The following is a 54,474-nucleotide window of genomic DNA, read 5'->3' as shown; positions in this document are numbered from 1 at the left end:
GAGAATCCCAGGGATGGGGGAGCCTGGTGGGCTGCCGTCTATGGGGTCTCACAGAGTCGGACACGACTGAAGCGACTTGGCAGCAGCAGCAGCAGCAGTATTCGGTGAAGATCGTGTTCAACCGACACAGATGAGTGAAATACAGTACACTTGTCCTCTATGAACCAGAAATGTTGAGTTGCGATAAAGCAGGTTTGCTGAAGCAAACAAGTCTAGAATGTGTATCCCTTTGATTTCCTGTACTGTCTACTGGGATTAACGTTTTACCATTTGGAAATGATGGTGAGACTAGCAGAGAAGGACCCACTTCTTGAATTGCAAATAGACTAGACAGTGATTAGTAAGTCCCTAATCAATTGTTTTTAGAATTGCTGAGTTTGAGCTGCAAGGGAAGTTACCCTAGACCGCAACGGAAGCCGTTGGGGGCAGAGAGGAGCTGAAAACTGAGATCTGAACATTGGGAAATACCTGTTATCAACCTTCAAAAGCAACTGTAGCTATAGCACCATCAAGGTTGTCCTAGAAAACACCTTACATTCTCATGAGAAGTACTCGTGAGAGTGAGTCAGGAAACCGTTTTAAAGAAAAACTCACATAATCCTAAAAGTAACGCACTTTAAGAAAAAAAGAAAATCGGAATCTCAGAGTCTTAAAAATCAAAAAGCACTTCCTCGCTGTATTAAGTCAGGGACCATAACAATTAAAAATATGCCTCTCTTATTGGAAAGTCCCCTGTTTAAAACCTTGACAAGGAATTTTATTTCAATAAAAGTAGTCGGCTGCTCCGCCTGGAAGCAGTCCTTCCGGAAAGCCATACGTTTCTTGTGTCCAGGTGAGTGGGCTCTTGCTGAGAATAAAAAGACTAGGTAGGACCCTCTCAGTTTCGAGGTTATACATTTCCACGCACCGCCGAGACGCGAGGCCTACGATCCGCGCCTCTTCACACTCTGCGCATGAATATGAATATTCAACGCCTCGTCCCAGGGCGCGCGTCGGTGAGAGTACCCACAAGCCCCCGCGGCCCGGCGGGGCGGGGCCAGGCCGCCCGCGCTCCCTCAAGACCTTGGTGCCCGCCGGCGGGGGGTGTCGGGGAAGCCCGCCCATCAGCGCTTTGCAGGTCGGGAGCGCGGGGCTGTGGAAAGGGCAAGGAAGACCGCCTCGCCGAGGACGGACACAAAGCCTATGTCCTCAGCGCCGCTGGAAGAAAGCGGGAGGGTGGGAGGACTAGAGGCAACTAGAGGAAGGGATTAGAAGAGAAGGCAGTCTCCATTATCACCTCCTTGAAGGCAACGCAATACCGTAGCGCCGCTTCGCGCCGCACAGCCTGATGGGAGCCTCAGCCTGCGGGCACAGGCTGCGCCCTCGGCGCGTCCCGGCCCCGCCCCCCCGCGGGGCACGCCGGGAGAGCCGAGTTTACTCCCTCCGCCTGGTCAACGGGCGAGAAGAGGCATTTCCGGCGTCAAGACTGGTCTTTACGGAAGGGGTGGGGTTTCCTCGTTCCCGCCCCTCACGCCCGGGGGAGGCCGGGCCAAGAGTGACAGTCCTCGACCCACGCTAAGGCCCGCCCCTGCGCCGGAAAGAAGAAGGGTGGGGGGAGGGGGAGAGTCGCACTGGCCGCGGGGGCAGGGTCACGTGACGCAGCTGCGGGCGGGGAGAAGGGGCGGGGCCCCGGGCGGAGAGGCGGGGCGAGCCCTCCCCGCCTTTCGATCACGCGCGGCAGGAAGTGGTGCGCGAAGCGGAGTATTCACGATGGGGACCACCCTGGACATTAAGATTAAAAGAGCGAACAAGGTTTATCACGCTGGGGTAAGTGGGGGGGTGGGGTGGGCCTTCAGGTTCTGTGGTCTCCCCGGGTCTGGCACACTTCGGAGTTTCCCTGGGCGGGTGCGTCCGGGTCAGGTGGGAGCAGACAGGTGCATCCTCCGCCAGGTGCGGCCCCCTCCAGGTGCATCTCGCTTGCGCGGCTGGCTGCTCTGCAGCGGCGTCCGCTGGGGTTGCCGCCGCGGTGGGGGGGCGTGCAGGGCCCCTGGGCTGCAGCGCGCAACCGTCTGGCCCCTTGGACATCCAGCCCGGCCGGGGTCTTGAGCTGTGAATTCGCACTGCGGTCCGAGGAGCTCAACCATCAGACTATCCTTTTCTCGCTTGTAAGAGGAATGCAAAGGTCTAGGGCCAGAAAGGCAGCTGTAACCTTGGAAGCAGAAATACACTCTGTAGGCCGAACAAAAGTTACTCGTTTTTCTGGTTTTGGGGACGGAAGGAATTGCATTTTAAAATGCAAATTAAAAAAAAATCTTAACGGTGCCATGAACAAGTTTTGTGCCATAGCCTCTTAATCTCCTCGGGCGCCAGTTTCCTTATTTGCCAAAGGAGAATGCAAGGTTTTTCTCCCTCTAACTCGGGCAGTCTCAACCCTTACTGTAACTAAATCAGAATCCATCGCTCTGGAATATACGCTGACCGGGGTTTCATACCTAGAGCCCCCTGTGATTCTGGCCGCTGTGCAGCCGGGTTGAAATCGCAGCCAACTCTCTTGAGTATGTGTAATAAAATTGAGAGGAATGGTTGGTCACGTGAATGCAGCGAGGGCTCAAAAGGGATGCTTAAAGCCTTTGGGGGCAAGACCATTGAGGAAACTTCATGTTTACACAGATGCAAGATAATTTAGTCATCTCCAGATTATTAATTACAGAGGGAAGAAGCTACGTTTATAGTGCAGGAATCTGATAGTCCCTGTCCTAACCAAGACCTGCGGTGAACCACCTTACCGCCACAGTTGACGCGTTCTGGCACAATAATAGAGGATTCTGGTAGGGAGGACTGAAGACACGACCCAGCTGTGTGGTGTTCTGCCGAAAATGCCTAACTGCACTTAGTTCACAGGGAAATAGGCATGTTCACAATTGAGAAACATTCTGTCCATTTATTGGCCTGGATTCTTCAAATGTGTCAGTGTCATTAAAAGGACAGGACATTTTTTTTAAGATTCAAGAGATGACAGGGATATAACAACCAAATGTGATACCTAATTTTTGATAAATTTGAATATGGGGTATATGTTAAATAAGAGCTTTAAATTCCCCCAGTCTAATGTTCATATTTCGGTTATGTGGGCAACTGCTCTACCTGCTGAAGTATTTAGGAGTGAAGTGTAATAATAACTAAATTTTAAATGGCCTGGTCATAAATTGTGTGTGTGTGTGCGCGCGGGCACATGCATGTGGGGAGAAAGAAAGCAACAGAGAAAGAAAGCCAACATACTAACAGTTGCTGACTCTGCTTGAAAGCCTTATGGGTCTAATTTGATGTCTTAAAAAAAAAAAAGGCTTTATTGAGATCTAATACCATAAAATTCACTCTTTAAAGTGTATAATTGAGTGGTTTTAATATACTCAAGTTGTGCAACCATCACACCTGTCTAATCTTAGAACATTTTTATCACCCCTCCCCAGAAGAAACACCACACCCAGAATCCATCATTCCTCATTCCCTCTCTCTCTTAGACCCAGGCAATCACAGACCTGTTTTCTGTCTCAATGGATTTGCCTAATTAGGACATGGTCATGTATATAGGATTGTATAGTCTGTGGTCTTTTGTGACTGACTTCTTTCACTTATGCATGAACTTTGAGCACATTATGCTGTTGTAGCCGATATCAGTTCCTCATTTGTTTTCATGGCTCAGTAGTATTCTGTTGTGTGGATACGTCACATTTTATTTATCCATTCATCTGTTGATGGACATTTGGGTTGTTCTCACTTTTTGACTATTATGAATAATGCTACTTTGAGCAGCATTAATCTAATACAGGTTTTTGTGTGAACGTGTATTCCATTTCTCTTGGATATATACCTCGGAGTGGATTTGCTGGGTAATATGCTAACTTTGGCTCAGTGGTAAAGAACCCACCCATCAGTGCAAGAGATGCGGGTTCACTGTCTGGGTCAGGAAGATCCCTGGGGAAGGAAATGACAACCCGCTCCAGTCTTCTTGCCTGGAAAACCTCATGGACAGAGGAGCCTGGCGGGCTGCAGTTCATGGGGTCGCAAAGGTTTGGGCGTGACTTAGTAACGCAACAATGCTAACTTTATATTAGGTATTTAAGGGCCTTCCAAACAGTTCTCTGAAGCACCTGCACAGTTTTACGTTCTTAGCATTAGTGTGTGAGGGTTTCAGTTTTCTCGGTACTTCGTTTTCTCTTAACTTTTCTGTAGCTTGGAAAATACCAAAAGCAAGAATTGGAAGACTTCCCTGGTGGTCCAACTGTTAAGATTCTGTGCTTCCACTGCTGGGGTCAAAGGTTCAATCCCTGGTCAGGGAACTAAGATCCCGCATGCTATACACAGCAGCCAAAAGGTAAAAAAATAAATGAATTTTAAAAAGGGGGGGGAGGCAGGGACAGGCAATATGTACATTTGGTTTTAGTACTTATTATTTTCATTCAAAAGGTAACACATTTTATTCCGAGATGTTACAGCAGCTGGGATGTTTTCTGTGTTTTAAAGTATGGTAGAAGTAGCAAAAGTTCAGTTCAGTTGCTCAGTTCTGTCCGACTCTTTGTGACCCCATGAATCGCAGCACGCCAGGCCTCCCTGTCCATCACCAACTCCTGGATTTTACTCAAACTCATGTCCATGGCGTCGGTGATGCCATCCAACCATCTCCTCCTCTGTCGTCCCCTTCTCCTCCCGCCTTCAGTCTTGGCATCCGGGTCTTTTCCAAGGAGTCAGTTCTTCGTATCAGGTGGCCAAAGTACTAGAGTTTCATCTTCATCATCAGTCCTTCCTATAGATGGTGTATGCATTACTAATACCAGACATCAAAAATCAAGAGATGCTGTGAAACGGAAATTCCTTGAAACGTGGGCACCTGAGTCCGTTTCTGTGCTTTTCAGGCTCTTAGTTACTATGGAAGCATGTGAGAATGGTTTTGGTTCTGTGGACACCGAGAGCCTAAGTTATACTGGGGTTTTAAAATTGTCATTTAGGTGGTTTTCCTCGAAAAGGATGCTCATTCAAGGTGGTGGTGTTCGGTTTTTTCTCCCCCCACAAATCACAATTGAATCATTTAAAAAATATATGTATATAAACACAGGATTTTACAGAAGGCTGGGAAGTGAAAAGTCGGGTTCCTCCTCTTTCTGGCCCTTTTTCTGTCCTTGGAGGGATCCGTTGACTGTGTGTGTGCTTGTGCCAGACATTTCCCGTGAGCAGTAGTGGCACGTGTACGCAGACACGCATGCAGATGCAAAACTTAATCTTTTTGCTGAACCGTGTAGCCTGGCTGTGCACGCCTTTCCATATCATCACATCGTCATCAGTTCATTCTTTTTAGACTGTTAAAGCAGATTTATTCAATCCGTGTCTGTGGATCTCCTGATAGATGTAAACACACCGTCACCTGTGCTCCGGGGGTGTGTCTCTGTGGTAAGGGAGTGCAGAGGGAGGTGTAGTTGTTTGTGGGGGGTTGGGGGCGGGGGGCAGGGCCCTTCTGGAGCTTCACTGAGATGGTGAGGCTCCAACCTAGTGTTGAAAGCTAAGTGCTGGGCCGGTGTCTCCTTCCGCCCCACCCCCCACCCTATTTGTTTCCAGCAGAAGAAAGACAACAGAAGCAAAGAGAGCAGGGCCTGGGGGCACTGGCAAAGCCATCCAAGCCCACAGACTGGCTTCTCTTATTCTTATTTCCCCACCTACAGCTGCTCATCCTCATCTCATTTGTCGGTGACTTTTTAAAGAGACTTTGCTCCTTTGTCTTTCCGGAATAAAATTTGTTTTCTTTTCCTTGGGTTTATTCCCCTCTTCTCATGTTTATTGTTTGTTTGTTTTCATATTTTAACTTCATAAATCCGGCTCTTTGGCTTACTAAATTGTGGCCCTTTTAAAAAAAGCAGGCCTTTTTTCCCCTAAGTGCACCTTCTCCAGATCTTAATTCTCATCTGGAGGATGAGTCTGAGCCTGCTCAGAGACTTTGTCGTGAGAATTAAAAGAGATAATGTTTGAAGATATTTACTACAGGTTCAGACCCAAGTGAAGTGAAAGTTGCGTAGTCATGTCCAGCTCTTTGTGACCCCATAGACTATACGGTCCATGGAATTCTCCAGACCAGGATACTGGAGTGGGTAGCCTTTCCCTTCTCCAGGGGATCTTCCCAACCCAGGAATTGAACCCAGGCCTCCTGCATTGCAGACAGATTCTTTGCCAGCTGAGCTGTGAGGGAGGGGTCAGATGGTCGGTGGTGGTAGCACCAGGCTTTTCCATGACTTCAGAGTCACTGATGTAAGTCACACTGTTCGTGCACCTCACAAATGGCATGGTCTGTGCTTGTCAGATGCGGTAGTGATTGCTGGATGTGTCCCCACTGCAAACTGGGTGTGACTTTGGCATCCCCATGTACTTCTTTGCTCAGTGCAGTAGGTGTGTTCTTGAACCAAAAGTTTGACTCAAATGCATTGTACATTACACTGTATTTTCAGTGTACTAGAGGAGCTTATTGCTTCAAAGAACCCTGTCGTAAATATTTTTGTAATGTAAATATGGTTCGTTTGTTTTTATAAATTCGAAATGTTTTACATTCTGAAATCCTGGCCCACATACTCATGAAAATGACACTGTTCAATATTACAGATTGTGAAAAACATCAATGGGAGATTTACTGCCCAGCATAGCCAGGTTGCGGTGATGAGGAATTTGTGCACAGTGGGCTGATTACTGTTACTACAAGAACATCTAGGTTTGCATTTTGTCTTACTGGCTTTCATATAATTTCTTGTTTAAAAAAAAAAAGATTAAAGAGGAAAAATCCTTATTATGCCAGTTCATTATTTTGAAGAAAAATTGCAAAGCTAGGATGTTGTGGGAAAAGCCTCAGTATTCTGCTGGATTCTTGATACATTAATGGTCAGTTTTAGTGACTGCTGGTGCAGATCCTTGGGGTAGGACTTTGACCTAGGAGGAATGTCGGGATAATTTTGAGGGAGGTGTGAACCCTTTAAGGAACGCAGTTATCCAAACCTCAAGTGAGTCTTTTTTCTCACTAATTATCTAATACTCCCGAAAAGGCTTATCTTCTCAATTGTATCCCAGCCCTTATGTAATGCATGAGAAGTATTTCAGAGTTACCAAGGCTGTTTGAACCCTGGGACGCAGCGAGAGTGCTCATTAGTGGCCCGTTTGGTGTTATTTGCAGCAAATTCTGTCCTGGCCCGAGGATTACTGATCAAGTTCCCTAACTTCAGATTATACTACAGAGCTCCAAAACAGTGTGGTACCGGCCCAAAAACAGAAATACAAACCAATGGACAGGCTAGAACGCCCAGAAATAAACCCACACACATATGGTCAATTAATCTATGACAAAGGAGGCAAGAATATTCAGTGGAGAAAACACAGTCTCTTTGATAAGTGGTGCTGGGAAAACTGGACTGCTACATGTAAAAGAATGAAATTAGAACATTCTCTAATACGATACCCAAAAATAAACTCGAAATGGATTAAAACCTCAATGTTAGATGGATACTATAAAACTCCTAGAGGAAAACATAGGCAGAACACTCCTTGACGTAAATCTCTACAATATCTTTTTGGATCTATCTCCTAGAATAATGGAAATAAAAACAAGAATAAACAAATGGGACCTAATTAAACTTATAAGCTTTTGCACAGCAAAGAAAACCATTTACAAAAAAAAAAAAAACCTACAGAATGGGAGAAAATATTTGCAAATGATGTGAATAACAGATTCATCTCCAAAATATACAAACGTCTCATAGAGCTCAGTATCAAAAAACAACCCAACCAGAAAATGGGCAGAAGATCTAAATAGACATTTCTCCTCAAAAGGCACGTGAAAAGATGGTCAGCATTGCTAATTATTAGAAAAATTTGAATCAAAACTACAATGAGATTCTATCTCACACCAGTCGGAATGGCCATCCTCAAAAAGTCTACAAGTAGCACACCTGGAGAGGGTGAGGAGAGACGGGAACTCTCCTACAGCATGGGTGGGATTGTAAACTGGCTCAGCCACGATGGAGAACAGCATGGAGGGTCCTCAGAAAACTAAAGATAGAGCTGTTCTGTGATCGAGCAGTCCCACTCCTGACCGTATATCCAGAGAAAACCATAATTTGAAAAGATGCATGCCCTCTCAATGTTCCTTGAGCACTATTCTCAATAAGACATGGAAGCCACCTAAATGTCCATCAACGGTGGTAGATATATAACTATGGAATACTGCTGCTGCTGCTGCTAAGTCACCTCAGTCGTGTCCGACTCTGTGTGACCCCATAGATGGAAGCCCACCAGGCTCCCCCGTCCCTGGGATTCTCCAGGCAAGAACACTGGAGTGGGTTGCCATTGCCTTCTCCAATGCATGAAAGTGAAAAGTGAAAGTGAAGTCGCTCAGTCGTGTCCGACTCTTAGTGACCCCTTGGACTGCAGCCCACCAGGCTCCTCCGTCCATGGGATTTTCCAGGCAAGAGTACATGAGTGGGGTGCCATTGCCTTCTCCGATGGAATACTACTCAGGCATAAGAAAGAGTGAAAGAATGCCATTTGTATAACATCAGTTCAGTTCAGCCACTCAGTCGTTTCTGACTCTTTGCAACCCCATGGACGGCAGCATGCCAGGCCTCCCTGTCCATCACCAACTCCTGGAGCTTACTCAAGCTCATGTCCATTGAGTTGGTGATGCCATCCAACTGTCTCATCCTCTGTCGTCCCTATCTGCTCCCGCCTTCAATCTTGCCCAGCATCAGGGTCTTTTCCAGTGAGTTGGTTCTTTGAATCAGGGGGCCAAAGTATTGGAGTTTCAGCTTCAACATCAGTCCTTCCAAAGAATATTCAGGACTGATTTCCTTGAGGATTGACTGGTTTGATCTCCTTGCAGTCCAAGGGACTCTCAAGAGTCTTCTCTAGCACCACAATTCCAAAGCATCAATTCTTCGGTGCTCAGCTTTCTTCACAGTCCAACTCTCACATCCATACATGACTACTGGAAAAACCATAGCCTTGACTAAACGGACCTTTGTTGGCAAAGTAATGTCTCGCTGCTTTTTAATATGCTGTCTAGGTTGGTCATAACTTTCCTTCCAAGGAGTAAGTGTCTTTTAATTTCATGGCTGCAGTTACCATCTGCAGTGATTTTGGAGCCCCCCAAAATAAGAGTAACATGGATGGACCTAAAGACTATCATCTGAGTGAAGTAAGTCAGACAGAGACATATATCATGTGATACCACTTTTGTGTGGAATCTAGAAAAATGATACAAATGAACTTATTTACAAAGCAGACTCAGACAGAAAGCAAACCTATGGCTTTATGCAGAGGGATAAATTAGGAGTTTGGGATGAAAATATACATATATATAAAATAGATATTAATGACTACCAAAGACCTATTGTATAGTACAGGTAACTACTCAGTTAACTTGTAATAACCTATAATGGAAGAGAATGTAAGAAAAGAATATATATGTGTAGCTGAATCACTTTATACCTGAAACTAAGACAACATTGTAAATCACTATATTTCAATAAAAATTTTTAAAAAATACTGTCTTTGTTTTTTTTTTATTGTCTATATGGAACAGACAGTCTACCTTTCATTCATACGCTGGAGAAAATTCAGGCTCAGAGAAACGGTGCTTTTCTCAAAGTGATGGAAATCATATCTTACCCTTTATCCCACAAACTACAGTGAATGTTTCCTCATAAACAGCTCAAGAAAATGAGCATTGTTTAGGATAAAGAGTCCACCCCCCTCCTTCCAGTTCTAAGCAATGAGACTTTTATTAAATGAAATCTTATCAAATTAGCTTTGTAATGTATCAGTTTTAATAAATCTGCTGCTGTTTCAGTCGTGTCCGACTCTGCGACCCCATAGATTGCTGCCCACCAGGCTCCTCCTTCCCGGAGATTCTCCAGGCAGGGACTCTGGAGTGGGGTTAACAAATCTAATATCCATTAAAATAGTTCCTTTTATAAGCAGATAATAGAGCTTTTGCATTTGAAGTGACCCTGCCACCCTGCCCTCCCTGACGCTTCCTCAGTTCGTTTCCTCAGTTCCCAGAGTGGCTGCTGAAGCATCGGCACACAGCAGGGGCCCACTGGTTCACAGTTTGCAAAGTGCTAGTTGTAGGATGTAAGGGCCAGCCAAAGCCAACCAGGTTGAAGTTTCTTCGTATCAACCCATTTTAGTTTGTGTCGTGCCAAAACCTGCAGGCCCTGTTAACTTTTTTAATGCAGTACAGTGCAGCCAGGCTTAAAATGTTCTGCTTTTATTTACTGGAGGATTAAAGTAAAAAAAAAACAACAACAAGGTAGCTCCCTACACCGTACAGATTGTCGGCCCACAGTCCGCGTTTACTGAGGTTAACTGGACTGACCATCCATGGGTAAATCACCTGCCAGTTTCCCTCTTGAGTCCTGCTTACCTGAGGTTCTTGGGCCAGGAGAGCCAGCAGAAGCTGGTGGGCTCTGTCCACCTCACTGTTCTCCCGGGGGTTTAAACGTACCCAGGGAAGGGCAGTAGGAGATTGTCGGTAGCCTTTAACTCTTGATGGGACCCTGTACCTGATTTATCTCTTCTGACTGATGCTCAGAAGGGATTTCTGAGCTCAGAAAGGGCTCTCCCCTGAGGAACTGGGAGGGTTACACCAGCTGTCCTCCCAGCTGTCCGGCAGGTTCTTTGGGTAACTTGGCGTCCGTGCTTTCTCATGATGCCTGGGCTCCGTTCATCCTCACTACCCTGTCCCCCCTGTGGTTCTCACCCATGCCCACGGTTTCACTGTCAGACCGCAGCCATGTGAAGGACACAGATGGTAAAGGTGAAGGTAGCCACGTGAAGGTAGCTCAGATGGTAAAGAATCTGCCTGCTATGTGGAAGACCCGAGTTCGATCCCCTGGAGGAGGAAATGGCAGCCACTCCAGTATTCTCGCCTGGAGAATCCCATAGACAAAGGAGCCTGGTAGGCTACCTACCGTTCATGGGGTCACAGAGAGTCGGACACTGAGAGACTAACAGTCCCACAGCAGGCACGACATTTGCCAAAACCTGGCCTGCCTTTTGTTTCATAAGAAGAGATCGTTTAAGACTGTTAACTCTAAAACGCAAACATCCCCTTTCAGAAAGGAGTAGGAATCCCATCAGTGGAAAAGTAAGTGGTGCATGGACAGAAATTCCCTCCTTCGATAATAATCGGGGGTGGGGAGGGGAACAACCTTCTTGAAAAAAAAAAGTGCTTTTTTTTGTTTCGTATATTTCAAAAGAATTTGTTTTTTACATTAAAAGAATTGTTTTAACTTGCTGAGAACAAGTAACAGGGACTGTCAGATGGGAAGGCGTGTTCTCCACCCCCTTCACTGCTCCGCGCAGTTCCCGGGACTGATGCTCCATGCTCTCAGCCTCCTCCACAGGATGGACGGTGGTCCCAGGAGCTGCAGGGCCCGCCCTTGGTGGGGTGGGGGCGGCCCGTCCTCTCTTGGGCACCGGGCACCCATCCTGCCCTCAACAGCCCTTGGGCCGTGGCGCACCCTCCGCGCTGGTCCTGGAGTCTGCCTGCCGAGTGGGTTTGGATGATGCACAGTCCTCACTCATGCGTGCGTTTCCCTCCAACTGGGGTTCAGTTTGGTGGCTGTTGTTCATTCCGTAAGTGAGCGCTGGCTACTCGGAGCGTTCCCCTTTGGCCAGCTGCCTGTATTCCACAGTCATTACTTTGCCCTGTAATCAGGCCATCTCAGACGCCTCTGTGGTCAGAGTTCTCCTGAACCTCTTGGGTTGTATAGTCTAGAGTCTTTATATTCACTTAGGCGAGTAGTTCCAAATGAGGTGTCAACGCTGTAAAGTTTCTCTGAGTTTTTAATGTTATTGACATCTGAAAGCCGGTCATCCCTATTAACTCGTAATTTTGGGAGTATGTGGTATGTGACCCCTGAAACCACAGTGCACGCCATGATTCGATTTTAATATTCCTGTGCTTAGGACCTCGTATTTACTTACCCTTAACTGAGTTTTCCTTTTTTTAACTGGTATTGGCAATCTCATTTTGCCCCTTTCTTCTAAACTTTTATTCAGGGACTCAGGTTTCTTTTCCAGATTCTCAAGAAAATTTCACAACTAGAAATTTCAGAGATGGCGTCATCAGACAATAGCTGTGATTTTTGTCATCCTGTTTTCCTAAGTACTGAGACCTGTATTTACACCCTACTGAACTAAGAAAAAGCCTGCTTTTTTCCCCACCCTTATTACAACAGCATCAGAATGCAGTACTCAAATATAAGACCCTTGAAAAAAGCAGAGACATTACTTTGTCAACAAAGGTCCATCTAGTCGAGGCCATGGTTTTTCTAGTAGTCATGTATGAATGTTAGAGTTGGACTGTGAAGAAAGCTGAGCGCCAAAGAATTGATGCTTTTGAACTGTAGTGTTGGAGAAGACTCTTGAGAGTTCCTTGGACTGCAAGGATATCCAACCAGTCCATCCTAAAGGAAATCAGTCCTGGGTGTTCACTGGAAGGACTGATGCTGAAGCTGAAAACCCAATACTTTGGCCACCTGATGTGAAGAGCTGACTCATTTGAAAAGACCCTGATGCTGAGAAAGATTGAAGGTGGGAGGAGAAGGGGACGACAGAGGATGAGATAGTTGGATGGCATCACCGACTCAATGGACATGAGTTTGAGCAAAGTCCGGGAGTTGGTGATGGACAGGGAGTCCTGGTGTGCTGTGATTCATGGGGTGGCAAAGAGTTGGACACGCTGAGTGACTGAACTGAACTGAGAACAGGCTTTGCCTTATTTGTTTTTGGCTGTGCTGGGCATGTGTTGCTGTGCGTGGGCTTTCTCTGGTTGGAGCGAGGGGGACTGCGCTTCATTGAGGTGCACAGGTTTCTCATTGCGGTGGCTTCTCTTGTTGCCCAGCGCCGGCTCTAGGCTGCGGGCTTCAGGTAGCTGTGGCACTCAGGCTTAGTTTCTCTGCTGCATATCTGGGGTCTTCCTCAACCAGAGATTGAACCCATTTCTGTGAGTTGCAAAAGGAATGTCTGTGCCCTCCTCTGTCCATCAAGGTCCTCTTCTATGGGGCAACTAAAGCCTCTTGATGTCTAGTGATTTCTGTCAAGGTATTTTAGGCATAGACAAGTAAATACATATAAAGGTTCTTTTTCTACCCCCTTTTCACAGTGGTGCAATATGAAAGTGAAAGTTTCTCAGTCATGTCCGACTCCTTGTGACCGCATGGACTCATGGAATTCTCCAGGCCAGAATACTGGATTAGGTAGCATTTCCTTATTCCAGGGGATCTTCCCAACCCAGGGATCGAACCCAGGTCTCCCACATTACAGGTGGATTCTTTACCAGCTTAGCCACAATTCAGTTGCTCAGTCGTGTCCAACTCTTTGCAACCCCATGGACTGAAGCACACCAGGCCTCCCTGTCCATCACCAACTCCCAGAACTTGCTCAAACTTGTGTCCATCGAGTTGGTGATGCCATCCAACCATCTCATCCTCTGTCGTCCCCTTCTCCTCCTGCCTTCAATCTTTCTCAGCATCAGGGTCTTTTCCAGTGAGTCAGCTCTTTGCATCAGGTGGCCAAAGTATTGGAGCTTCAGTATTGGAGCTGGCCAAAGTATTGACGCTTCAGCATCAGTCCTTCCAATGAATATTCAGGACTGATCTACTTTAGGATGGACTTGTTGGATCTCCTTGCAGTCCAAGGGACTCTCAAGAGTCTTCTCCAACACCACAGTTTAAAAGCATCAGTTCTTCGGTGCTCAGCTTTCTTCACAGTCCAACTCTCACATCCATACATGACTACTGGAAAAACCATAGCTTTGACTAGACAGACCTTTGTTGGCACATCCATACATCACCACTGGAAAAACCATAGCTTTGACTAGATGGACCTTTGTCAGCAAAGTAATGTCTCTGCTTTTTAATATACTGTCTAGGTTGGTCATAGCTTTTCTTCCAAGGAGCAAGTGTCTTCATTTCATGGCTGCGGTCACCATCTGCAGTGGTTTTGGAGAAAAGGAAGCCCAAAAACCATGACCCATGACCTTTCTCTTAAAGACACAGGTTGTCTGGCAGGCAGAAAGTGCCTTTCTGGAAGTGGTGGTGGTGGTGGTGGTGGTTTAGTCGCTCAGTCATGTCTGACTCCTTGTGACCCCACAGACTGTAGCGCACCAGGCTCCTCTGTCCATGGGATTCTCCAGGCAAGAATACTAGAGTGGGTTGCCATTTCCTTCTCCAGGAGATCTTCCCAACCCAGAAATCGAACCCGTTGTGCAATATGTAACCTTCAAAAAAAAGAACATACAAGTACTAATGTGAATGATCTCCCGAGATATCATTAAAGGGAAAAAAAAAACCCACAACCCACTGTTTTCCTGTTGTTAGAATTTAGGTTGTTTACATTCTTTTTATTACAGTGTTTCAGTGAGTAAGTACTATTCAGTCATTTCAGTGTGCAAATATATCTGAAGAAAGCTCCTGAAAGTGGAATTGCTGCGCCCGGTGTTGATACAATGTTTCCGGTATTGCCTAGTGGCTGGTCTAGCGGATTCTCAGCTCCTCCCTCCCTGGTGTACCCTTCCCCACTGCAATATGGCCACATTTTTTATCTTTGCTAATCTGATAGGGGGGAATGGTGCTTAGGATAGCTTTGATGATCTTTTCTCACAATGTTACTTTTGAAATTGAGCATTTTTTCATGGGCTTACAAGCAATTAGCGTTTCTTATGAACTGTATTCATAATATTTAGAATGGAATACTTTTCTGGGAGGTTACGCAGCAATGGCACCCCACTCCAGTACTCTTTCCCGGAGAGTCCCATGGACGGAGGAGCCTGGTAGGCTGCAGTCCATGGGGTCGCTAGGAGTCGGACACGACTGAGCGACTTCACTTTCACTTTTCACTTTCATGCATTGGAGAAGGAAATGGCAACCCACTCCAGTGTTCTTGCCTGGAGAATCCCAGGGACGGGGGATCCTGGTGGGCTGCCGTCTATGGGGTCGCACCGAGTCGAACACGACTGAAGTGACTTAGCAGCCTATGATGTTGTGTATTTGTTTTGGCTGTGCTGGGTCTTCTTGCCGCATGGGCTGCCCTCTGGGTGCGGTGCGTGGGCTTCTCAATGCAGTGGCTTCTCCGGTGGGGCGTGGCCTCTAGGGCGCTCCTGGTTCAGTGGTTGCAGCGTGTGAACTCCGTCGTATCGGCCCTTGGGCTCCAGAGCGCATGCGCAATAGTTGGGGCGCTTGGGCTTTGTTCCTTTGCAGGGTGTGGGATCTTCCCAGACCAGGAATCGAACCCGTGTCTCCTGGCATTGGCTGGCGGTTTCTTTCTTTGCCACTGAGCTACCAGGGAAGCCCAAGGTGGTTTGTTTTTTTATTTCTTATAATATTAGAGAAATTAGCTTTTTGCCTATTATGTTGCATTATTTCCCTAGTTTATCATTTATATAAGCATTGTTGCTCATAATCACTTTTATGTAATAAACTATTTTTGGTTTGGCAGTCATATTTATTATTCAGAGTTTTGAATCATTCTTAGAAAGGCGTGTCCCACTTTGAGGTGATAAAAATCATTTTCTGGTTTCTTCTAAAGTTTTGGTTATTCAGGTGTTTGTATTTAGAACTTCTTGTGTACAAAGGTTTTCAGTAAGAATCCCACTTAATTTTTTTCTTTTTTTTGCCAGTTTTCTGGCCGCTTTTTATCCCAGATCTCTGGCTAGTTTTCCAGTATTATTTAGTGAATAAATCCTTCTGGATTTAAAGTGCTTCATCATCTGTTAAATTCCTCTATAATCTGGGTCTATTTCTGGGGTTTCCCTCTTGTCCTATTGATCTTTCAGCCCACATACGCCCTGCCCCACACTTTGTAAGTTATTGTGGTGTTACAGTATCTCACCGGGCTAGTCCCCCTCTTTCCTCCTCATTTTAGAACCTATTTATTATTCCAGGTGAATTTAAAAATCAGCTTTCTAATCTATCTTACCATACCATACCATGCCCTTCTAAAAAAAGAAAAGAAAAATTCTGATGTTGTCTTCTTTGGATTATGTTACCTTTATAGATTGAAAGTAGACACATTAAGAGTGATAAAACTTCAAAAACAGGATATGACTTTCCATGTATTTCTTTTGTGCTCTTCAACTATATTTGAAGTTTTCCTCTTATCAGGGTTTTATTCATTTCCTGTTAAATTGATTTATATATTTTAACTTTTGTTGCCTTTAAAAAGATGATTTTATTATGTATTTATTTTGGCCACACTGAAGGCTCTTTGTTCCTTCCGGCTTCTCTCTAGTTGCAGTGAGCAGAGGGCTACTCTGTAGTTGCGGTGTGAGGGCTTGTCATTGAGGTGATGTCCCCTGTTGCAGAGTACAGGCTCTAGAGCAGCGGGCTTGAGTCACTGTGGCTCAAGGACTCAGTAGTTGCAACTCCCAGGCCCTAGAGCACAGGTTTAATAGTTGTGGCACACAGGCTTGGCTGCTCTGAGCATGTGGGATCTTCCCGGACCAGGAGCTGAGCCCATGAACTGTGGTGTTGGAGAAGACTCTTGAGAGTCCCTTGCACTGCAAGGAGATCCAACCAGTCCATCCTAAAGGAGATCAGTCCTAGGTGTTCATTGGAAGGACTGATGCTGAAGCTGAAACTCCAATACGTTGGCCACCTGATGCAAACAACCGACTCATTGGAAAAGACCCTGATGCTGGGAAAGATTGAGGGCAGGAGAAGGGGATGACAGAGGATGAGATGGTTGGATGGCATCACCGACTCAATGGACATGGGTTTGGGTAAACTCTGGGAGTTGGTGATGGACAGGGAGGCCTGGTGTGCTGCAGTTCATGGGGTCGCCAAGATTCGGACACGACTAAGTGACTGAACTGAACTGAACTGATTGGCAGGCAGATTCTTTACCACTGAGCCACCAGGAAAGCCTTTTTTTTTTTTTTTTGCTTTTGAAAAAACATTTTTTTCCAACATGTTTTCTCACTGATTGTTGTTGTGGACGTGTTACCTTCTTGACTTTTGTATATTAATTTTCTACCCCACTATCTTCCTTCCTGAAATTCTCTTCATGTTGATCAGTTCAATTCAGTTGCTCAGTCGTGTCTGTCTCTTCGTGACCCTGTGGACTGCAGCACTCCAGGCCTCCCTGTCCATCACCAACTTCCAGAGTTTACTCAAACTCATGCCCATTGAGTCGGTGATAACATCTAACCATCTCATCCTCTGTCGTCCCCTTCTTCTCCTGCCTTCAATCTTACTCAGCATCGGGGTTTTTTCCAATGAATCAGTTCTTCACATCAGGTGGCCAAAGTATTGGAGTTTCAGCTTCATCATCAGTCCTTCCAATGAATATTCAGGACTGATTTCCTAGTTGGAACTGGTTGGATCTCCTTGCAGTGCAAGGGACTCTCAAGAGTCTTCTCCAACACCACAATTCAAAAGCATCACGTCTTCATCACTCAGCTTTCTTTATAGTCCAGCTCTCACATCCATACATGACTACTGGAAAAACCATAGCTTTGACTAAGACAGACCTTTGTTGGAAAAGTAATGTCTCTGCTTTTTAATATACTGTGTAGGTTGGTCATAACTTTCCTTCCAAGGAGCAAGCGTCTTTTAATTTCATGGCTGCAGTCACCATCTGCAGTGATTTTGGAGCCCCCAAAATAAAGTCTGTCACTGTTTCCATTGTTTCCCGATCCATTTGCCATGAAGTGATGGGACCGGATAGCCATGATCTTAGTTTTCTGAATGTTGAGTTTTAAGTCAACTTTCTCACTCTCCTCTTTCACTTTCATCAGGAGGCTTTTTAGTTCCTCTTCACTTTCTGCCATAAGGGTGGTGTCATCTGCATATCTGAGGTTATTGATATTTCTCCCGGCAATCTTGATTCCAGCTTGTGCTTCATCCAGCCCAGCGTTTCTCATGATGTATTCTGCATATAAGTTAAATAAGCAGGGTGACAAGATACAGCTTTGACGTACTCCTTTCCCAATTTGGAACCAGTCTGTTGTTCCATGTCCAGTTCAAACTGTTGCTTCTTAACCTGTGTACAGATTTCTCAGGAGGCAGGTCAGGTGTGTATAGATTTTGTCTTACTTTGGTGTCGTTGTATTTGCTTAACTTTTTTAAAAAGAAATTCTTTTTCTGTGTTTTGGAGTAGTTTAATATTGGTGTTTTCTGCACTTAAACATTTGGGAATGATCTATGAAGCTCTCTAGGCCTGGTGCTTTGTGGGTGTGGGGGACTCGTGTGTAACTTTTTCTAATTTTTCTAACTTGTTTGTTTAGCTTTCCCATCTCCTTTGGAGTTAGTTTGGATAAATTACATTTCCCTAGAAAAATGAATCACTTTGTTGACTTTTCACATTCACTTCTGTGCGGTTGAACAATGTGTTCTTTTATTATTATTTGATTACTGCTGTGTCTTTGCTATTTGTTATTTCTTGATTAGTTATTTGCTTTGCTGTTTTTTCCCCTGAAGAAAGACCTATAAGACCTATTTGCCTCATTTACAGGCTAATTTGTTCAGTTTTTGTGACTGTACCATGGGCTTCCCTGGTGACTCAGACAGTAAAGAATCCACCTGCAGTGCATGAGACCTAGGTTCAATCCCTGGGTCAGGAAGATGCCCTAGAGAAGGGCATGGCTACCCTCTCCAGTATTCTTGCCTGGAGAATCCCTTGGACGGAGGGGTCTGGGGGGCTACAGTCTATGAGGTCGCAAAGAGTCCGACACGACTAAGCAACTAACATACACACATTTTCTTAATTTCTCTCTACTTAATTTCTTAATATTCTCTCTATTGTCATTTCTTAGTTCAAATTAAAGAATGACAAGAGAGTGATAAAATTTTTACTCTGATAATTTCCCAGGTACTTCACCGCTTTTTCCTTCTTCTGCCATAGGGATTAAGGAAGGAAACAGTTCTATTGATATTGTGCTTATACTGTGGCATTCAGTAGTCAGCTCAGATTCTGTTCCCATGAGATTAGCTGAAAATGTTTCAATTAAATAGAAGCGGAACCAAGTGCCAATGTGTTGTTTAATTGATAAAGTGTGTGAAATTATTTTGTCCGATTTCAATTCTGGGACACTATATATTTTTTAAAATATACTAGTGGATTTAACTGATGAAAACTTAGGTTTTTATTTCATTCTATTGTACAGAAGTTAATAGAACTAATTTTAATTAAAAATTTAAAAGTTAAATTAGTATTTCAGAAGAATTTTCATGCAAATTTGCTTATGAGCTTCTTAACGTAAAGAACAAAATGCGTTCTACCTCTTGAATTCTGCTTAAAATGGAGCTGATACTGTTTTAATTTAGACTTCAGGGCTTTGGGGTGGGGAGCAGTAAACAAAACCAAAATACTTAGAATATTTAAGAGACATAGAGGGCTTCCCTTAGTGGCTCATCTGGTAAAGAATCCGCCTGCAATGTGGGAGACCTAGGTTCAATCTCTGGGTTGGGAAGATCCCCTGGAGAAGGGAACAGCTACCCACTCAAGTATTCTGGCCTGGAGAATTCTATGGACTGTATAGCCCATGAGGTTGCAAAGAGTTAGACATGACTGAGCAACTTTGACTTCACTTCACTTCAAGATACATAGAATATCCCCCACTCCCCTGATTTCACAGATTATGAAAACTCGGTGAATGTTTTTCTACCCAGTGACTACAGGAAACGAAAGATAAACAGATTTAAATGCCAGTAGAACAGATATTTTTTTTTAATACTTTGATCTGTGGGGCCATTTTTAACTTTTGCATTTTTTTTCTTTTTCTGCCATCATATCACCACGTGACAGCAATCACGCACCGAATCTGAAGGTCATTTCAGAAAGGTGTCCTTTTGTATTTGCTGTGGATTCTCTTCGGTTCAGTTCAGTTCAGTTGCTCAGTCGTGTCCGACTCTTGGCGACCCCATGGACTACAGCACGCCAGGCCTCCCTGTCCATCACCAACTCCCGGAGTCCACCCAAACTCACGTCCACTGAGTTCGTGAATCCATCCAACCATCTCATCCTCTGTCGTCCCCTTCTCCTCCCGCCTTCAATCTTTCCCAGCATCAGGGTCTTTTCCAATAAGTCAGTTCTTCCTATCAGGCGGCCAAAGTATTGGAGCTTCGGCTTCAGCATCAGTCCTTCCAATGAATATTCAGGACTGATTTCCTTTGGATGGACTGGTTGGATCTCCTTGCAGTCCAAGAGACTCTCAAGAGTCTTCTCCAGCACCACAGTCCTTAGCTCCCTGCTGCACACAAACCCCCATCGCAGGTGGAGAGTGTCAGGTCTGAGGTGACAGGCAGGCGTGAGGTTAATGTCTGTGTTCTCCGACCTCAGTGTCTTCGGAGAAGTGAATGATGGTCTGGTGCGGGATCCTTGTTCTGGACCGTCCACCAGCTTGTGAAGCAGGATAGTGGGGCGGGGTGGGGGGCGGAGGGTGCTGAAGGGTGGCCCCTAGGCTCGCGGGGCAGGGGACAGCCCGCTGAGCTGCTCGTGCCTTTGCCAGTGTGTCCTCATCTTAGCGTCACTGAGGAAGAAGGTAAAGAAGAGGGTCTTCCCTGTGTCATCCTTCTGAGGGGGTCGTCATACACGCTCCTGTGCCTGGCGGCTCTGAATCTGCCATTCCCCCAGGCCCTGCTCTTTGCCCTTTTGAAACCGGACCTGTGTTGGGATTGTCCAGTGGGAATCAAGCTGTGTCCGGAAGGTGGTGGGGGGATAAGATTCTTCCCCCCTTGGACCCCCAGGGCCGGGCCTTCCCCACAGTGCCATCTGGGTATCTGTCTGTGACAAGTGTCCACTGAGCGTCTTCATCTTGGACCACGTTGATGGTTCCAGAGGCCGACTTTGCTAGTGAACCAGGCGGATGAAAGAGCCATGCTAACGTGTCGGGTGGCTCTCTCCCCTCCCCAGGAAATGCTGTCCGGGGTGGTGGTCATATCTGGGAAGGACTCAGTCCAGCACCAGGGCCTCTCCCTGACGGTGGAAGGAACCGTGAACCTGCAGCTCAGTGCCAAGAGCGTGGGGGTGTTCGAAGCCTTCTATAATTCCGTTAAGGTAAGAATGCCTGACTTGCACGTTTTTAGTTCCTTTTCTAAGTGTTTGGGGTTGGTTTGCACGTGCTGCCTCAGCTTCATTGTTGTTATTTTGCTGGGAACGGTGGCAGGCGTGCTTTTACGACTCAGTAATCAAACTGAAAAAAACACATGCAGATATTTTGATTCTGGATATATGCTGTTACCGAAAGTCTGCTTGTGTTTATTCTCATCAGACAGGGTTAGGGGGACTTGAGGGGGATACCTTCAGCCCTTACAGAGCCCAGTGTGCTCTGGGAAACTGTGCCTGGGCCTTCTCACCTCTGACCTTCCTAAAGCAAAACTGTTATTATAATTGTTATTTTAGTCCAGCTGCATCCAGGTAAGAATGCCGGTGGAACCCTTCTTTCCTGTTGCTTGAGGGTCTGTGTTCTAGGATGTAAACTTTCTGCTGTACGTAGTTTCCTTTTCCTGAAGGGCAGATTTAACTCTTTTAAGTTCCGAGGAGGAGGAGTTAAGGGGAAAGAAGGGTTCACAAAGAGCATGCAGATTTCAGGGCCTGTCCACGTGTCCCCACAGCTTTCTTTTCTTTTCCTCCATCAGCACTTGAGAGACTCGCTTCCAGAGTTGTGGGTTTTCTCAGTGTGGTTGTAAACCAAGGCTTGGAGTACCTTCCCTCAGGAAGGTGTAGTGCCTGCCGTTGAGGCACGTGTGCGAACAGTCTGCTCCCAGGGCCCAGACTGCCCGGGTGCCCGGAGCTGGGGCCAGGGGGTTGGGGTGGGGAGGAGGGGGTCTGCTCCTCCCTAGGTTCCTTGCAAGTCTGCTTCACGCTGAAGGTGGGGGTACACGTCAGAAGGGTTGTTAGGGGACGGTCAAGCTGAGATACTTGGGGATAAGAGAGAGAAATGTATCAGTGCATTTCCTACTTGCACCCAACACCGCAGCGTCCAGCCCTAAAAATGAACCCAACTTGGACAGCGCCAGGCTCCCAGAGCAGCAGGATGGGGGGGGGTGGGGCGGGGGTGAGGGTGTGGGGTCTCCCAGGAGTTGATTCACTAGCCACAGTCACATAACAAGAAGCGCGGGCTGATGGATCGACTTGTGCGTGTCCTTGCAGCCCATCCAGGTCATCAACAGTACCATCGAAATGGTGAAGCCAGGAAAATTTCCCGGCGGCAAAACAGAAATTCCTTTCGAGTTTCCGCTGCACGTGAAGAGTAACAAAGTTCTGTACGAGACGTACCACGGCGTGTTCGTCAACATCCAGGTGCGTGTCCTGACTTCTCTTCTGCACGACAGCTTGCTCGTTGTGTCACTGAAAGTTCGTAAATAAATGGGCCCAAGAAGTTAATGCTGTAGGCGTGGCTGAGCCCCTCCTGCGTTCTGTACTGATTTCTCATCTTGCCCAGCAGAACGTAGTGTGTGTATGTGAATACGACCGTTATCCTTGGGGGAGACCCTGGAGAACCCACACTGTAGCTTCTTTTCAGGAATCCCGTTGTTTCTCTGGGGCTCTATGCAGGCCACGCTGACGCTGTCGGGGGCGCTTTTATTGTTGGTAATAGATATGCCCTCACGTCTCTCTGGTACCCGCACCAACTTGTCTGTTTCGAACGTATAAATATCTCTTTGTTTCATATCCAAAGGCTAGCGCTCTGACATAGGCCTGTATTCTTTACTGAACAGCCCGTGTAAATGAGTGGGGGGAGGTGGATTTATGACTTCCTGTCCACCTCTGCCGGTTCAGGATGTCTGTCACAGTCCCCATTGTTGTCTCAGGCACAGTTTGGAGTCATGACTCAGAGCGAGAGAAAAAGAGCCTTTCCTTTATTCGGTGGAAAGAAAGGTACTTTTGTGATATCAGCCTTGCAGCCGGTCCCTCGCCGGATGAGACAAAAGCATTTTGTCTCACGTGTGTGCAAGAGGGCTGGCAGTTAGGAAATTTTTTTGATTTATTAAGTTTTAGCTGAAAATTTGGTCCTGGTAGAGATGATTCCCCCACTTAAAAATGCAGCGCTTTAAAAATAAAAATTCTCCAAACACTCGTGAGAGTTTAACGCATGGTTTGTGTGCATGTGGGTTTTATGAATGGCTTGAAAGATTGGTCCAAAAGAAACACATGTAGTGTGATGTAATCTGTTGCAGTAAATATCTTTCTGTACAAAAAACTTTTCTAGTCCTTTCTTGTCAGTGTGCCTGTTTCAGCAGCAAATACACTGAAGGCTTTGGGCCGCTCATAAGAAGGGACAGTAAACTGTCTGGACTCAAAAGGAGCCACTTGTGTAGACACACAGCTGGTGTAGAGACCCAAGTCCTCTGACCCACTTTCAAGGTGCAGAATATTTTTACCACGAAAGAAAGTGAATGAAAACTGCATTTTTTTTTCTTTTTTTTTTTAGGAAGACTGAAAATCTCTCAGTTCAGTTCAGTCACTCAGTTGTGTCCAACTCTTTGCAACCCCATGAACCACAGCACGCCAGGCCTCTCTGTCTATCACCAACTCCTGGAGTCCACCCAAACCCATGTCCATTGAGTCGGTGATGCCATCCAACCATCTCATCCTCTCTCGTCCCCTTCTCCTCCTGCCCTCAATCTTTCCCAGCATCAGGGTCTTTTCAAATGAGTCAGCTCAGGTGGTCAAAGTATCGGAGTTTAAGCTTCAACATCAGGCCTTCCAATGAACACTCGGGACTGATCTCCTTTAGGATGGACTGGTTGGGTCTCCTTGCAGAAAATCTCTCAAACATCGCATTTTCAAAATTATTTTTTTTTCTCTTGCCAGAATCAGCAGCAACCTGGTTTACCCACACAGCTCTTCTTTGATGCTGTCTGTTTACTAATAGAAGCATACATTCATTAGAAACAATAGAATAACATCCAATTTTCTGTGGTCATACTTCTTACCTGTCACTTTCTTTTCCTATGTTTAGCATTCTTGTTAAAAGATTCATTTGTTTAACATAAAGTTGGAAGTCTCACCCTTTTTCACATACTGCCTGGAAGGGCATCAGATGAAAATACAAAATTTGGGGTCCTGTGCAGCTGTGTGTGAGTTGGAAACCAGTTCAAATGCAGAAGGAGAGTTAGCATGTGGTTAATTCTTTAGTAAATAATCACCCTGACCTCAGTTTATTTTGGTCATCAGATTTTACCACTTTGAGGGTTAACCTTAGAATGCTGTAACGTGGAATTCTGCACCTCCCCAAATATCTCATAAATTTCTGAAACCATAGAGATGTCCTCTCAACCTCATATTTATAAGAGCTGGTCACTCTTTTGCTTATCACCTGGATTCAACATTTATTAGAATTTTGCCACATTTGTTTCATCTGTATTCTGAATCATTTCAAAGTTAGTTACAGAATCTTGACACTTCATCTCAAAATCACCAGAAGACAGGGACATTCTTTCTATGTAACGCCAGTTACCGTTTTCACACCTCTCAGGGGGAACAGAAATTCTCCAGTGTCATCTAACTCCCAGTTCTTAACTCAGATTCGCCACTGCTTCTTTTGAGAAGCATGCGTCTTGAGAGACACCAGGATTGCGACTTCCTGATCTCATTCTCATTCATCCGTGCACTCATTCAGTCTCTGGACAGGCCTTCTTCCAGGCTCTTGGTTGGACAGTGGGGCAGGTGCCACCCAGAGGGGCAGCGGCCACTGTGGTCCCGCAGGGCGTGGCCTTCTCAGCGCCAGGACTCAACACACTTTCCGTGAAGATTCCTGGGTGTGTGACTTGGGAGAGAAGGTGTTCTTGTTGAGCCTTAACAACAGTCTTTCTCAAATCATATGGGTGCAGAGACACTTTTCATTTATCATTTGAATTGCATTGTGGTACCGTAATGTAAAAATAGTAAAAAGGCTGACAACATAAAGGATTTAAAATGTAGCCAGTAGTAGGTTGCCAGCTCACAGGGCCTGGTTTCCTCGTAACTTCTTAGGCGGAGGACTCCATCATATTTGCTCTGATTCTCCTCAGCCACATTGGTATCCACCTCTCATCCTTATTTGTAGACAGAGCATACAGGAAGCTGTCAGTCTTCCCAGCTGTCCTCTGTACAACCACTTTTTCCTTTAAAAGTTGTTTAAATCACAGGGTGGTTTTATTTTTGTTCTCCTCTCGTGGCCGTACTAGCGGGGTTTTATCCTCTTAACACAAAGTACAGCGGTACCAACATGTCTGCTGAAATGGTTTCAGAAGTAAATGATCGAGATGCCTGTCCTCCTTGTTCATGGTGATAATATCCCTTCTAGGAGTCTGCTTTAAATCTGTTGGGCTGTGTCTTCTTTCCTCATTCCCATCCATGGTGTGTTTACTGTCAAGTCAGAAGAGATCGCATCTTGGGGCTTCCCTGGCAGTCCAGTGGTTAAGGCTCCACACTTCCAGTACAGGGGACTTGGGTTCCATCCCCGGTCAGAGAACGAAGCATGTCACATCCCACATGTCACACAGCATGGCCAAAAAAGAAATCGAGTCTTATACCTCCTCTGGGAGCCCTGCTCATGTCTGACTCTCCTTAACCTCCTGTAGGCCTTGCCATGTAGATCACTCATTAATATTTGGGGAAGATCCAGACAGAGTGAAAAGATCCAGGGCTTTGCAACAGACAGACCCGGGCTTGAATTACCATATTGCATAAAGATTTGGAGCGTGGGTGTCTGCCGCAGACAGGTGTAAACTCAGATCCCATCTCTGTGACCCAGACGGCCTTCATGACCTCTCCTCCTGGGGGTTGATGAGGTCTCTTTGTGAAGTACTTATTCAGCGTAGTTCCCGGCACCCAGAACATGCCAAGTAAATAATTGCTGAATGATTAAATAAATGAATTCATGGTGACTATCTGTATATTATGTCAACCGTCCTTACCTTTGAATTGTCAGAATTAATCAAGAAAGTGCTGTAAAAGAATTTAGTGAAAATTGTTCAGTTGTGTCTGACTCTCTGTGAGCCCATGGACTGTAGCCCGCCAGGCTCCTCTGTCCGTGGGATTCTCCAGGCAAGAATACTGGAGTGGGTAGCCATTCCCTTCTCCAGGGGATCTTCCCAACCCAGGGATTGAACCCAGGTTTCCATGCAGTTCCTAAAACACATTGGTGTTTTCCTGTTTTCTCCATCTTTCTGCCCTCTCCCACTCATGACCAGCTGCCTTATATTACCAGTTACTGCTTTCACACTTAAAAAAAAAACCTTTACTGACCAAAAGTTGGTACCCATTATTCACAGTCTTTCATTTACAAATTATAGAAATCTTGCTCAAACTGGCTTAGCCAAAAAAGGGACATTGGATCCTGGAACTCACAATTCCAGGGGACTGTCGAGGCTGGGAGAGGGGACACCGGTCAGCCCCCAGCTCTGTGTTCTTGGTGGCAGAGAACATTCTCCCGGCTGGGCCACCCCCACAGAAAGGATTCCTCCCCTGGTCTAGCAGCGCTCCTGGCTTTCTGGTCACTTCCAAACCAGGGTGGGCTGGGGGAAGCCAGCCCTCCCAAACCCCTGAGGCTGAAAATGAGGAAGGGCACTCCCATTGGGAAAAGAATCAGGGAGACCAGGCAGGCCCTAACAAAATAGTGCCCATAGCGTGTGGGCTGTACAGGAAGGTCAGTTACACAGATACACGCGTGTGTGTGTTACATATGCGAACAACAGATGCATATGTAGAGCAGTCCTTGCTGAGCTGGTCTGGCTGGGGGACCAGACTGAAGTCTCGGTAGAAAATATATGTGTGTTTTTGCCCCTGGGAAATCCACGGACAGAGGAGCCTGGTGGCAAAAGAGTGGGACACGACTTAGCAACTAACAGTAGCAACGTGTGTGTGTGTGTGTGTGTGTGTATGATTGAGACTATACACACACACATATAAAGGCCCTTGTAGACAACGGTGTTCTTTTTTATTTCTTTTCTAACGTTTCCTCTCCCAGGAGACCCTTAATACATAGTAAGTACCTTCAGTACATAGTTCTCGTTTAACCTGGACAGGTCGGTCATAATAGTCGTAACTTCTTGACTCACTACACATATGGTTCCAGTTCTACAGATTATTTGTAATGTTTTTCCCCAGATGATTAAAACACTAGCTCGCTTTATTAAACGTACACGATTTTTGTTTGTTTGTTTAAGACAGTAATGTGCCGTTGAGTTTTGTTAGCAGTCTCTCACTGCTATGGACAGGATGGGAAGGGACAGGTCGAGTTTCCAGCCTGGCGCCCAGCTCTGTGGCGGGCTCCCCCTCGCGGGGCTTAGGGCCTGTCTTGCAGAAGGTATGGGGCCTCTGCCTCGTTGGCTATGAGTCTCAATGCCCCAGGGTTTGCAGCTCTGCTGCCATGATTTCTCATCCTTTCTACAAAGTCGCTGCTGTTTCACCCAGAGCCGTGATGTGCCAGCCCTGACTTGTCATCTCACTGGGTCCTCACTAAAGTCGCATCAGTGTCCTCATCTTCTAGAGCAGGAAGCTGAAGCTCAGAGAGGCTGTGTTCCCTGTCTGGGCTCACACAGGGAGGCTGATGCCCAGCTCTGCCTCGCAAGTCTTTCCCCGTGTGACGGGGGGGGCTCCGTGAGACTCTGCACCCCTTCCAGGGGTCCAGCGATAGGATGGCCCTGGGCACAGGCTGAGGTGTCTATTACAGAAATACTTTTCATTTTGAGCATTAACTCCCCCGGTTATGTACACAGATTTCGTATGATGCATTAATGGGATGGAACCTTGTCTGTGTAATTCTGTGATGAGAGCAGACCCTCTCAAGAACTTCTCCTCTGCCTTTCTCTGCAGTACACCCTGCGCTGTGACATGCGGCGGTCCCTGCTGGCCAAGGACTTGACCAAGACCTGCGAGTTCATCGTCCACTCCACCGTAAGCCGCCCTCGGGGGGCCTGCGCTCGGTAGCAGGACTCTCCTGCGGGGCCTGGGACTGCGCCCACTTAGCAGCAGTGAGTTAGCTGCTAGTGCTCCTTGGGTGCGGCACAGGGGCCTGGGACTCCTGGGTCAGAGACAGGGGAGCATGATTCTCCCGGCCTGGCCAGCAGCAGGGTAGCAGCGTGCATGTCATCCCCTGGGCCAGACCCTCCGGGCGATGCCCCTAGCCCACGGGGTGCTGCGCCTGAGGGGTCTGTGCCTCACCTGAGGAGCCCCAGGCCGGGGGGCCCACCTTCATCTCAGCAGACGGTGCGCAAGCCTGCCATTGGTCCTGGAGGGAGGCATCGTCTCGTCCTTCATGGCTGCTTCCGTAAACGGCTGGCAGAAATGTGCCCGGCTGTGGGGTAGGAAGGCCAGGGCCCTGCGTTCTCAGCCCACGAGGCAGGAACACACCGGGGTGCTGGGGAAGGGGGCAGGGAGAGCCTTTTCTGACACCTTCTGCCGGGACTCTGCACTGACAGAGTGTCCTTAAGCAGTCCTTTCACGTGCCAACCGAGGGGGCTAGGTCCCCTCCCCCCAGGGGACCTGTTGGGGCTGGTACTCGTGCCCACAGCCCTGGAGTCCCTGTATCTCAGTTCTCTCCAGGCCTTTGGGGCAGGGCCTCTTAACCCTATTATGAAATGTCCACGGATGCCTTAGTGATGACTGAAGATGTAAGAGCCCTTCCGCGTAAGATCGGTGAAATCACTGATGCCCTTGCATCAATTTTGTGACTTTTTTAGGATTTTCAATTATGTGTAGTTTCCCTCTATAAAATTTCAGTAGATGTTTCTTTCAGTGCTACGGTTTTTAAAAAAATATGAAAATATTTCTCATTTTTGGAAGTCACTTCATTTAGAAACAGATGTTTTCCTTCTGTCCAATCAAGGGTTTTCAAATGGAAGCTAAAAAAATTTTCTTCTTCATGTAGATTACTCCCTTAAAAAAAAAAATCACATGCCATTTCATGTCTTATATAAAAAGAGCCTTCACCTGTGTGAAGAATAAGCCCAAATTCAGCCCCCTGCCTAGGGCTGGGCGCCTGGTGACCACTCAGGCTGGCGGTGGCAGAGCCACCGGGGGCTTCCTCCCTGCTCCTGGAGGTCACCCACAGTTAGCCCCCAGGGGTCACGGTCTCTGTGAATAATTTCACTAGAAGCCAAACTACGCCATGACCCACAGTTGACAAGTTAAATATTCCTTTATGTGCTGTGAGGAAAAATATATTCACGAAAGAATATGTTCGTGAACCTATTGGTAAAAAGAGTAGCTTCAAGAAGACTATTTCCGAGAGTAAGCTTTTGGTGAGTAAAGTTGGCAGGCTGGTCAGGGGCCTTTCTCCTCCACAGCTCCCACGCCATCAGGGCCTCAGTGGCCTTTGGGCCCCAACCTGTGAGTAAAAGGGACCAGGCAGGCCCCCAGGAAGCTTGGCTGTGTTGATGGATTCTGTGCCTGTGTGATGGAGGTGGTCATTGTTAACAAATCTCCATAACGCTGATAATTAATCTGTTACGCTACAGTGTGATTCTTCCTGGTAGAAGGTTAGTTGTACAGCTGAGTGGCTAACAGCACCAGCTGTGGAACCAGGGTGCCTGGGTTTGACTGCCCGTTCTGCTCTGGACTTGAGCAACCAGGTGAGCCGTCTGGGCCTCACTGACCTCACCTGCGCAGTGGGTCCGTGGCAGCAACGGCACTGCACAGGGCCCGTCACAGAGACACTTCGGTGTACAATCTTATTCTCAGAGACGGCTTCAAATAAACGTCTCCCAGTAATCCCGATCTGCTTTTAAATTCTGGACCTGCAAGGGACCTTCGAGACAAAGAAGCCTGGCCCCCCCATTTTCCAGATGCGGAAACTTGGGTCAGGGGGATGAAGACATTGGACAGACACAGCCTTGTTTCCTGGCAGAACTGTTTTAGAACCCAGGCACCCTGCCTCTTGGCACCAAGGTCTCCCGTTCTTGTGCTGCCTTGCATTTCCTGAAACGAGGAAAAACAAGTTGGAGCTGTGGGACTCTCTCCTGATTTCGGTTCTTCCCCCTGTTTTAGCCTCAGAAGGGGAAATGGACTCCGAGCCCCGTGGACTTCACGATCACACCTGACACCTTGCAGAACGTCAAAGAGGTAACGTGCTCCGTAGTCGCGGCACCAGGGCGACTTTCCTTCCTTCCATCCTTCTCTCTCTCGGCTGTGCTGGGATTTCATTGCTCTGTGCGGGCTTTCTCTGGTTGCGTCCCACTGCCCCCAGCGTTGCAGCGCCCAGGCTTCTCACTGCAGGGGCTTTTTGGGGAGCGCAGCCTGGTAGGCTTCCTAGTTGCAGCACGCGGGCTCTGTAGTTGTGAGGTACCGGCTGGGTTTCAAAGACTCGGTGTGAAAAAAGAGAATTTAAAGCATCGTGTATGATTGTAATATACTGATTGTATGTGGAAGAGACAGTATTTTCAATATACTGAAGAATTTCACCTGTTTCCTCTTACTTTTTTTAATGTGGCTAGTAGAAAATTTTAAATTACACGTTCACTTCTTCACATTTGTGGCTTACCTCATGTTTCTATTGGACAGTGTGTTCTAAACTCTGAATTGACTTCAGGGTAACTGGGACCCCGCCGTAGGAAGGAGTGCTAGGCAGTGTCTCTAGCTCTTCAGACCCATTCTTCCCACCACAGCGTCACTCCCCCACGACCGTATTCCTCTGTCCAGAGAGAAAAGGTCCCTAGGTGTTTAGTCCAGCATGGAAGAAAAGTTGTTCTCTTCACAAATAAAGTTAATCTCTTCTTGGTTTTTCAAAACTGCATAATTGGGAACATTTTTAAATTGATTTTCTTTTTTTCCTGGTGACAGATTGTCCTTAAACACTCTTGTCAGCTTCCTCAGACATTTTTTAAAATGTTACTTATTTATGGCTGCGCTGGATCTTCGCTGCTTTGCGAGGGCTTTCTCAAGCTACAGCAAGCAGGGGCCGCTCTTGCAGCGCGCAAGCTCCTCCTCGCAGTGACTTCTCTGGTTGCCGAGCGCGGGCTCTACGGCGCGGGCCCAATAGTCCTGGCACCCTGGCTTAGTTGCTCCACGGCATGTGGAATCCTTCTGCACCAGGGATCGAGCCCGTGTCCCCTGTGTTGACAGGCGGATTCTTACCCACTGCGCCACCGGGGAAGTCCCTCAGACATTCTCATATGGCGCTTGGTCAGACGGAGTTGTGCAGACCTAAGGCAGGCAGGAAGGCTGCTTTGGCGAGAGAGCTGGTCTTTGTCAGGTACCTTAGGTCTGTCGATAAGTCGTTGGATCATTCAGTCTGTCATTCAGACTGTTTTAAGTGCTGTTGTCCAGTTTTGCCAGTTTTGTCAGCCAGGCTCCCAGTGAGTTTTGTGTAAATTACCAGACTCTGTGTTCAGTTCTTCTTTGTACCAGAAAGGCTCGAGTCATTTCTCCCGGCACCTCCCATTCCTGACGTGTCTGGTTTTGTCTCGTTTTAGAGGGCCTTGCTCCCCAAATTTCTCATCAGAGGACATCTCAACTCGACCAACTGTGTGATCACACAGCCACTGACGGGAGAGCTGGTGGTGGAGAGCTCAGAGGCCGCCATCAAAAGCATCGAGCTGCAGCTTGTGCGCGTGGAGACGTGCGGTAAGGCCCCCTGACCCTCCGCTGCCCCCGGCCCACAGCCACGAGCTCGCCTCTCATCTCCAGGGTCCTGCAGGGCCAGCGGGACAGCAGGGGACTCTCCTGTTGATGCACCTTCTCTGAGTCACTGGCTGCTGCCTCAGCCTGAACGGACGTGCGCCGTGTCCTGACCCCACGATGCCCTCTCCCTGCTCCAGGCTGTGCAGAAGGCTACGCCCGCGATGCCACAGAGATTCAGAACATTCAGATCGCCGACGGGGACGTGTGTCGGGGCCTCTCCATCCCCATCTACATGGTCTTCCCCCGGCTATTCACCTGCCCGACGCTAGAGACCACCAACTTCAAAGTGGGTACGTGCGTGCCCTCAGGGTGCCCCTGGGAGGGGGTGGATCTGCTGGTCTGCTGATCTCAGGTGCAGCACGGAGCACCCAGCCCTTTGGTTGCTGCACAAAAATGCGTGCAGAGCAGCTGGGTGGCGCCCAGGGTTGAACTTGCTTCGTCCCCCAGGAGACAGCGTGGGCTGCTCACGTGACAACATGCTCTCTGAAGGACACTAACTTGGCCAGGGACCAGCCAGCCAAGCTCGTGGGGAGGTCGGATCAGCCCTCTGATGGGCTGGTATTTGATGGGGACACAAGACCTGTGACAGCCCAGTGAACAGTCATCTTCCCAAGGGCTGAGGCTCCGGCAGCTGAGGGGGAGTCAGTGGTTTTCTGTGATCGCACGACAGATACTTGGACCACAAGATCTGAGTCGCGTTAAGACGCACTTTTCAATCCTGCTTTTTCTCCCTTCACCTTGTATTGTGGTTGAATCTGCAGATAGAGAACTGCAGTTGTGGTGAAATTGCCAAATAAGGGGCAGCCTGTAAATTCCGTGTGGATGTGTGACTGGGTGGGAGCCTCCCTGACCTTGGTTGTTTGAGAGTCAGCTGCACCTTTGATTTTTAAGTTGAGGAGGAGCTTATCTGTCGATTTTTCAACTTGGTTTTGCTACATAAACTTTAAGAAACATCCAAAAATTGTTCTTTTCTGCTACACTATGCATTAGGTACCTGTACTGTCTGCACCTTATTTCTGTCAGACTTTACAAAGCGTCCATGTAGCATTTAATGTAGCGCCCATGATTCCTCCATAGAAATAACGCCCTCAGCCCATCAGCCAAGACACTGGTGGTGCTTTTGTCCTTGTGGCTCATGTTTTGTGTGCTTGGGGGCTTGTGCAGTGACCACCCCTTCAGCTGAGGGGGTCCCGCGGGAAGGAGGTAGCCTGTGATCATTGAGCACCACGGCCTCTCGTTTCCCTGGGGTCACCGTTTCATGGCTGGGAGGTCAGGTTCCGTTCTCAAGGGGGAATAGGGTGAGCCCCGCGTCCTTAGTTAGGCGCACATCTGGGTGTGCCCTTTCACTCCGACGGTGCCCAGCTTGGGGAACTTCCTGGGCACGGCCAGGCCCGCGGCTGTCCCCAGCTGAGCCCATGGCCCTCCGCGCTGGGAGGAAGCCAGCACCAGTCCTGCCATGGGCCTTCTGTGCCTGCCGGGCCTCCTCTCTGTCCCCTCCAGGGAGGACAGCAAGATGGTGGGAAGACTAGGGCAGGATGGGGCTGGGCAGCCCAGAGGGTGTTGCAGCCTGTGACAGCCATCAGAAAGAGGAAGGGAACACGGCAGCCACTGCGGTACACACTCATGCCCTGGCCGGTGCCGGGCCAAGGTGACGGCCACACACGGAGACACCGTCCTTGGGACTCCGGCCACAGAGGGGCCCTGGAGGAGCCGGCCCCCAGCCCCTTCCCTTCACACTGGGGAGGGACCTGGGCTTCTCTCTTTTCGGGGGCTCTCTCCTCAGGCACCCCCTTCCCTGTCATCCACGTGCTGACCCTTAGCACCTAGAAAGCGGGAAGAAAGACTACTGTTTGCTGAAGGAAGCAGAGGAATGTTTGAACAGGTGTCATGGACAAATAAACCTGGCTGCAAAGGGACGGCTGGGAGATGGCTTGCCTTCTTTTCGAAGTGCTGTTTCTCGCCTGGCCTGGGGTGCTGCCGGTGGGCTGTGGGCCAGCGTGGGGTCCGCTAGTCCACCCAGTATGGTAGGACAGGTTAAAAAGAAAGCCACAGTGCACCTGTGAGCGGATGGGATTCTAGGAGATTCTGTGCAGTAGAGACAGAGGACAAGAGAGTATTTGAGAATGCGGGACCTTAGAGTGTCCGGGGGTGAGAAGACGGATATACTCAGGCAGTCCCGCCCGGGTAGCCACCTATACCGATTTCTCCTGGAAACTTGGGAGGGTGTGCAGCTCCCAAGGCAGGAGCTGCTGCCTCTCTGTCCAGATTTCAGCAGAGCCCTAGTGGGGCTGGCGTTTGCGCCTCCGGAGTCGGTGAGCGTTGAGCCTGTCTGTCCTTTCTCTCCCCCAGAGTTTGAGGTGAACATCGTGGTGCTGCTTCACCCCGACCACCTCATCACTGAGAACTTCCCGCTGAAGCTCTGCAGGATGTAGCCAGGAGCAAGGGACTGCACTGCGAGGGCGGCCCGTGGAAATGCAGTCATTCCCCCACCACCCACCGCCCCTCTCCCAGGAGCTGAAGCTGGCAGCACGGACCCGCTTTCTCGGTGGTTCTGTATCAGAAAAAAGTCTGACCCTCCTTCCGCGTTTCTTCGAGGCCCCTCTCATCAGAGCTTCCCTTGGAAATGCGTCAGGATTTCTTAACGGTCTTGGCCAGATGGCTTCCCAGAGAGCAGGTGGTCTTCTGCCTCCTGACCAGACCTGCTGTTCACGTTCAGGAAACAGTTAACAGAGGCTGAACTTTGCTGGAGAGCGAGGCAGTGGTTGTGGCCGGGACTCCACTCCACTCCACTCCGCCCCGCCCCGCCCCTGGCCCCGCCCTCCCAGGCGGTCGCTCAGCGCTGGCGGCTCAGGACGTTGGCCACGCCCACCGAGGAGGGCACAGGGTCGCTCACCGGAAGTGGGTAGCGGGTTTTTCTCTCTTTTCTCCTACCATTTTTTCACGGTAACATCATACTTTTTAGGGAACCTGGGGAAGATGTGCCTTGCCTTCCCGGGACCGAGGGTCCGGGGACCATGGCTGGCGCTGGAATATTTCTCTCAGGGCCTGCTGTGACGTTGCTTGCCGCCATCTTCCCAGAGTCCGTTCTAGTGCGAGGTGATGTGAGGGGGTCAAGACGCAGGTCCACACCGCCTTGGGCTGGGTGCTGAGGGGCAGGACCCCCGGCGTGAAGACACCCCTCCGTGCTGGGTGGGGCCGGGACTCCAAGAACTTGCCATCCCGCCTGGAGGACCTGCGGTGGTGGTGGGGTCGGGAGTTGGCCGGAAGCCGTTTTCTCCCTTGCCTCCCGTGGGAATTTTCTCAGTGTAAGGTGGGCCTGTGACAACACATTTCTTCCTTCAAATCCTACCAGTGTTTCCGTGGGTCCGCGTGAGTTCACCTCAGAGGTGCACACTGCCTGGCCTTCCGCAGCAGCCCCCTGCCTGGCAGGCTCCGGCCGAGGGGGCCTCGGCCCCCGGTGGTCCTTCCACTGTCCCAGGCCAGCTCTGGTGACCCCGATGCTGCTTGCAGACAGACCTACTCAGGCTCTGCTCTACCCTCGGGCTTCACCAGCGCGTCGGATACAACTTACCGAGTCATGGAAAAAGGTGTTCCCAGATAATACAATAGTTTCTACATCTCCTTTTATGCGTATCCGACATCAATAGCGACCCGACGCTGCGTTTAAACTAGACCAGCAGAAAACAAGGAGTCCACACTTCTGGGAAGTTTCACATGTAGAGATTGTTTCTGATGGGGGAAAAAAGCTAAATGAGAATTTGGAGCAAACGTTGGGGACGTATATTCCTATGTAGTATCTTAAGTAAACCGATGTTACAGACATAAATATGGTGATACGAGTATTCTCCCTCGGAATAATCACCTGAAGAGTTGCCAGCAGCCAGGCCTCCTTTAGCGTTTTGTTCAACCTCGAAGGACCTGGGCAAGGGCCTTTTCCTTGTCCTCCTCGGACGGGCACCTCCACCGTCGATTGTTAAGGAAAACTCGGATGTTCGGGTGTCTTGAGCAGTGGTCCCACTACTGACCTGGCTGGAGTGGGGGTCTCCCTTAATCAGGCTTTTCCATTAGAACAGGAGGAAGGGGAGGTGAAGGGAAGAGGCCGTGAACCGTGAATCTAAAACAGTACACTTTTCTTGGAAAAGGCCGGTTAGGCCAGAGGACTTTCTGGCTCTTGGTGCTCCAGCAGAAATGGGAGCCTGGCTCCAGTTCTCAGCCATGTCGTGCGTTCCACAGGAAAGGTGGAGAGGTTAATCAGAAATAAAATGGTTTTTTTTTTTAAAAAACGCATCATTGTGGTTCCTTCTGTATGCCTTTAATTGTAGAAGATCTTTTTGGGTAGGCTCTGGTCTTTTTATTCAATGGCTATTCTGTAAATAGCTATAATCTTGGTGTGCTCAGGAGAGGCCACGAGCTCAAGGTCTTCCTGCCCTTTCATCTCGGCTCATCTCCCTAGTACTTACTACTGTTCGTTGCCAAGTAATACTCTATTTTGTAGATACACCACACTGTTTAATTCACTCATCAATTAACACACATTTGAGGTGTTTTCACTTTTTCATTATTAAAAATTCAGCTGTGAACGTTCATGTACAAGCTTTGTTATGAACATATATTTTTATTTCCCCTAGATACATATCTAGAAGTTCAGGATCATATGATGGCTCTGTGTTTAATCTTTTGGGGAGCCACAAAAATGTTTTCCAAGCATCTGCGCCATCTTACATACCCACCAGTGATGTGCAAGCTTCCAGCTTCACATCCTTGTCACCGCCTGTAATTGTCTGCCTTTTTTATCATAATCATCCTGGTGGGTGTGAAGTGGTACCTTTTAACTTTGATTTGCATTTTCCTAATAACTGATGATGTTGAACATCTCCTGTGTTTATTGCTGTGCTGTGCTTAGTTCCGTCGTTTCCAACTCTTTGTGACCCCATGGACTAGCCTACCAGGCTCCTCTGTTCATGGGGTTTTCCAGGCAAGTATATTGGAGTGGGTTGCCATGCCCTCCTCCAGGGGATCTTCCCAACACAGGGATGGAGCCCAGGTCTCTCCCACATTGCAGGTGTATTCTTTACCGTCTGAGCCACCAAGGAAGCTGCATCATGTTTGGAGAAGTATCTGTGCTGATCTTGTGTGTATTTTAATATTTATTTGGCTTCATCAGGTCTTAGCTGTGGCACGCAGGATCTTTGTTGCTGCACACGAGCTTCTCTCTAGTTGTGGCACAAGGACTCCAGAGTGCACAGACTCAGTAGGTGTGGTTCTCAGGCTTAGTTATCCTGAGACATGGATCTTACTTCCGCAACCAGGAAATACTTGCCATAAAAAAGTACGAAATACTGCCATTTGTAGCCACACGGATGGACATGGAGAATATTATGCTTAGTCAAATAAGGTAGAGAAAGATACATACCATATGATATCACTTATATGTGAAATCTAAAAAATAATACAAGTGAATGTATGTACAAAATAGGAATGGAATTCCTTGGCAGTCCAGTGGTTAGGACTCTACACTCATTGCAGGGGTCCTGGGTTCAATCCCTGATTGGGGAACTAAGATCCCACACACTGCAGGCTGCACAGCCTGGCCAAACGAAACAGACACACAAATATAGAAAATAAACTTGTGGTTACCAAATGGGAGGGGGGAAAGGGGAGTGACAAACGGGTATGGGATTAACAGATACTACTGTAAGCTACAAGGATATACCATATAGCACAGGGAATTACATACATTTTATTATCATAACCTATGAAAAATGATCTGCAAAAATACTGAATTGTGGGAATTCCCTGGTGGTCCAGTGGTTAGGACTTGGTCCTTTCACTGCCAGGCCCCAGCTGGATCCCTGGTCGGGGAACTAAGATCCCACAAGCTGTGCAGCTCAGCCAAAAAAAAAAAAAAATAATAATCCCTATGTTATACCCTTTAACACATTATTGTAAATCAACTCTTTCAAAAAATAATTTAAAAAAATATTTTGGGAGTTAGAATTCCAGGTTTAGAATTCCAAGGGATTACAATTTAAGGCTTTCACTACAGTTGCCCAGGTTCAGTCTCTGGTTGGAGATCCGAGATCCTGAAAGCCACATGATTTGGCCAAAAAAATTTTTTTATGTATTCTAATGCAACACTGATGGGACTGTAAGTTGGCATTCATCTGGACATACATATACACACACAATACATTTATGGTTCGGAGTAAGGAAAAGATTGAAAACATCTACGAGAGTTTTTTTTAAGGTAAAGTATGCTATGATAATTTTCACATTACATGTGACATTAAATCTTTGGTAATATACACAATTCATCCTGGGATTTATATAAATCTGAAACAAGCCAACAAAACAGTAACAGCTTAGAGAATGCTTGAAAAAACAGCTAGAAAATAATGTGACACGTGTGAAGAAGAGATCGTGTGACTCGGGTAGGCTGTAGGACCTGCGGATGGAGGCTAGGGATGGATCTGTGTGTCTGTGGGTGCACTCAGTCGTGTCTGACTCTTTGACTCTATGGGCTACTCTGCTGTAGCCCGCCAGGCTCCTCTGTCCATGGGAATTTCAGGAGTGGGTTGCCATTTCCTCCTCCAGGGCATCTTCCTGATCCCGGGACTGAACCCAGGTCTCTTGCATCTCTGGCACTGCAGGCAGGTTCTTTACCATTAGTGTCGCCTGGGAAGCCCCAGGCCCCAAGAATGGTTGTCAGCTATCAGGCCTAGGGCGGCACGCCTGAGTCCATGCCCACAGGCCCCACCCACGCCAGGCAGTAGTATCTGTGTCCAGCTGAAGTCTCTCAGGTGAGCAGAGAGGAGTAAGGAAGGCTGCTGTCTCCCTTTACTTGAGTCTCAGGTCTGGCCTGTAGTTTGTGACGAGAGCTAACACTTCCCTAGCACTTAACTGTGCACCTAGTGCTTTATGTGAATTAACTTCTAATTCTGACAACAAGCCTATAAAGAGAGCGCTCTCATGTCCCCATCGTACAGACGAGGAAACTGAGGCAGTGAGAGGGCAGTGTAACTTCCCAAGTTCTCCTAGCGGTGAGTGCTGGAGCTGGCACTGCCAGTCCCCAAATAGGCCCCTGACTGCAGCAAGGGAGGCAACCAGGCCTTCTCAAGGAAGTCCTTCCAGGCCGGATGTGAAGGCAATTGGTTCAGTCGTCCAAGTGGCCAGCATCTGCAGGTTCGCTGGTCCTCAACCTTAGCTGCGTGTTGGAAATGTCCAGGCTTTTAAAGCCTACAGGCTTGATTGGACTGATTGATTCCTCTAAATGCGGAGAAGAGAGCCCAGGCCAGCAGCTGGTGCTTCTCATAGAAGCCATAGGACCACCACCTGCGCGGGGGCTTCGCTCACCGAAGACTGGGCTTTCTGGCAGCTAACTTCGCCCTCGGATACGGAGCAGTCATCTGGGGGAGCAAGATTTCCTACCCACCCCTGGGCCCAGCTCACATCACACAGCGAGAAGGGCTTCACTAAGCCTCCCAGGCCCTGTGTGGGGCAGGTGCTCAGCAAATGCTGGTTGAATAAGGGCCCACAGAGGAGCCAATGAGATCACCAACCTGTGGATACTGCTGCTGAATCGGCCATTGTTTTGATGAGCTTAAAACCTAAATTAGCTCAACCACATTTAGTTAGTGACTGCATATATAATCCCCAGGCCTGCCTCTGGAGCACGTAGAAACATAAATCAGATCTTCCCTCATCTGTGAAATATGGACAATAACTCCCATCTTGAAGGATTCAAACAGCCAACACAGGACTGGTCCACAGAAAGCGCTGGGTGAAGGGTGGACATTTTCATTCCCGCAGCGTGTGCAGGGAAGAGGCGAGACCAACAGCAACTTCATCAACAGATATCTGCTGCTCACTTACTGTGGGGCCCTGGGGTCAAGCAGATGGTCTCCGTTTAAACTGGCCTCTCACTTTAGGGTAAGACAGACTATAAAACAGAGTTAGAGGGTCATGGAAATTCGGAATTTATACTCGTAATACCCTAAAAATAAACTTTCATTTTTCCCTGTTGGTTACTACATCTATATTAAGAGGTCATGTCCTTTTGTTTTTACTGCCATTAAGAAAAATGTAGAGATTTCCCTGGTGGTCCAGTGGTTATGACTTCACCTTCCAATGCAGGGGGTGCAGGTTCGATCCCAGGTCGGGGAGCTAAGATCACACAAGCCTCCAGGGACAAAGAACCAAAATATAAAATAGAAGGAGTATTGTAACAAATTCAATAAAGTATTTTTTTTTTAAATGTTCCAAATCAAAAAATCTTTAAAAAAAAGAAAAATGTAAAAAAGGCATAAAATACAATTATTCTGCCACATGTTGTATAAGAGGCTTAGTGATTTCACTGTATGATACTCTGGGTCTTCAGATGAACTATTAACTGCTCCACCCAGCTTTAAGAGGGAAATTCTCAGAGCAGAAAACTTGTAAGATGCTGGTAGATATAATCAGTTTAAGACCAGGAAACGGATTCCAAGATGAGTAAGAAAAAATGGCATTTAAAAATGCCATTATTTTCAGGAACTCCCTGGTGGTCCAGTGGACAGGACTCCACACTTCCACTGCAGGGGGCATGGGTTGGATCCTGGGCCGAGGAACTAAGATCCCGTAAACTGCGAAGGGCATCCAAAAGTAAAATAAATTGTTTTAAAGTTACTTTACATAGTAGGCTTCCCTGTAGCTCAAAGGTAAAGAATCTGCCTGCTATGCAGGAGACCTGGGTTCAATCCATGGAGTGGGAAGATCCCCTGGAGAAGGGAATGGCAATCCACTCCAGTATTCTTGCCTGGAGAATCCCATGGACAGAGGAGCCTGGCGGGCTACAGTTGGTGGGGTCGCAAAGAGTCAGATACGACTGAGCAACTAACAGCTCACTTCACTGACATACTAGGGGATATTTTCTGGGAAGGCCTTTACCTTGGAAAATAATCTGAAGGCATCACCCAGTTTTCTAGAATCAGGGACATTTTGGTGCGACTTCCACATAAGAAAGTGAGTAAAGCAAATTATCTGTCCCGTTTCTCCACCCCAACAATTGAGACTGGTTCGGGTTTCTATTCGGCTTCCAGAGAGGCACTTTAGACCTAAGTCAGGGCCCTGCTTCGGCTTTTCCCTGCCTCCAGCACAGGGGCCCGACATTCCTTTTAATAACTAGTACTTTTTACATCTTTACTCGTGACCAGTATTTACATGATTTGCAATAGTTTAATATTGCTTGAATATATCTAAAGATCTCCTATAGTAAGTACCTGATAAGAAATGTATACATAGCATAAGCCACCTACACACATAATTTTGCAAAGTCAACATAATGTTCAACTGTAATAAATACAAGAAAGAAAAGTGTGTTTCAGTAAGTAGATGCTTAGATGCAGATAAACTGGGAAGCAACATGGCAGAACACTGAAGTACGCACTGCCTGTACACAGAGGTAGGATGACCATGAAAGTGGAAGTCGCTCAGTCGTGTCCGACTCTTTGCCACCCCATGGACTATACAGTCCATGGAGTTCTCCAGGCCAGAATGCTGGAGTGGGTAGCCTTTCCCTTCTCCAGTGGATCTTCCCAATCCAGGAATCAAACTGGGGTCTCCTGCATTGCAGGCAGGATTCTTTACCAGCTGAGCCACCAGGGAAGATGACCATGAAGACAACAACTATTAATAACAAACACAGCTGATTCAAGTGTGCTGTACTGACAGATGACATCACGTTCCAAATTGGTGAACAACTCATGGTTAAGTTCAGGGAAAAAAGTAGACTCAAACCTCAGGAATTCCCAGGTGACCCAGTGGTTAGAATTCTGGACTTTCACTGCTGTGGCCCTGACTCAATCCCTGGTTGGGGAACTGAGATTGCACAAGCCATGCAGCATGGCCAAAAAAACCCCAACACCCAAATCCCCTCAGGCCTCTTTTTGCATGGTACACATTGCTGGAAAATTCAGCTACACTAAAATGCAAAAGATATTTGATATTTACATAAAATGAGATAAGGGTCTCCATCTGTACCATCCAGTTCATAAGCCACTGGCCGCATGTGGCTACTGAGCATTTAGTCTGGCTGCCCTGCATGTCGTAGACTCCATTTAGAATTTTCATAAGATGAGGAACTATATTTCAGTAGTAACATATATGATGTTTACAGTGGTTGAAATATTATTTTGGATCTGCTAGGTTAAGTGAAATGTATAGCCAAAATTAATTTTACTTCTTTCTTTTTACATTTTTCATGTAGCTGCTAGGGAACTTAAAATGCGATGTATGACTTGCATTCTTGGACAGCAGCACTGATGTGCAGAGACTGAGCTAGGTGGGACTTTGTAAAGTCTGGGCAATGGACCAATTCTTGATCTGTGTGATTCAATTTCAGTTCAGTCACTCAGTCGTGTCCGACTCTTTGCGACCCCACGAACTGCAGCACGCCAGGCCTCCCTGTCCATCACCAATTCCCGGAGTTCACTGAAACCCATGTCCATCAAGTTGATGATGCCATTCAACCATCTCATCCTCTGTCGTCCCCATCTCTTCCTGCCCTCAATCTTTCCCAGCACCAGGGTCTTTTCCAAGGAGTCAGCTCTCTGCATCAGGTGGCCAAAGTATTGGAGTTTCAGCTTCAGCATCAGTCCTTCCAATGAATATTCAGGACTGATTTCCTTTAGGATGGACTGGTTGGATCTCCTTGCAGTCCAAGGGACTCTCAAGAGTCTTCTCCAGAAGGAAATGGCAACCCACTCCAGTGTTCTTGCCTGGAAAAGTCCATGGACAGAGGAGCCTGGCGGGCTGCAGTCCATGGGGTTACATGACTGAGCATGTGTGCATGAGGGTGGAGGATGATGGGTTGGTAGCAATAAACTGGTAGAACTAAAAAAAAAAAAAAGTCTTCTCCAACACCACAGTTCAGAAGCATCAATTCTTTGGCACTCAGCTTTCTTTATAGTCCAACTCTCACATCCATACATGACCACTGGAAAAACCATAGCCTTGACTAGACAGACCCTTGTTGGCAAAGTAATGTCTCTGCTTTTCAATATGCAGTCTAGGTTGGTCATAACTTTCCTTCCAAGGAGTAAGCGTCTTTTAATTTCATGGCTGCAGTCACCATCTGCAGTGATTTTGCAGCCCAAAAAAATAAAGTCAGCCACTGTTTCCCCATCTACTTGTCATGAAGTGATGGGACCAGATGCCATGATCTTAGTTTTCTGAAAGTTGAGCTTTAAGCCAACTTTTTCACTCTCCTCTTTCACCTTCGTCAAGAGGTTCTTTAGTTCTTCACTTTCTCCCAAAAGGGTGGTGTCATCTGCATATCTGAGGTTATTGATATTTCTCCTGGCAATCTTGATTCCAGCTTGTGCTTCTTCCAGCCCAGTATTTCTCATGATGTACTCTGCATATAAGTTAAATAAGCAGGGTGACAATATACAGTCTTGATGTACTCCTTTTCCTATTTGGAACCAGTCTGTTGTTCCATGTCCAGTTCTAACTGTTGCTTCCTGACCTGCATACAGGTTCCTCAAGAAGCAGGTCAGGTGATCTGGTATTCCCATCTCTTGAAGAATTTTCCAGTTTATTGTGATCCACACAGTCAAAGGCTTTGGCATAGTCAATAAAGCAGAAGTAGATGTTTTTCTGGAACTCTCTTGCTTTTTCCATGATCCAGCGGATGTTGGCAATTTGATCTCTGGTTCCTCTGTCTTTTCTAAAACCAGCTTGAACATCTGGAAGTTCACGGTTCACGTATTACTGAAGTCTGGCTTGGAGAATTTTGAGCATTACTTAACTGGGGTGTGAGATGAGTACAATTGTGCAGTAGTTTGAGCATTCTTTGGCATTGCCTTTCTTTGGGACTGGAATGAAAACTGACCTTTACCAGTCCTGTGGCCACTGCTGAGTTTTCCAAATTTGCTGGCATATTGAGTGCAGCACTTTCACAGAATCATCTTTCAGGATTTGAAATAACTCAACTGGAATTCCATCATCTCCACTAGCTTTGTTCATAGAGATGCTTCCTAAGGCCTACTTGACTTCACATTCCAGAATATCTGGCTCAGGTGAGTGATCACACCATCGTGATTATCCAGGTCATGAAGATCTTTTTTATACAGTTCTTCTGTGTATTCTTGTCACTTCTTGTTAATATCTTCCGCTTCTGATAGGTCCTTACCATTTCTATCCTTTATTGAGCACATCTTTGCATGAAATGTTCCCTTGGTATCTCTAATTTCCTTGAAGAGATCTCTAGTCTTTCCCATTCTATTGTTTTCCTCTATTTCTTTGCATTGATTGCTGAGGGAGGCTTTCTTATCTCTGTGGGATTACCCAGCTCATTGCACAGTATCTCACATTCCTGGTCCTTGCCCACCTGACTCTCAATCGTTCTAACAACCATAAACATCCTCACAGATCTCCAACGCACCCACCTTGGGGTGGGGGCAGGGAGGGGTGTAGGGCACCACCCTGCCCTACAAGAGGAACCCCCCAGGGCCCACCCTCCTCCCACCTCTCAGCGCCCACCCCATGCTTCAGCAGCCCTCAGCTCCCTGGGAACACCTCACACCTCAATTTTGCTTCTGGATTCATCTTTGATGATGTTTCAAATCTCTCTCTGGCAACACAGACTCAAGTCACTTAGTATATGGTTTAAAAGCAGAGCCATAAAATAAATATCAATAGATTTTGTTGTTGTTCAGTCGCTTAGTCATGTCTGATTCTTTGCCATCCCATGGGCTGCAGCATGCCAGGCTTCCCTGTCCTTCATCATCTCCCGGAATAGATTGAAAAGGATTAAATAGATTGAAATCAACAGATTTAAAAGGATTCAAATCATACAAAGAATGTTCTCAGATCACAACTGAATTATATTAGATCACAGTAGTTCAATATAATTGAGTTGTATCACAGTAAGATATTTAGAAAAGCTCTAAATATTATAGATTAAATATACTTTTTTTTAAAAATATACTTTTAAATAATCCATGGATCAAGGAAGATATAAGGAAATTTAGAACAAATTTTGAATTGAATAAAAAAGGAAAACATAACACATCAAAACTTGTAAGATACAGCTACCACATGCTTTAGAGGGAAATTTATCATTTAATTGCATATAAGAGAAAAGACAATAAGTTTATTTATTTTTAAAATTTATTTTAATTGGAGGCTAATTACTTTACAATATTGTGGTGGTTTTTGCCATACATTGACATGAATCCGCCACAGGTGTACATGTGTTCCCCATCCTGAACCCCCTCCCACCTCCCCCTTTATTCCATCCCTCAGTGTCATCCCAGTGCACCACACCTGAGCACCCTGTCTCATGCATTGAACCTGGACTGGTGATCTATTTCACATATGATAATATACATGTTTCAATGCTATTAAGAGAAAAGACAGTAAGTTTAAAACCAATGATCTAAGAAGTTAGAAAAGGAAGAGCAATAAACAATAGAAAAATTTAACAAAGCCAAAAACTGGTTCCCTGAGTAAAACTGATGAACTAGCAAAACTTATGAAGGAAAAAAAAAGAAAATACAAACAACCAATAGCAGAAATGAAGAAATATCTACTGGTCCTTTACATATTAAAAGGATAATAAGGAAATATTTAAACAACTTTACTCCAACGAATTTGACAATTCATATTAATGAAAAATTCCTTGAAAGACACAAACTACCATAACTGACTCAAAAAGAAATGGAAAATGGGAGTGGCCCTATATATTTTAATCTTTATATAAAACTTTTCCAGAGAAAAATCCAAATTACCAAACATTTAATGAAGAAATAATACCAACATTATACAAGCTCTTTCAGAAGAGAGAACATTTTGCAGTTCATTTTATGAGGTCAACAAAACCCTAATTCCACATCCTGGCAAAGACATTCCAACAATGGAATTTACAGACTGAGATCCCTCGTGAACACAGATGCAAAAGTCTTCAATAGAATTTTATCAAATCTAATCCAGCTATACATCTTGAACAAGTCGGGTTTACTGGAGGTTCTACACTAGAAAGTCAAAGTGATTTACCACATTAACAGAATAAAAGAGAAACATCATATGATCACTGAAAAAACTGACACAATTCAGCATCTATTAATGACAAAGAAACAAAAACACCAGCAACAACCCTCTCAACAAACTAGGAATATGAAGGAAACTTCCTTAATTGGATAAAGGGCATCCAATGGAAAACCTACAGCTAACATCATACTAATGATGAAAGACTAAATTCTCTTCCCCTAAAACTGGAAACAAGGGGACAATGTATTATACCAGAAGTCCTAGGTAGTGCATCAAGGCAAGAAAAAAAGAGGTATAAGATTGGAAGGGAAAAAGTAAAATTGTCTCTGCAGACATGGTTGTCTACATAGAAGATTCTAAGGAATAACAAATACTACTAGAATTAATAACATTTATCAAGGTTGTAGGATACAAGGTCAATATTGAAAAATTATATTTGTGTGCCAGCAAAAATTTGTTTTTTAACAACATGAAATTTAAAAACAGCATTTCCAGCAGTATCAAAATACATAGAATTCTTAGGAATACTTTTCATGAAAGATATGAAATGCTAGACTGAAATTATAAAACATTGATAAGGAAAATTTTACATGATTTCAATTAATGAAGAAATATATCATGTTTAGAAATGGGGAGAATCAGTATGGTTCAGGTGTCTATTCTTTCAAAATTGATCCGTAGATGCAGTGCAATTCTAAACCCCCCGGCAGGACTTTTGTAGAAAAGGACAGTCTGCTTCTAAATTGTATTTGGCAATGCAAAAAAACCTAGAATAGCCAAAGTTATTTTGAAAGAGGAAAAATGCTGATGCTGGATTGTGTTCATTTGCAAGGAATGCCACAGCAAAATACCATGTACTGGCTGACTTAAACAAGAAATGGATTCTCACCGCTCCTGGATCAAGGTGTCTGTAGGTTTGGTTTCTCCTCTCAAGGAGGTCTCTCTCCTAGGCTTCAAACAGCCAACTTCTCACTGTGGCTGACAGGATCTTCTGTCTGTGCGTGTACATCTCCAGTGTCTCTTCCTTTTCTTACAAGGACACTGTCCTGTCAGATTAGGGTTTTGCCCTTAGGGTCTCTTTTAACCTTGTGCTGTGCTTAGTTGCTCAGTCGTGTCCGACTCTTTGCGACCCCATGAACTGCAGCCCACCAGGCTCCTCTGTCCATGGGCATTCTCCAGGCATGATACTGGAGTGGGTTGCCCTGCCCTCCTCCAGGAGATCTTCCAAATACAGTCACACGGCGGGTTACGGCTTCAGAACTCAGGGGGAATCAGTCTGTAAGGTGGATCTCAGCCCTGAAAAGTCAGATTTGGCTGGTCCGGGAACCACGATCAGAGGAGGCTTTAGTGCTTGCAGGGATTCCAGCGAGAAGAGCATGGGCAAGAACTGTGGCTGATGACAAGGTCTCGGCCCGTGGGTGAGCTGGTTGACCACAAACTCTCCTGGGCCTCCCAGACTCCAGCTGAGGGAGCAGAGTGACCGAACACCCTGAAGGACTCAGGGAGCAGGTCTGTGACAGGAAAGCGTTCTAGTTCAGACACTCCCGCGCTGTGCAGGGTGCTGGGATCAGCTGTGTCATGAGCCTCGCAGCCCAGAACAAGGTGCGCTGAACAGACGCCATTAGCCAGGCATTGAATCCCTATCTGGTCTGCCCTTCCCATGAAACCCCAGTGAGATTCAGGCAGTGGGGAAGCATGGCTGAAAAAGAGGAGGTAGCCAGGGCCTTCCCTAGTGGCTCAGTGCTAAAGAACCTGCCTGCCAATGCAGGAGACACAGGTTCAATCCCTGGTCTGGGAAGATCCCACATGCGGTGCAGCAGCTCAGCCCCGTGAGCCACAAATACTGCAGCCCGTGTGCCCTAGAGCCGGTGGTCTGCAACAAGGGAAGCCACCACGATGCAGAGCCCGAGCACCGCAACTAGAGAGAGTAGCCCGCACTCAGTGTAACTAGAAAAAAGCCCGAGCAGCAACAAAGACCCGGCGCAGCAGAAAAAAATAAGTAAATTTTTTTTAAGAGGTGAGAAACTCAGGAACCTCAAACAGGGGCTCTGTATCAAGCTGGAGGGGTGGGGTGGGGAGGGAGATGGGAGGGAGGTTCAGAAGGGAGGGGATATATGTCTACCTGTGGCTGATTCATGTTGAGGTTTGACAGAAAACAGCAAAATTCTGTAAAGCAATTATCCTTCACATAAAATAAATTAAAAAAAAAAAGAGGAGGGAGCCGTCCTGGATTTTTGAGCCCCGGTGGCTGGATGTTGGTGGGTTTGTTCACTTGCCGTCCCTGTTTCCATGCTGCTGTTGCTTGTGGGGTGCGTCCAGCTCTTCAGGACCACAGCCCCAGGTCAGAGGGTTTGACAGCCAGAACCTCGGAGCATCCCCACAGCGCTTCTAACAGACATGTAAGGTTTTAAAAATAAACCAGTCGGTTTCTCCTCTGGTTGCTTCCTCAGGATTAAAAAGACTATTTTTAAGATCAGTGTGTGGTGACAGCTGGCAAAAGGCATGGAAGGAGGTTCCGGTCTTCGCATCTTCTTCATCTGCGCTCTGGGCTCACCTCACCCCCTGTCTTGTCCCCTTTATGTTCTCGGTCAGCGGGGACAGTGGTCTGCAGGCCCCTTGCCCCTCACCCGGTCCCAGCAGAAAGTGGCTCTGCCAGCTCCTGTCTGGCGGCCCAGGGGAAGAAGGCAGGGATAGAGACAGTGAGAAGACAGGGAACCAGGGCCCCACAGAGCCCCAGGGCCGCACCCCAGCCCTGGGCACCCCCCAGCCTCCCCCCAGAGGCGGAAGGCCACATCTGTGCTCTCTGGACTCCGCTTTTCCGGGCTGGGTCCCCAGGCTGGCGGAGTCTCGGGGCTCCTGGCGGAGCAGCCGGCACTTGGAGACTAGTTGCGGATTCCTTTCTGCACAGTCACTCTCCTTCCCTCTCTCCCGGCCCCCGGGGGTCCGATTCCACCCGCTGCCCGTCAAGGGTCAAGGGAGCGCACGCGGGCCCTGCCAGGCGCCCTAATGACCCGCCTCGGGGGCGGTCACGCAGAAATTTCTCGAGACAGAAAGCCGGCCTCTCCTCAAGTGTGGCTCGGGGTGGGTGGTCAGAGCGTTAGGATTATGAGAGCGTGGTATCAGAACTTAAATCTAAAATCATGTGACCACTCAAGGGGAAAAAAACCACAGAAATACATAGAAATGACTCTCTTTCGCCTTTTGAAGTGAGAACGTAAACTCAGCTCATTCATTTATTTGTTTCTAGGATCACGTCTTACCATTTTCTAGGCGGAAGCCCCTGTAGGTGCTACAGGGAATATAAAGGTTAACTAAGGTGTCTGCAGGATTTCTTAGATCTCTCAAGGCGAGGTTAAGCTGAATTCTTTTTTTTTCACCTTGCCCTGTCAAAATACAAATTTTCCCTCAATATACCAGCAGGTTTCACGGGCTCTCCGTCCTTAGAGCCGCTCTGACACGTCACTGAGTCACAAAACGCTTCCTCTATCCATTCCTTCCGCAAACCTCGGCCCAAACAGCCTTGTAGCAACAGATGTCACGCAGAGGTGGGAGGGCGGAGACCCAGACTCACGCGTTCCCGAAGTGCCAGCAAGCTCAAATGGAGCGTCAGACATCCTGTTTCCTCGGGGTCCTCCAGGACTTTCGGATCTCGTCAGAACTGAAGAACAGGCAAAGGACTTACTCCCTCACAACAGAAGAATATGAAAGTGGACACACACGAAGCAACTGCTCTCGGAATCTGTACAGAAACCGTCGCAGGACTGTGAACCCTGAGGTGAGGCTAGACTCACCACGGCTCTGGTCTGACAGCAGCTTGACCCTCGCCGGGGGCCAGTAAGAGAGACTGCGGTTCAGGCCGCTGAGGTGGCTGGAACTGCGCGCCCGCACGGAGAGGGGCTCCGGAAGTCGACACTCAGGTTCCCTTGAGCCTCAGCCCAGGGCTAAGCTGTGCCTGTGCGGGACAAGACTCCATGAGGCCTGACAGAGAACCGCTCCGGAGGGGCTGGGAGATGTGGAGATTTTGAGGACTCAGAGGGCTGGGGCTCTGACCAGCTAGAGCGGAGAGAACTGGCCTAGCACCCTGGTCCTTCAGCAGACACTCGAGAAAGGGCAGCCCTCTTAGGGGGACTCCTCCAGCTCCAGGGCAAGGCCATCCAAACCTTCCCTCACAAAGCCTACTGACGAGTGTGGAAGGTTCAGTTCTACCAGCAAAGTAACTGCCTTTCAGCATAAAACTTCACACTGTTTAAGGGAAGACACTGAAACAGACACTGGAGCATATGCAATGTACTATAGAGTTTATAATTTACAGGGTTTAAAGTGTACAGCAACCATGACACCAAGGCCAGAAGGGGAAATGGAAGAATACTGCTGTAAGGTTCTCCTAAAAAAACTGGCACAATATTATTGGAAGGAAGTTTAAAATGTATATTATAAATCATAAATCAACACTAAAACCAAAAAATTAATATATAATTAAAAATATGGCAAAAAGAAATGGGAATGAAAAGATACTACAAATAGGAAACAAATTGCAAGATGGAGGATTTAAACCCCACAATTAGATCAAATGTAAGTGTCCAGACACCCTAATTAAAAGGCATAAATTGTCAGGTTGGCTAGAAATGTAATACCTAACTAGATGCTGCTTAAAAAAGTACCTAGTATAAATATAAAGACAACTAGGTTAAAAGTAAAGAAAGGGGGAAAAATATACTGTTCCAAAACTAACCAAAAGAAAACTGGAGTAGCTATGCTAATAACAAAGAAGATCTCAGACCAAAAACTATTGGAAATAAAAAATGGCCACTTAATAATGATAGTTCAGTTCAGTTCAGTCACTCAGTCATGTCGGACTCTTTGAGACCCTATGGACTGCAGCACACCAGGCTTCCCTGTCCTTCACTATCTCCCAGAGTTTGCTCAAACTCAAGTCCATCGAGTTGGTGATGCCATCCAACCATCTCATCCTCTGCTGTCCCCTTCTCCTCCTGCTCTCAATCCTTCCCAGCATCAGAGTCTTTTCCAATGAGTCAGTTCTTTGCATTGGGTGGCCAAAGTATTGGAGCTTCAGCATCAGTCCTGTCAATGAATATTCAGGACTGATTTCCTTTAGGAATGATTGGTTGGATCTCCTTGCAGTCCAAGGGACTCTCAAGAGTCCTCTCCAACACCACAGTTCAAAAGCATCAATTCTTCAGCACTCAGCTTTCTTTATAGTCCAACTCTCACATCCATACATGACTACTGGAAAAACCATAGCTTTGACAATACAGACCTTTTCGGTAAAGCAATGTGTCTTTTTAATATGCTGTCTGGGTTGGTCATAGCTTTTCTTCCAAGAAGGAAGCATCTTTTAATTTCATGGCTGCAGTCACCATCATATCAGTTAGTTATCAGTCTTAATGTAAGGAGTATACAATTCATTAAGAGTTTATATACTAAATAATTAGGTACTTAATAACACAGCTTCAAAACACACAAAGTAAAATCTGTTGAACTTCAAGAAGAGAGAAATCCACAATTATAGGCAGAAGTCTCACACACTAATTGGGAGAACAAATTGAAAGAAAATCAGAAAGTATATAGGAGGCTTGAACAATGTATTGACTAATTTCACTGGTTGATTGACATCTATAGGGCACTTGATCTACCAACAAACAGCAGAATACACATTCTTTCTAAGTGTGCGTGGAATGTTTGCCAAGTTTTGGCCCCATATTGTGGGCCATAAACCAACTGAATAATTTTAAAAGGATTTAAATCGTACAAAGTATGCTTTCTGACTCATGGAAATAAAAAAATTAATAAATTGGAAATAACAAAAAGATATGTGAAAAAACCCAAAGTATTTGGAAACTAAATAACACACTTTTAAAATAACCCGGTGGGTCAAAGAGAAAATCAGAATTAAAATGTATTTTGAACTGATTCAAAATGAAAACAACAATCCAGGTTCAGATGTGTTTAATGATAAATTCTACCAAACATTTATGAAAGACATAGTACCAACTCCTTCAAAAATCAAAAAGGAGGAATACTTCTAAAATCATTATATGAGGCTAAAAATCACCCTGTTACAAAAACCACAGAGAAGACACGAGAAGAAAAGATTAATCAGACTAATATACCTCACAGACATAGATGCAAAAATTCTAAAACAAATTAGAAAGTTGAACTTAAGAATATGAGAAGGGATGCAAAATGGGCTTTATCCTAAGTAAGTAAGGTTGCCTTAATATTTGAAAGACAATCAGTGTAATTTACCATATTAGCAGACTGAAGAAACCAAAATCAACCTGACACAGAAAAGGCATCTGAGAACTCCAACATTAATTTCTGCTTTAAAAAACAATCTCTCAGCAAATTAGTAATAGATAAGAACTTGCTCAATTTGGTAAAAGGCATCAGTGAAAAAGCCACGCTAACATTATTCAAGAAATCAACCCTGGATATTCACGGGAAGGACTGATGCTTTAGCTAAAGCTCTAATACTTTGGCTACCTGATGTGAAGGGTCATTGGAAAAGACCCTGATGCTGGGAAAGACTGAAGGCTGGAGGAGAAGGGGACAACAGAGGATGAGATGGTTAGATGGCATCACCGATTCCATGGACATGAGTTTGAGTAAGCTCTAGGAGTTGGTGATGGACAGGGAAGCCTGGCATCCTACAGTCCATGGGGTCACAAAGAGTCGGACACAACTTACAGACTGAACAGCAACATTATTCTTGGCTCCGTGGTAATGAATCTGCCTGCCAATGCAGGAGACACAGGTTTGGTCCCTGGGTCGGGAAGATCCCCTGGAAAAGGAAATGGCAACCCACTCTAGTACTCTTGCCTAGAGAATCCCATGGACAGAGAAGCCTGGTAGGCTACAGTCCATGAAGAGATCACTTAGTGACTAAACCACCACCACAACAAACATTCTCCTTGGTGGTGAAGTACTGAGTGCTTTCAGAATATGTAGTTGAAGTTTCTGTTGCCGCCTGGGGGCCTGAGTTCTTCTGGTTGCAGGGGAAGTGGCCAGCAGATGCTGGAGCAGTAAGTCAGCTGGGCAGGGGCCAATCCTGACTCTGACATCTTCCAGCTACGTGACCTTGGGGAAGCTGAGTAAACTGTTTGGACTTGTTTCCTCATCTGTAAAATGGGAGTTAAGAGTTAGCACTACTTTGCAAGGGGCTTGGAGAAACCAAGTGCTGCGATATCTGTGATCACTCAGAGCAGTAGCCAGAAGACTACTACACTCCAGAAATGGTCGTTCATAAAAAGCATTGGGCGACACTGAGGGCTGTCTGGGGAAGGTGAGGAAGGTTGGAGGCACCCAATTCAGAGACCACTGTGGCCGGTTTGCGGGGGTGGCTCTGATACTGAGTGGGCATGGTTTTTTAAGTGTTTATTGAGCAGCTACTATGTGCAATCACCCTCATTTAATCCTCATAGGAACATGGAAGCGAAAGCTCCAAGAGGACAAATAATCTGCCAGCCACACCACTGAAGGGCAGCAGACAGTGGGGCAGGAAGAAGGGGGGTCTGGGTGTCAGCCGGTGGTGGGGGCCCAGGAGGGGGCTGGTGGGGGCGACCCAGGTCCCTCTGCGGGAGATGAGGTGAGAACAAGGCTGATGACCCTGGGTGGAGGGCAGCAGTTGGGGAGGGTGTGGGCCTGGATGTGGGGGCCTGGAGTCCTGCAAGGCAGATCCACTGAGTGTAGGTCTGTGGGGCTGGACTGGGTCCAGAATTTCCAGCGACTGTATGGGGTGGGAGTGGGCCCTGGGGGGTCAAGGGTGGAAGCAAAGGTTTGGCGAGTAGGCTGCTGGATGCGGCTGTAATTGTATCAGAAGTGCCCCCTGCCTGGCCTGGGGCCCGTTCTCTGCGACTCTTAAAAGTCCACAGGTACAACTGACACTTAACGAGGGGTGTCACCCGCAGGCTGAAAATGCTCCCCACGGTCTGGTCTCAGGCCCCCGCAGCCGGCATCTCTCCCCTCCCCTTAGACAGCAGCAGGTCTGTCCCAGCGGGCTCGGCCTGTGACTTCCGTCAGCCTGGACCCCTGCCCTTCTTTCCGCCCCAGGTCCCCACCGGCTCCTTCAGGGCTCCAGGTGGACGTGACCCTCCCCTCCCAAACACTGCCTCAGCCTCTTGGGGCTGCCTTTCCTCCAGACCCCCAGAGGCACACCAGGTACCTGGCGTGGCTGACCCGGGCTCCCCTGAAGAGGATGAGGCTGGGCCTCTGGGTGCCTCTGTCCTCTCGCCTCTCCAGCACCTAGGAGAGAGCCTGCGTGTGCGAGACCATAAATCTGACCAGTGACCGTCAGGGCCACGTGGCTCACCCCCAGGGTGCCCGGTGGGGATGCATAGAGGTGCCACAGGAGAAGGGAAGGGGTGCGGGACCCCTGTACCCCAGGCATGCTATGCTTTGGTTGTGTCCGACTCTGAGACCCCCACGGACTGTAGCTGCCGGGCTCCCCTGTCCATGGGATTTTCCCGACAAGAATACAGGAGTCAGTTGCCATCTCCTCTTCCAGGCCCCTGGATCTTCCTGATGTAGGGATCGAACCCACGTCTCTTACATCTCCTGCATCGCCAGGCGGGATCTTTACCACTAGCGCCACTCACAGTGGGGACAAGGAGACGCAGGCTCAGCCGTCTCTTCCAGGCCCAGGACCCAGAGTTTGATGGACACCTCCGTCTCTTACAGAGAAGGGCAGTAACAATTGCTAGGCTTCAGCTTTCAAAGGTCTGGCCAATCTGGAGGTTGTGGTAGTTTTGAAACCGGAAGCAGAAGCAACGTGGCCTCCAGTGAGGCCCCAATAAAAGCCAGAGTCCCGCG

At 47.1% G+C, this 54,474-nt stretch overlaps 1 protein-coding gene across 1 annotated transcript; it reads left to right on the top strand.

Moving 5' to 3' along the window:
- Positions 1–1,713: 1,713 nt before the first annotated feature.
- VPS26C (VPS26 endosomal protein sorting factor C) lies at positions 1,714–35,900 on the top strand. Its single transcript, NM_001040510.2, has 8 exons — positions 1,714–1,806; positions 20,923–21,066; positions 22,162–22,311; positions 27,814–27,894; positions 29,986–30,060; positions 31,410–31,560; positions 31,755–31,907; positions 33,967–35,900. The coding sequence occupies exons 1-8, from the start codon at positions 1,750–1,752 to the stop codon at positions 34,047–34,049; spliced, it is 894 nt and encodes a 297-aa protein (NP_001035600.2). The 5' UTR covers positions 1,714–1,749; the 3' UTR covers positions 34,050–35,900.
- Positions 35,901–54,474: the final 18,574 nt, after the last annotated feature.

The sequence above is a fragment of the Bos taurus genome, chromosome 1, assembly GCF_002263795.3.
Source record: "Bos taurus isolate L1 Dominette 01449 registration number 42190680 breed Hereford chromosome 1, ARS-UCD2.0, whole genome shotgun sequence".
NCBI lineage: Eukaryota > Metazoa > Chordata > Mammalia > Artiodactyla > Bovidae > Bos > Bos taurus.
This window is presented reverse-complemented; position numbering and strand designations above follow the sequence as displayed.

Excerpts from the sequence above, each read along its gene's own strand:
- VPS26C (NM_001040510.2), top strand. The coding sequence starts at position 1,750 with ATGGGGACCACCCTGGACATTAAGATTAAAAGAGCGAACAAGGTTTAT. Across the intron at positions 22,312-27,813 it reads GCGTGTTCGTCAACATCCAG|TACACCCTGCGCTGTGACAT; the intron begins GTGCGTGTCCTG and ends CTTTCTCTGCAG. Across the intron at positions 31,908-33,966 it reads GACCACCAACTTCAAAGTGG|AGTTTGAGGTGAACATCGTG; the intron begins GTACGTGCGTGC and ends TCTCTCCCCCAG.